The following is a 72,089-nucleotide window of genomic DNA, read 5'->3' as shown; positions in this document are numbered from 1 at the left end:
ATGTATATTCTGTGGATTTGGGGTGGAGCGTTCTGTATATGTCTATTATGTCTGCTTGGTCCAGCTCTGCATTCAAGTCCTGGATGTCCTTGTTAATTTTCTGTCTCATTGATCTGTCTAATATTGACAGTGGAGTGTTGAAGTCTCCCACTATTATTGTGTGGGAGTCCAAATCTCGTTTTAGGTCATTAAGAACTTGCTTTATGTATCTGGGTGCTCCTGTGTTGGGTGCTTATATATTTAGGATATTTAGCTCTTCTTGTTGGATTGATCCTTTTACCACTGTGTAGTGTCCCTCTTTGTCTCTTTTGATCTTTGTTGGTTTGAAGTCCATTTTATCAGAGATTAGGATTGCAAACCCTGCATTTTTTTGTTCTCCATTTGCTTGGTAAATCTTCTTCCATCCCTTTATTTTAAGTCTATGTGTGTCTTTGTATGTGAGATGGGTTTCCTGGATACAGCACACTGATGGGTCTTGACTTTTTATCCAGTTTGCCAGTCTGTGTCTTTTGATTGGGGTGTTTAGGCTGTTTACATTCAATGTTAATATTGTTATGTGTGAATTTGATCCTGCCATTTTGTTACTGGCTGATTTTCTTTCCCATTAGTTGACTCATTTTCTTCATTGCATTTTTGGTCTTTGCCAACTGGTTTGCTTTTGCAGTGACTGGTACTTGTTCCTTTCTGTGTTTAGTGTTTATTTTAGGAACTCTTGTAGGGCAGGTCTGGTGGTGACAAAATCTCTCAGTAATTGCTTGTCTGTAAAGGATTTTATTTCTCCTTCACTTACGAAGCTTAGTTTGACTGGATATGAGATTCTGGGTTGAAAGTTCTTTGCTTTATGGATGTTAAATATTGGCTCCCACTCTCTTCTGGCTTGTAGGGTTTCTGCTGAGAGATCCGCTGTGAGTCTGATTGGCTTCCCTCTGTGGGTGATCTGACCTTTCTCTCTGGCTGCCCTTAGCATTCTTTCCTTCATTTCAACACTGATGAATCTGATGATTATGTGCCTTGGGGTTGCTCTTCTTGAGGAATATCTTTGTAGAGTTCTCTGTATTTCTTGAATTTGAATGTTGGACTGGCTTGCTAGGCTTGGGAAGTTCTCCTGGATAATATCCTGGAATGTGTTTTCCAGCTTGGATTCATGCTCCCCATTATATTCAGGTACACCGATCAAGCGTAGATTAGGTCTTTTCAAATAATCCCATATTTCTTGGGGGCTTTGTTCATTTCTTTTCACTCTTTTTTTCTCTTGTCTTGCCTTCTTTTTTTATTTCATTGAGTTGATCTTCAATCTCTGTTATCCCTTCTTCTGCTTGATTGATTTGGCTATTAAAACTTGTGTTTGCTTCACGTAGTTGTCATGCTGTGTTTTTCAACTCCATCAAGTCATTTATGTTCTTCTCTAAGCTGGTTATTCTAGTTAGCATTTCGTATAACCTTCTTCCAAGGTTTTTGGTTCTTTGCATTGAGTTAGAACGTGTTCCTTTAGCTCAGAAAAGTTTATTATCCACCTTCTGAAGCTTGTTTCTGTCAATTTGTTGTGCTTTTCCTTAGTCATGTTGTGTTCCCATGTTGTTGAGTTGTGATCCCTTGAAGGAGAAGAGGTGTTCTGATCTTTGATGATTGCATCTTTTTTGTGCTGTTTCTTCCCCATCTTCATGGATTTACCTGGCTGTGGTCGCAGGGAACTGCTTGATGAAGTGGCTTGTCTGCCTGTCGAGGTGCTACTGGGTTTCTAGGGACTCTTTCAGGTTGCTAGGTAAGATTCCTATGTCTTTTTTGTTTACGCTAGGGGTTTAGGCCCGCCTCTTCCGCTGACCTAGTGGTACTGCTGGGTGGTCAAGAATGCAGTCCCATTGCTACATAGGCTTCCTGTGTATTTTGTTAAAACATGTAACCCAGTCCCACCCCTCTAATGGTGGGTTGTGCCCTTCCTCCACTGGGCTGGATCATTCAGGGTTCAGCTCAGACTGTGGCATTGGCTGTGCTACCCACTAGAATCAGAGCTTCAGCCCTCTGGGGTTTGTGAGGGAGGGTAGGGACCCGCCCAGCTGCACCTAGCTGTCTCCCCCTTTCAGCTTCCTCTTTCTCTGGTCATGGGGTAGGGCCTGCCCAGCTGCTCTGTCTGTCCTCCCACTTTCAGCACCCTCTCTCTCCAGGCAGGGGGAGGGGGCAATAGCTCAGTCTACAGGCTCTCCCGGCTGGTTTTTGGGCTTATACGTCTGTTTAGGTTCGTGCACTAATCTGGGATACCGTCCTGGATTATTATTCAACTCTGTACTTGTAATTCCCAGTGCTTGACTGGAAAAGATCCCCTGTTCTGTGTATTGCTGAGGCTTTGGGGGAAGTGCTGTATCTGGACCAGAGTGCCAGAGTGGGAGGAGCCTCTGACTTGCTGGTCAGATGCACTTTCTGGGTGAAGCAGCACCCCTCCCCACCTCAGTCTGCCCTGCCTGGGCTTTGCTCACTGTCAGACCAGACCTGTTGAAATGCACCTGGTAACTCAGTTGGAGCTAGGAGATCTCTGGATTTCTGTGTCTCTCTTGCTGGGTGTTGTGTGCTGGAGTTGTGTGTATTCAGCCATCTTGGAGAGTCTCTAGTTGTTGAATTTCTGACTATCTCTTCTGATCTGGGCCACTGGGGAAGACTCCCAAAGCCCAACCAACTGCTGAGGGCAGGGGATTCAGAGTTAGAGTGGGAACAGCAGCAAGAGGATGCAATACCAAGGCAAAGATCAGGACACTATCCAATCCATATGTCACAATAGGTATGTAAACCGAAAAAAAATTCTAAGACCCCCACCCATCTGAATGGATCCATCCTTTTGGCAAAGGACATTCCAAAATTAACCTGAAAAACTGGTCCAGGCCATGATGAGAAGGTGAGCTCAGACATGCCTCATTATACCCTCTTCCCTTTAGGACTTACTATTACTGAGAGAACATACACTTTAAGTCTGATAAGAAACATTTATAATCAATTCTTTCTAAAGCCTGCTACCTGGAGGCTTCACCAGCATGTGAAAACCTTGCTTTCTACTACTTGTTACTTTATCCCAGACATTTTTTCTAAGTTTTTAGACAGTAACTTAACTCTTTCAACCAATTGTCAATCAGAAAATCTTTGAATCTTCCTGTGACCTGGAAGCCCCCGCTCTCAGTTGTCCCACCTTTCCAGACTAAACCAATATACATTCTACACATGTGGGTTGATGTCCTATGTCCCCCTAAAATGTATAAAACCAAGTTGTGGGGTCCAGGCATGATGGCTCACACCTGTAATCCCAGCACTTTGGGAGGCTGAGGTGGATGGATCACGAGGTCAAGAGATCGAGACCATCCTGGTCAACATGGTGAAACCCCGTCTCTACTAAAAATACAAAAAATTAGCTGGGCATGGTGGTGCATGCCTGTAATCCCAGCTACTCAGGAGGCTGAGGCAGGAGAATTGCCTGAGCCCAGGAGGCAGAGGTTGCGGTGAGCTGAGATCACACCATTGCACTCCAGCCTGGGTAACAAGAGCGAAACTCCATCTCAAAAAAACAAAACAAAAAAACAAACAAACCAAAAAACAAGTTGTGGCCCAACCACTTTGGGCATGTTTCCTCAGGATCTCCTCATATTGGTCACTCATATTGGCTCAGAATAAATCTCTTCAAATATTTTATAGAGTTTGACTCTTTTTGTCAACGGGCACTTGAACTGTACCAACCCGGAACATTCTTCAAGTCGGACTCCTTGAATTTGGCCAGGGCTATGTCTGTTTTTCAGGTATGAAATGGACTGAATCCAGAGGTGCACCAGAGATAAAGAAGGTGCATCTGGATGAGTTAGAAGGCTGCAGTCATGGGAGTACAGGCAACCTCTAACTCTTGTTCCTGACTCTTGGTCAGCACTGAGGGGGAAGCATTCATCCAGGAGTCCAAATTACACATCCAGAGGTTGTTTGATAATGAAGGAGCCCCAGGGAATTTTACTTTCAAATATGGAACGTTGGTGTGTTTATTTATGTATGTATGTATGTATTTATTTATGAGACAGGGTCTCAATGTCATGCAGACTGGAGTACAATGGCATAATCTTGGCTCACCACAACCTCTGCCTCCCAGCTCAAGCAATTCTCCTGCCTCATCCTCCTGAGTACCTGGGATTACAGGCACCCACCACTACCACCCAGCTAAGCTTTGTAACTTTTAGTGAAGATGGAGTTTCACCATGATAGCCAGGCTGGTCTTGAATTCCTGACCTCAAATGATCCACTTGCCTCCCATGTTGATTATTTTAAATTGAAGTTCATTGAAGGTCAGCAGATGCTGGAAGAGACTTTACTCTGATATCTCTTATCTACCTTAAGACTGGATCCACCAGAGAGTACGCCATTGCCTTCCATCCTCTCCCTTAAATCTCATTTTCTATACCAGAACAGAAGACAGAGGAATGTAATCACACCTGGAAGGACTTTTTCACAGAAGAATGTCTCCCTCTCTGGTGCATTCAAATTCCAAAGGAAATAATTTACAAACCATTATCTGGCCTTTGGTTCCATTTACAGCATCCCTACTACCTTCTCCCCAATAAAGAAGGTATTTAGTATCAACCATCTGATCCTTCTTTTAGTTTTTTTTAATGGCTTTTGTGCTTATTAATGTTAACAAATCTGTTATAATTTTCTTATGTTAATCTGTCTTTTGTTATAGGGGTGTCAGCTGTGACCCTTATGATGGGAAGAAAAAGATCACTCCCTTTTAGTCCCTGTAATAGCATGGAATTAGAGCAAAGAACATTGAAGTTATTAAGCAGCATGTCCTTTGTGCTATATCCCTGTCAATCTATATAATAAACAGAGGCGCTCTACAAGAAAATGAACCTATCTGTCAGGGTTATCTCAATATTGGTGAATCCACTTCAATCGTTTTTTATTTCCATGGGTTACTGGGGGACATTTGGTGTTTGGTTATATGAGTATATTCTTTAGTGGTGATCTGTGAGATTTTGGTGCATCCATTACTCGAGCAGTATACACTGAACCCTATTTGTAGTCTTTTATTCCTCACCCCCTTCTCACCCTTTACCTCTGAGTCCCCAAAGCCCATTGTGTCATTCTTATGCCTTTGCATCCTCATAGCTTAGCTCCCACTTGTGAGTGAGATCATATATTTGATTTTCCATTCCTGAATTCACTTAATAGTCTCCAATCTCATCCAGGTTGTGAATACCATTAATTCATTTCTTTTTATGGCTGAGTAGTATTCCATGATGTATATACACCACAGTTTCTTTATCCACTCATTGATCGATGGGCATTTGGGTTGGTTCCATGTCTTTGAAATTGGGAATTGTGCTGCTATAAACATCTATATGCAAGTGTCTTTTTTTTGTGTGTATAATAACTTCTTTTCCTCTGGGTAGATAATCCAGTAGTGGGATTGCTGGATCAAATGGTAGTTCTACTTCTAGTTCTTTAAGGAATCTCCACACTGTTTTTCATAGTGGTTGTACTAGTTTACATTCCCACCAGCAGTGAGGAAGTGTTCCCTGTTCACTGCATCCCCTCCAACATTTACTATTTTTTGATTATGGCCATTCTTGCAGGAGTAAGGTGGTATCCCATTGTGGTTTTGATTTGCATTTTCCTGATCATTAGTGAGGTTGAACATTTTTTCATGTTTTTTGGCCATTTGTATATCTTTTTTTGAGAATTGTTTATTTATGTCCTTAGCCCACTTTTCCCCCCAAACAGCAAATACTTTTATTTTGGGCTATATACATATATATATATTTTAAATTATACTTCAAGTTGTGGGGTACATGTGCAGAATGTGCAGGTTTGTTACATAGATATACATGTGCCATGGTGGTTTGCTGGATACCATCATTTACATTAGGTATTTTTCCTAATGCTATTCCTCCTACCCCACCTCCCAACAGGCCCCGGTGTGTGATGTTCCTCCCCCTGTGTCCATGTGTTCTCATTGTTCAACTCTCACTAATGAGTGAGAACATGCATTATTTGTTTCTCTGTTCTTGTGTTAGTTTGCTGAGAATGATGGTTTCCAGCTTCATCCATGTCCCTGCAAAGGACATGAATGCATCCTTTTTTATGGTTGCATGGTATTGCATGATGTATATGTGCCACATTTTCTTTATCCAGTCTGTCATTGATGGGCATTGGGTTGGTTCCAAGTTTTTGTTATTGTGAACAGTGCTGCAACAAACATATGTGTGTATGTGTCTTTATGGTAGAATGATTTATAATCCTTTGGGTATATACCCAGTAATGGGATTGCTGGGCCAAATGGTATTTCTAGTTCTAGGTACTTGAGGAATCACCACATTGTCTTCCACAATGGTTGAACTAATTTACATTTCCACCAGCAGTGTAAAAACGTTCCTATTTCTCCACATTCTCTCCAGCATCTGTTGTTTCCTGACTTTTTAATGATTGCCATTCTAACTGCTTAACCCACTTTTTGATGGGATTGTTTGTTTTTTTTTCTTGCTGATTTGAGTTTGTTGTAGATTCTGGATATTAGTCCTTTGTCAGATGTGTAGATTGTGAAGATTTTTTCCCAGTTGGGTTGTCTGTTTCCTCTGCTGGCTCTTCCTTTTGCATGCGAAAGCTCTTTAGAATTAAGTCCTAGCTATTTATTTTTGTTTTTATTGCATTTGCTTTTGAGTTCTTGGTCATGAAATCCTTGTTTAATCCAATGTCTAGAAGAATTTTTCCAATGCTATTTCTTCCAGAATTTTTACAGTTTAAGGTCTTTGATTTAAGTCCCTGATCTATCTTTTTTTTTTTGTTTGAGGTGGAGTTTCTCCCTTGCTGCCCAGGCTGGAGTGTAATGGCACCCTCTCAGCTCACTGCAGCCTTCACTTATCAGGTTCAAGTGATTCTCCTGCCTCAGCCTCTCTACTCGCTGGGATTACAGGCACCCACCGCCATGCCTGGCTAACTTTTTTTGTTTTTAGTAGAGACAGGGTTTCGCCATGTTGACCAGGCTGGTCTCAAACTCCTAACCTCAAGTGATCCATCTGCCTCAGTCTCCCAAAGTGCTAGGATTACAGGCATGAGCCTCCGTGCCTGTCCTCCTTAATCCATCTTGAGTTTATTTTTGTATAAAGTAAGAGATGAGGATCCAGTTTCATTCTCCTACATGTGGCTAGCCAGTTATCCCAGCACCATTTGTTGAAAAGGGTGTCCTTTCCCAACTTCATGTTCTTGTTTGCTTTGTCAAAGATCAGTTGGCTGTAAGTATTTGGGTTTATTTCTGGGTTCTCTATTCTGTTCTATTGGTCTATTCACCTATTTTTATGCAAGTACCATGCTGTTTTGGTGACTATGGCCTTATGTATAGGTTGAAATCAGGTAATGTGATACCTCCAGATTTGTTCTTTTTGTCTTGCTTTGGCTATGCAGGCTCTTTTTTAGTTCCACATGAACTTTAGGATTTTTTTTTCTAATTCTGTGAAGAATGATGGTGGTACTTTGATGGGAATTGCATTGAATTTCTAGATTGCTCTGGCAATACTGTCATTTTGACAATATTGATTCTACCCATCCCTGAGCACGGGATGTATTTCCATTTGTTTGTGTCAGCTATGATTTCTTTCAGCAGTGTCTGGTAGTTTTTCTTGTAGAGGTCTTTTACCTCCTTGATTATGTATATTCCTAAGTATTTATTTATTTATTTTTTGCAGCTATTGGAAAAGGGGTTGTGTTCTTGATTTGATTCTCAGCTTGGTTGCTATTGGTATAGAAGAGCTACTGATTTGTATACATTAATTTGGTATCTGGAAATTTTGCTGAATTCTTTTATCAGTTCTAGGAGCTTTCTGGAGGAGTCTTTAAGATTTTCTCGGTAAACAATGATATCATCAGCAAACAGTGATGATTTGACTTCCTCTTTACTGATTTGACTGCCCTTTATTACCTTCTCTTGTCTGATTGCTCTGGGTAGGACTTCCAGTACTGTGTTGAAGAGAAGTGCTGAGAGTGGGCATCCTTGTCTTATTCCAGTTCTCAGAGGAAATGCTTTCAACAGTTCCCCATTATGTTGGCTATGGGTTTGTCATAGGCAGCTTTTATTACACTGAAGTATTACTTTGTATGCCAATTTTGCTGAAAGTTTTAATCAGAAAAGGATGAATTCTATTGAGATAATAATGTGATTTTTGTTTTTAATTCTGTTTATGTGGCATATTACATTTATTGACTTGTGTATGTTAAAATATCCCTGCATCCCTTGTATGAAACTCACTTTATGATGGTGTATTATCTTTTTGATATGCTGTTGGATTCAGTTAGCTAATATTTTAAGGATTTTAGCATCTATGTTCATCAGGGATATTGGTCTATAGTTGTCTCTTTTGGTTATATCCTTTCCTGGTTTTGGTATTAGGGCGACACTGGCTTCATAGAATGATTTAGGGAGGGTTCCCTCTTTCTCTATTTTGTGGAATAGTGTCAATAGGATTGGTACCAATTCTTCTTGGAATGTCTGGTAGAATTCTGCTGTGTATCTGTATGGTCCTGAACTTTTTTTGTTGTTGATAATCTTAAAATTACCATTTCAATCTCACTGCTTGTATTGGTCTGTTCAGGGTGTCTAAATCTTCCTGATTTAAACTAGGAGGGTTGTATCCTTCCAGAAAAATTCTTTTAGGTTTTCTAGTTTATGTGTATAAAGGTGTTCACAGTAGCCTTGAATAATCTTTTGTATTTCAGTGGTATCGGTTGTAATGTCTCCTGTTTAATTTCTAATTGAGCATATTTGGATTTTCCTCTCTTCTTCTTCTCTTCTAATCTTGCAAATGGTCTATCAATTTTACTTATATTTTCAAAGAACCAGATTTTTTTTTCATTTATCTTTTGTATTTTCTTGTTGGTTTGTTTCAGTTTCATTTAGTTCTGCTCTGATCTTGGTTATTTCCTTTCTTCTGCTGGGTTTGGGTTTGGTTTGTTCTTGTTTTTCTAGTTCCTTGATGTGTAACTTTAGATTGTCTGTTTGTGCTCTTTTGGACTTTTTAATGTAGGCATTTGGGGCTGTGAACTTTCCTCTTAGCACTACCTTTGCCATATTCCAGAAGTTTTGATAGATTGTGTTACTATTCCATTCAGTTTGAAGAATTTGAAAATTTCCATCTTGATTTCATTTTTCACCCAATGCTCTTTCAGGAGCAGGTTATTTAATTCCATTGTATTTGCATGATTTTGAAGGGTCCTTTTAGAGTTTATTTCCAATCGTATTCCACTGTGGTCTGAGAGAGTGCTTGATATAATTTCAATTTTCTTAAATTTACTGAGGCTTATTTTGTGGCCTATCATATGGTCAATCTTGGAGGAAGTGTCAGGAACTGTTGAATAGAATGTATAGTCTGCAGTTGTTGGATGGAATGTTCTGTATATATCTGTTAAGTCTGTTTGTTCCAGGATATAGTTTAAATTTATTATTTATTTGTTGACTTTCTTCTGTATTGTTGACCTGTCTAATGCTGTCAGTGGAGTATTGAAATCCTCCACTATTATTGTGTTACTATCTCATTTCTTAGGCCTATTAGTAATAGTTGTTTAAATTTGGGAGCTCCAGTGTTAGGTGCATAAGGTGCATATACATTTAGGATTGTAATATTTTCCTGTTGGACAAAGCCTTTTATCATTATGTAATGTCCCTCTTCATCTTTCTTGACTGTTGTTGCTTTAAAGTTCATTTTGTCTGATGTAAGAATAGTTACTCCTGCTTCTTTTGGTGTCTTTTTTTCTTTTTCTTTTTTTTTTATTCTTATTTTTTTATTGCATTTTAGGTTTTGGGGTACATGTGCAGAGCATGCAATACAGTTGCATAGGTACACACATGGCAGTGTGTTTTGTTTGCTTTCACCCGTTCACCCACATTTGGCGTTTCTCCCCAGGCTATCCCTCCCCACCTCCCCCTCCCACTGGCCCTCCCCTTTTCCCCCCAATAGACCCCAGTGTTTAGTACTCCCCTCTCTGTGTCCATATGTTCTCATTTTTCATCACCCGCCTATGAGTGAGAATATGCGGTGTTTCATTTTCTGTTCTTGTGTCAGTTTGCTGAGAATGATGTTCTCCAGATTCATCCATGTCCCTACTTGTTGGTGTCTTTTTTTTTAACCCCTTTACCTTAAATTTATGTGAGTCCTTATGTGTTAGGTAAGTCTCTTGAAGGCAGAAGATGGTTGGTGAATTCTTATCCATTCTGCAATTCTGTATCTTTTAAGTGAAGCATTTAGGTAATTTATATTCATTGTTAGTATTGAGATGTGAGGTACCATTCCATTCATCATGGTACTTGATGCCTGTATACCTTAGTTTTTGTTTTTTCAATTGTATTTTTGTTTTATAGGTCCTGTGAAATTTGTGCTTTAAGGAGGTTCTATTTTGATGTGTTTTCCACAATTTGTTTCAAGATTTAGAGCTCCTTTTAGTAGTCCTTGTAGTGGTGGCTTGGTAGTGGTGAATTATCTTAGCATTTGTTTTCAGAAAAAAGACTGAATCTTTCCTTCATATATGAAGCTTAGTTTTGCTGGATACAAAATTCTTAGCTGATAATTGTTTTGTTTGAGAAGGCTGAAGATAGGGCCCCAATCCCTTCTAGATTGTAGGGATTCTGCTGAGAAATCTGTTGTTAATATGATAGGTTTTCCTTTATAGGTTATCTGGTGCTTTTATCTCACAGCTCTTAAGATTCTCTCCATATTAGATTAACTAATTAGATCCTGTTAACTTTAGATAACCTGACAACAATGTGCCTAGATGATGATCTTTTTGTGATGAATTTCCCAGGGGTTCTTTGTGGTTCTTGTATTTGCAGATCTAAGTCTCCAGCAAGGCAGGGGAAATTTTTCTTGATTATTCCCCCAAATATGTTACAAGCTTTTAGAATTGTCTTCTTCCTTAGGAACACAGATTATTCTTAGGTTTGGTTGTTTAACATAATCCCAGACTTCTTGGAGACTTTTTTCACATCTTCTTATTCTTTTTTGCCTTTGTTGGATTGGGTTAATTTGAAAACCTTGTCTTCAAGCTCCGAGTTTGTTTCTTCTATGTGTTTGATTCTATTGCTGAGACTTTCTAGAGAATTTTATATTTCTGTAAGTGTGTCCATTGTTTCCTGAAGTTTTGATTTTTTTTTATTTGTGCTATTTATTTCATTGAATATTTCTCCCTTCACTTATTGTATCATTTTATTGACTTTCTTACATTGGGCTTCACCTTTCTCTGGTGCCTCCCTGATTAGCTTAATAAATAACTAACCACCTGAATTACTTTGCAGGTAAGTTGGGGATTTCTTCTTGGTTTGGATCCATTTCTGGTGAGCTAGTGTGACTTTTGGGGGGTGTTAAAGAATCTTGTTTCATCATATTACCAGAGTTAGTTTTCTGATACCCTCTCATTTGGGCAGCTCTATCAGAGGGAGGATCTAGGGCTGAAGGTTGTTGTTCAGATTCTTTTGTCCCACAAGGTGTACCCTTGAGGTAATACTCTCACCCTTTTCCTACAGATGTGGCTTCCTGAGAGCTGAGCTCTCTCTTCTGGATCTAGTCACCCACTGACTAGACTGGTACTGGGGGTTGTCTTGACAGAGTCCTGTGGTGTGAAACATCTGTGGGTCCCAATAACTGTGGATACTTGCACAGTATTTGGGGTGTCTATTGGGTCCTGCAGGAGCAATCTGCTTCCTTCAGGTGGGTAGGCGAGTCCTCTTGGGTTTCCTGATTTATTCCTTCAGTTGTTCTGGAGCAAAAATTCACCACGAGAGCCTCCACATACTGCTCTGTCCATCTGAGTTGAAGCTGCAATCTAGTCCTGCCTCCCATCTGCCACAATCCCTTCTGCTTTTAACCTCTGTCTGAGGGAATGTGTGACTCCACTTTGATTCTGACTACTTTTGCATCACCTTGACAAGTCTGTATTTGTATGTTGGAGGTATTCTGGCTGGGTAAATGGCATTGGCCATTAAGAATCAGAGCTCCCTTTCTCTTGGGAAGGAGATATGCTAAGAAATTTACTCTATATAGGCAATTCCTGCTGTTATCAAATATAATGTTGGGCAAAATGCAATAACCATTTAAAAATTACTTTTAGACTTGATAACATTTGAGAGCTAATCTATATTTTCCACAGAGTCATGGAAGATTTAATCAGTTTATTTGCTACCCTCTCTTCCAGTAAATTATCAATGGTCAAGATTCATAGTCAAATATCCACATAGTATCAAAACAAGTAGAGTACACAAAAAGCTGCAAAAATGCTCTATGAAAGGGAAGGGAATTGTGGGCTAGAGAAATAAAGAAATGAGTCTTTTTAAAATTTTTATTTTATATTTTTAAATTTAAGTTTTATATACATTTTACATGAACACTTCACAAATTCGTGCATCATCATTGCCCAAGGGCCATGCTTATCTCTGTATTGTTCTAATTTTAGTATATGTTCTGCTGAAATAAGAACAAGACATGGAGCTTAACTAGAGCCTTCATTTATGGGTAGAATTATTTTGTACTGATTCTGGAAACCCACAAAAAAATCCTTTAAAAGGTTATTTATTTTGAAATTGAAAATCAATAAATGGATTTTCAAAATCAATTTATTTTGAAAAATGCATATTAACAAGAAAATGAATTAGATATTTCTTGTTTAAATTAATTAGCTATCTTTTATGATGAGTCCTTAAGTAGAAAATTATCCCAGCGCTTTGGGAGGCTGAAGTGGGTGGATCACTTGAGCCTAGGAGTTGGAGACCAATGTGGGCCACATGGCAAAATACTGTCTCTATAAAAAAATAAGCCAGCCATGGTAGTGAACACCTGTAGTCCCAGCTGCTTGGGAGGCTGAGATGGGAGGATTGCTTGTACCTGGCAGGTTGAGTCTGTAGTGAGTTGTGATTGTACCACTGCACTCCAGCCTGGGCAACAGAGAAAGACCCTGTCTCCACAGGAAGAAAAAAAAAGAAGAAAAGAAAATATTCATCTCACATTTTAAGCAGAAGCTTTAAATGTATGAGTCATTAATTTATTTCTGACTTTCACTGACAGAATTTCAGGAAAAGAGAACTTTGCTTGATGTATTATTCTATATAGCTTTAGTTCAGGATAAAAATGGCTTTTGATCTTTGTACTGGTCTCTTTAGAATTTCTGGCTCATAAATTTTTCATGAGAAATTTAATTCCCCAATTTTATCCATCAGTTGTAAAACAAAAATATTTAAGTAGTGAAAGGGTTCCTGAACCCAGTAAACCCATTACATTGATAGGGCTATGACTATGACATTGGAGTTCAATATGTCAAAACTCTTGCAACACAAAGTGAATTTTATCTTCTGGAAAGCTCACAGCTGGTTTATTTTGAGTTCACTAAGATTTCAAACATTCTTGTGAAGTCAACTGCAGTCTCCCTTATTTATTTTCTGAGGGTACATGCTCTGTGTTTGTCTTTGTGGTTGTTAGTGCTAAGACTCATAGTTTATCCCCTAGCCAACATCACTGGAAGTGTTAGTTCTCTTTCTTTGGGATAACTCAATAGCTGAGTGCACATTTGCAATGTTAATGGACTAAACACACCAAATAAGAGACAGGAATGGTCAGAATGGGTAAAAGTTTCTAGACCCAATTACATATGACTAAGAGAGAAATATAAACATACAAATAGCTTAAAAATTGATGGAACAAATTATGTCAAAAATGGTAAGCATATGAAGGCTGAAGTCAGCTAAATTACTATCAGATAAAATAGAACTTAAGAAAAAGAGTATTGCCAGAGATAAAAAGAAATGCCAAAAATTATTAATTCGTCATAAGACAAAACAAACATAAATGTGTATTTGCCTAAAACAGAGCCTCAAAATATATGAAACAAAAATGGACAGAATTAGAGGGAGAAAATTCCAGAATTTTAGTGGAAGATATTTATTAACTGTTTCTCAGGATTTGAGAGGACAACTAGCAAAAAATCAGTGTAAGACAGAAGATTTGAACACATTATTAACTGTCTTGATACAAGTGATAATTATGGGATGCCTCATTCAACCACCGAAAAACATTGTTTTTGTGTAATACACATTTGTTTTAGTGCATATGGTATGTTTGCCAATATACACCATATTTTGAGCCATAAAATAAATCTTAATATATTTACAAGATTGTAATAGTTCAGATTATGTTCTCTGATCACAATGAAATTAATTAGAAACCAACACCATTAATATTTAGGTAAATCCCAAATATTTGGCAATTAAAAAACATTTTAAAATATTGATAGGTCAAAGGGGAAGTCACAAATAAATTATATTTTTAACTCGATGATGATAAATTCCAAATATTTTGGAATTAGAAAAACATTTAAAAATATTGATAGGACAAAGGAGAAGTCACAAATAAATTTTATTTTTAACTCAGTGATGATGAAAATATTCCAAAATTTGTGGGATTTAGCTGAAGAAATGCTTAGAGAGAAGTTTGTAGCTTTAAATGTTTATATTAGAACAGAACACAGAAAAGTGATGTAAGGTACCACCTCAAGACACTAGAAAAAGAACAAAGTAAATCAAAAGTCATTGGAAGAAAGGAAATAATAAAGACAAGAGAAAGGACCGACTCAAGATGGTGCCGTGAGAACAACCCAGGATTGAAGCTCTCAGTGAACGTGTGGAGGGTGAGTCAGGGCCGAATTTCCAGACAGATCTTTGTTGCCCACAGAACGGGGAAATTCCCAGGTATAAAGAGAAGTGGGATACCAGTGCAGCGGTTTTGACTGGTGCAGCTGGCGGCTGGCGCTATAGCACAGCGGTGCTCCACAGTGCTCCACACAAAGTGCACTGGACCGGGTGCCCTGTTTAACCAGCAATCTGAGACTTGAGAGGGCAGATTGGCATATCCATCTGATTGAATGGGACTTGGACAGTGAGCCAGGCCAGGAGATTTCAGGGAAATGGCATTTGGGCCAGTGCAGTGGGACAAACAAAACAGTGATTCCAAATGCTCCAGGTGGAGAGTTTCACTGCGGACACAGCTGAACCCAGGACGGTGCAGCTCGGTGGGGGAGAGGCGTTCGCCATTACCGAGGCAATCCACCCCTACTGAGGTTACACTCCCATTGCTGATGCAGCCTGCCATTGCCAAGGCAACCCCACACAACAGAGAGACTCCACCACAGGGCGTAGCCCATGGCAGCAGAGCGGAGACCGCAGCAATGGGGCAGACCTCACACCAGCAGGGCAGAGCCTCGGCAGGCAAATAGTGACTAGACTGCCTCCTAGCTGGGCAGGACAGCGCAACGGAAACTCATAAAGTCCCAACCCCTGGAGACAGAGCATCTGAGGAAAAAAAAGAGTTTTTTTTTTAATGAGTTCTGCTGCAGCAGAATTAAACGTAGCAACCTAACAGCCCTGAATGAACAACAGAGCTCACAGCTCAGCACTTGAGCTCCTATAAAGTACAGACTGTCTCCTCAAGCAACTCCCTGACCCCTCTATATCCAGAAGACTGACATTTGGCAGGCATCATTCTGGGACAAAGATAGCAGAAAAAGAAACTGGTAGCATCCCCCACTGTTCTGCAGCTGCTATAGGTGCACAGACAAGCAGGGCCTCGAGTGGACCTCAGCAGTCATACAGTGGAAGGGCTAGACTGGTAGAAGGAAAACCAAGTAACAGAAATACTTCATCATCAACAATCTGGGCATCCACTCAGAGACCCAATCAAAAAGTCAGCAACTACTCAGATGACAGGTAGATAAATCCACAAAGATGGAAAGAAACCAGCACAAAAAGGAGAAAAACAGCTGAAACCAGAACACCTCGCCTCCTACAAAGGACCAAAACTCCTCACCAGCAAGGGAACAAAGCTGGACAGAGAATGACTGTGACAAATTGACAGAATTAGACTTCAGAGGTGGATAATGAGAAACTTTTGTGAGCTAAAAGAACATGTTTTAAATCAATGCAAAGAAACTAAGAACCTTGAAAAAAGATTCGAGGAAATGATAACAAGAATGGATAACTTAGAGAGGAATATGAATGAGTTGAAGGAGCTGAAAAACACAATACAAGAACTTTGTGAAGCATGCACAAGTTTCAACAGCCGAATTCACCAAGCAGAAGAAGGAATATCAGAAGTCGAAGATCAACTCAATGAAATAAAACGAGAAACCAAGATTAGAGAAAAAAGCGCAAAAAGGAATGAACAAAGTCTCCAAGAAATGTGGGACTATGTGAAGAGACCTAACCTACATTTGATAGGTGTACCAGAATGTGACGAAGAGAATGAATCCAAGCTGAAAAATACTCTTCAGGATATTAGCCAGGAAAATTTCCCCCACCTAGCAAGGCAGGCCAACACTCAAATGCAGGAAATACAGAGAACACCACAAAGATATTCCGCAAGAAGAGCAACCCCAAGGCACATAATCATCAGATTCACCAGGGTTGAAATAAAGGAGAAAATACTAAGGGCAGCCAGAGAGAAAGATCGGGTCACCCACAAAGGGAAGCCCATCAGACTCACAGCAGATCTCTCGGCAGAAACTCTACAAGCCAGAAGACAGTGGGGGCCAATATTCAACATCCTTAAAAAAAAGAACTTTCAACCCAGAATTTCATATCCAGTCAAACTGAGCTTCAGAAGTGAAGGAAAAATAAAATCCTTTGCGAACAAGCAAGTACTCAGAGATTTTGTCACCACCAGGCCTGCTTTACAAGAGCTCCTGAAAGAGACACTACACATAGAAAGAAACAACCAGTACCAGCCATTCCAAAAACACACTAAATGCTAAAGAGCATCAACATAATGAAGAATCTTCATCAACTAATGGGCAAAACAGCCAGCTAGAATCAAAATGGCAGTATCTAATTCACACATAACAATATTAACCCTAAATGTAAATGGACTAAATGCACCAATCAAATGACACAGACTGGCAAATTGGATAAAAAACCAAAACCCACCAGTGTGCTGTATCCAGGAAACCCATCTCACATGCAAGGATACACAAAGGCTCAAAATAAAGGGATGGAGGAAGATTTACCAAGCAAATGGAGAGCAAAAACAAAGCAGGAGTTGCAATTCTCATCTCTGATAAAATACACTTTAAAGCAACAAAGATCAAAAGAGACAAAGAAGGCCATTACATAATGGTAAAAGGATCGATAAAACAAGAAGAGCTAACGATCCTAAACATATATGGACCCAATACAGGAGCACCCAGATACATAAGGCAAGTTCTTAATGACTTACAAAGAGACTTAGACTCCCACACAATAATAGTGGGAGACTTTAACACTCCACTGTCAATATTAGACAGATCAACAAGACAGAAAATCAACAAGGATATTCAGGGCTTGAACTCAGACCTGGAACAAGCAAACCTGATAGACATATACAGAACTCTCCACCCCAAATACACAGAATATACATTCTTCTCAGCACCACATCACACCTACTCTAAAATTGACCACATAATTGGAAGTAAAGCACTGCTCAGCAAATGCAAAACAACTGAAATCATAACAAACAGTCTCTCAGACCATAGTGCAATCAAGTTAGAACTCAGAATTCAGAAACCAACTCAGAACTGCACAGCTTCATGGAAACTGAACAACTGGCTCTTGAATGTTGACTGGATAAACAATGAAATAAAGGCAGAAATAAAGAAGTTCTTCAAAACCAATGAGAACGAAGACACAACATGCCAGAATCTCTGGGACACATTTACAGCAGTCTCTAGAGGAAAATATAGAGCAATAAGTGCCCATATGAGGAGAATGGAGAGATCCAAAATTGACACCCTATCATCAAAATTGAAAGAGCTAGGGGAGCAAGATCAAAAAAACTCAAAACCTAGCAGAAGAAAAGAAATAACTAAGATCAGAACTGAACTGAAGGAGATAGAGACACGAAAAACCCTTCAAAAAATCAATAAATCCAAGAGCTGGTTTTTTGAAAAGATCAACAAAATAGACAAACCACTAGCCAGATTGATAGAAAAGAAAAGAGAGAACAACCAAATAGATGCAATAGAAAATGACAAAGGGGAAATCACCACAGATTCCACAGAAATTCAAACCATCATCAGAGAATATTACAAACAACTCTATGCACATAAACTAGTAAACCTGGAAGAAATGGATAAATTCCTGGACACCTGTATCCTCCCAAGCCTAAACCAGGGGGAAGCTGAAACTATGAATAGACCAATAACAAGGGCAGAAGTCGAGGCAGCAATTAAGAGCCTACCACACAAAAAAGCCCAGGTCTTGATGGGTTCACAGCCGAATTCTACCAGACACACAAAGAGGAGCTAATACCATTCCTTCTGAAACTATTCCAAATAATCCAAAAAGAGGGAATACTTCCCAAATCATTTTATGAGAGCAACATCATCCTGATACCAAAACCCGGCAGAGACCCAACAAGAAAAGAAAACTTCAGGCCAATATCCATGATGAACATAGATGCAAAAATCTTCAATAAAATATTGGCAAACCGATTGCAACAGCAAATCAAAAAACTTATTCATCATGATCAAGTAGGATTCATCCCGGGGATGCAAGGCTGGTTCTACATACGCAAGTCTATCAACGTAATTCACCACATAAACAGAACCAAAAACAAAAACCACTTGATTATCTCAATTGATGCAGGGAAGGCATTCGACAAAATTCAACAGCGCTTTTTGCTAAAAACCCTCAATAAACTCAGTATTGATGGAACGTATCCCAAAGTAATAAAAGCTATTTATGACAAACCAACAGCCAATATCATACTGAATGGGCAAAAACTGGAAGCATTCCCTTTGAAATCTGGCACTAGACAAGGATGCCCTCTTTCACCACTCCTATTCAATATAGTACTGGAAGTTCTAGCCAGAGCAATCAGGCAAGAAAAAGAAATAAAGGGTATTCAAATAGGAAAGGTGGAAGCCAAATTGTCTCTATTTGCAGACGACATGATAGTATACCTAGAAGACCCCATCGCCTCAGCCCAAAACCTCCTGAAACTGATAAGCAACTTCAGCAAAGTCTCAGGATATAAAATCAACATGCAAAAATCACAAGCATTCCTCTACACCAATAACAGACTTAAAAAAAAGCCAAATCAAGAATGAACTGCCATTCACAATTGCTACAGAAAGAATAAAATACCTAGGAATACAACTCACAAAAAACGTAAGGGACCTCTTCAAGGAAAACTACAAACCACTGCTCAATGAAATAAGAGAGAACACAAACAGATGGAGAAACATTCCATGTTCATGGTTAGGAAGAATTAATATCGTGAAAATGGCTATACTGCCCAAAGTAATTTACAGAATCAACGCTATCCCCATCAAGTTACCATTGACTTTCTTCACAGAACTAGAAAAAACCACCATGAACTTCATATGGAACCAAAAGAGAGCCCGCATAGCCAAGTCAATTCTAAGCAAAAAGAACACAGCAGGAGGCATCACACTACCGGACTTCAAACTATACTGCAAGGCTACAGTAATCAAAACAGCATGGTACTGGTACCAAAACAGAGATATAGACCAATGGAACAGAACAGAGGCATCGGAGGCAACACAACATATCTACAACCATACAATCTTTGATAAACCTGACAAAAACAAGCAATGGGGAAAGGATTCCCTGTTTAATAAATGGTGTTGGGAAAACTGGCTAGCCATGTGCAGAAAGCAGAAACTGGACCCTTCCTGACACCTTACACTAAAATTAACTCCAGATGGATTAAAGACTTAAACATAAGACCTGGCACCACAAAAGCCATAGAAGGAAATCTAGGCAAAACAATCCAGGACATAGGAGTAGGCAAGGACTTCATGAACAAAACACCAAAAGCAATGGCAACAAAAGCCAAAATAGACAAATGGGACCTAATCAAACTCCACAGCTTCTGCACAGCAAAAGAAACAGTCACTAGAGTGAATTGGCAACCAACAAAATGGGAAAAAATTTTTGCAGTTTACCCATCTGACAAAGGGCTGATATCCAGAATTTACAAAGAACTCAAACAGATTTACAGGAAAAAAACAAACAAGCCCATTCAAAAATGGGCAAAGGATATGAACAGACACTTTACAAAAGAAGACATATATGAGGCCAACAATCATATGAAAAAATCCTCATCGTCACTGGTCATTAGAGAGATGCAAATTAAAACCACATTGAGATACCATCTCACACCAGTTAGAATGGCGATCATTAAAAAATCTGGAGACAACAGATGCTGGAGAGGATGTGGAGAAATAGGAACACTTTACACTGTTGGTGGGAGTGTAAATTAGTTCAACCATTGTGGAAGACAGTGTGGCGATTCCTCAAGGCCTTAGAAATACAAATTCCATTTGACCTGCAATCCCATTACTGGGTATATATCCAAAAGACTATAAATCATTCTACTATAAGGACACATGCACACGAATGTTCATTGCAGCACTGTTTACAATAGCAAAGACCTGGAACCAACCCAAATGCCCATTGATGATAGACTGGACTGGGAAAATGTGGCACATATACACCATGGAATATTATGCAGCAATCAGAAATGATGAGTTTGTTTCATTTGTAGAGACATGGATGAATCTGGAGAACATCATCCTCAGCAAACTGACACAAGAACAGAAAATGAAACACCGCATATTCTCACTCATAGGTGGGTGATGAAAAATGAGAACATATAGACACAGGGAGGGGAGCACTAAACACTGGGGTCTATTGGGGGGAAAAGGGGAGGGCTGGCTGGGGGGGAGGTGGGGAGGGATAGCCTGGGGAGAAATGCCAAATGTGGGTCAAGGGGAGAAAGGAAGCAAAACACACTGCCATGTGTGTACCTATGCAACTGTCTGGCATGTTCTGCACATGTACCCCAAACTCTAAAATGCAATAAAAAATTAAAAAAAAAAAAGACGAGAAAATATCACTAAAATAGACACAAATGTAAAAGAACATAAATCACCAATATTGGGGAAAAAAAGAAGTGTTATCACTACAGATCCTGCAGAAATTAAAAGAATAGTAAGCTAATACTGTGAAAAAATGTATGCCAAAAAGGAGATAACTTTGATGAAATAGGTAACTTTCTTGAAAAATACAACTACAGTTAATGTAGGATGAAACAGATAATCTGAATAGCACTCTGTCTAATAATGAGACCAGCATGGGAAACATGGCCAGACCCCATCTGTATTAGTCCATTTTCATGCTGCTGATAAAGATATATCCAAGTCCAGGAAGAAAAATAGGTTTAATTGACTTACAGTTCTATGTTGATGGGGAAGCCTCACAATCATGGTGGAAGGCAAAAGGCACTTCTTACATAGCAGTGGCAAAAAAGAATGAGAGAGAAGCAAAAGCGGAAACTCTTTATAAAACCATCAGATCTCATGAGACTTATTCACTACAGTATAGAGAAACTGCCCCCATGATTCAATTATTTCCTGCCACGTCCCTCCCACACACATTGGAATTATGGGAACACAGTTCAAAATGAGATTTGTGTGGGGACACAGAGCCAAACGATATCACCATCACTACAACAAATGCAAAAATAAGCCGGGTGAGTTGGTGTGTATCTATAGTCCTGATTACTCAGGAGGCTTAGGTGGTAGGATCCCTTGAGCCCAGGAGGTTGAGGTTGCAGTAAGACATGATTGTGCCACTGTACTCCAGCCTGGGTGACAGAGAAAGAGATTATCTCAAAGAAAAATTAAAAATTAAAAATGTTATTCTCAAGTTTACATAGAATGCAAATGATCTAAGATAGCCAAGAAATTTTTAAAAAGAACCAAGTTCAAGGACTTACATTACTTAGCTCTATGACTTAATATAAAGTTAGAGTAATTGACTGTAATATTTGTGAAAAGATAGGCATACAGATCAATACAAGTAACATAGATCAATAGAAGAGAGAATAGAGTTCAGAAATAATTTCATATATATTATATGTGTATGTACATGTGTTCAATTGATTTTCAATAAGTGGTGCTAGAATAACCAGGTATTCACATGAAAAAAGAAAACATTGGCCTATATCTTACTTTGTACATAAAATTAACACAAAATTAATTATAGACTTATAAAAGCCAATACTATAAAAATTTTGAAAGAAAACATGGGAGAAAATTTTGTAGATTTGTGTAGTCAAGGACATCTTAGCTATGACACATTAGGCACAAACCACAAAATAAAAAAGATAGTGGCTGGGCCATGGTGGCTCATGCCTGTAATCCCAGCACTTTGGGAGGCTGAGGCGGGCGGATCACAAGGTCAGGAGTTTAAGACCAGCCTGACCAACGTGGTGAAACCCTGTCTCTACTACAAATACAAAAATTAGCTGGGTGTGGTGGTGCTTGCCTATAATCCCAGCTACTCGGGAGGCTGAGGCAGGAAAATCGCTTGAATCTGGGAGACAGGGGTTGCAGGGAGCTGAGATTGTGCCACTGTACTCCAGCCTGGGTAACAGAGTGAGAAAAAAGTGGACAAAAGATTGGCACATATAAATGTAAAATGGTTCTATTTTGGAAGAGTGTGGCAATTTATTTAAAAGTTAAACATATCCTTAATACAAAAACCAGAATGCCTCTCCCAGGGATTTTCTAAAGAAAATTAAAAACGTATATCCACAAAAATGTTTTAGTATAATTACACAAATGTTTTTAGTATAATTATTCATGATAGCCCAAAGCTGCTAATAACCCAAATGTCCATCAATATTTGCTGAATGGACAAATAAAATGTAAATATATCAATATAATGAAAAATTAGTAATTAAAATGAATGAACCACTGATAAATGTAGGAACATGGAAGAATTTCAAAAACCATTGTGCTGATTGAAAGAAACCATACACAAAAGAAAGCATAGGCATAATCCCATCTATATCAAATTCTAGAAAATGCAAAGAAATCTAAAGTGATGAAAAGTACATTAGTGGAGGCTGGGGCTGAGGTAGAGGAAAGGAGGAATCTTTTGGGAGGCAATGGAAATGTTTAGTATTTTGATTATAATGGTGTTTTCATGTGTGTTGTCAAAAGTCATCAATTTTACATTTTAGATGATGTAGTTTATCATATTTTCATTATACTTCAATAAGGCTAATTTAAAAAAGAACTTCTTAAAAGCAAGGAAAAGAAGGTAATGACAAGAAATGTAAATGGCATTTTAATTAATTTATAAAAGTAAATGGGTGAGTCTGTTTAATAGTCTTTTAAATAATAATTTAGTTTCATTTACTACCATTAATACTATACAGTTCTGTGTTGCCACAGTATGTTAAACTAATGAATCACCATTTCTGCCAATATTATAATAGGAACCTCAGCATTAATTAAAAAACTCCAGTATTAAAAGAGAAAATATGTTGATAATTATAACCAGTTGACTTTCTGCATATTTGCAATAAAGGTTGAAAACCTTGCAATGAATTATTTGCAGATAAATGTTTCCAAATAGTAGTTGAAAATCTTTTATGTGTTTTAAAAACAAAACATAAAGTCATAAAAATAAATTCTTTAACTTTTAAAAAATGTAAAATATAAGAATCTAAAATGTTGAGTCACAGTTTTGTATGTGTGTTTGTTTTTATGTCAGGACACACAGTTAAATTTAGTCAACAGTTTCATAAATACTTGGACTCTAATTCAAACTTGATATAATTCATTTAAAAAATCTATTTGTTGGAAATCATATTTTACATTATATAGTTAAGTTTAAATAAATCAAGCATTTAATGTTACTTGTTAAATAGTGACTAGGTGGATGTTTTCTTTGATTTATTATAAATATTAAAGATGGTAATAAAATAATTTATTTAATACAACTTCAGTAATAAACTCTTCTAAATGAAATGTGTTTAATAAATAATTTGGTTGGCCTTTGTTTATGGTTCCTGAGAGGTAATCTCTAAACCTCTGGAATTTCCTGAGTGATAGGTGTGTCTTTGTTATTCATGGTGAGTCCCTCAGATTACATCTAGTAGTTTATTCTAATGAGATGACTCAGGATGGGGGCAGGCAACCCCAGAAAGACCAGCCACGTGATTAGAGGGGTTTGAAGCTTTGAGCCACTTGATATCAGTCCAACTCTGTATCTGTCCAACTTCTGGGGAGGGAGGAGTTTAGATATTGAGTCACATGGGCAATGGTTCAGCAATCATGCATCATGCTTATGTAATGAAACACCAATAAAAACTCTGGACATCGAAGTGTAAGTTTCCTTTTTTCTTCTTTTTTTTTTTTTCTGAGTTGAGGTCTCACTCTGTCACCTAGGTTGGAGGGCAGTGGCATGATCTCTGTTCATTGCAACCTCTGCCTCCTGGGCTCAAGCAATCCCTCCACCTCAGCCTTCCAAGTAGCTGCAACAACAGGCATGCACCACCATGCCAGGATAACTTTTGTAGTTTTGTAGAAAAGGGGTTTCTTCAAGTTGCCCAGTCTGCTCTCAAACTCCTGACCTTAAGTGATTTGCCCATCTCAGCCTCCCAAAGTGCTGGAATTATAGGTTTGAGCCACCATGCCCAGCTGGCATTACTCTTTGGTTATTGTAACTCTTTGATGCCAGGAGAGTAATACACATTTGAGGATGACAGAAACTTCCTACACTTATCCCTCTACATCTCTTCCTCTGGCCGGTTCTAGTTTGTCTCCTTCTGCTATAATACAACTATAAACATAGCACTTCCTGAATTCTGGGAGTCATTCTAGTGAATTATTAAACCTGAGGGAGTCTATGGAGGTACCCAAAATTGTAACCAGCTGGTCTGAAATGAGGGTGGCCATGGGGATCCCTGAAGTTGAGACTGGTGTCTTAAGTGAGGGCAGTCTTGTGGGGGGACCAAGCCCTAAGACTTTGCAATTTAGAATACTCATTGTAAATATCTCAGTTTAAAATCTTTAATATAAAGTGTAACAATCATAAAATTATTATTAAAAATTATTGGGGTGGGAGATCTCTTAGTAATGCACTGTGAAAAGGGTTTAAAAGTGAAAAACTTTGTGCAATGGGCAAGTGTAACCACCACTTAGGGAAGAGCAGATTCTCAGCTCTGTAGCCCAAATGTGCTGCTACAGCATCTAGATGGCTGTGTTTTGGTAGATGTTCATGTTGTTTCATGACTGTGCTGGCCATTTGCTATTTTAGCTTATTTCCTCCCTCTTATTTTTTCTTTGTAATAGGCTCTGATTTCTGTTTGTAATCCACCTCTCTGTCCTTTCCAAGCCTCCCATCCCATACGTACTTCTGTTTCTTGAACAACAGACCACAACCAACTTTAAATCCAATAATTATTTTTGTTTAAGCCAAATCAGCACATTTATTTCCTTTATTCACAGTGGTTGACTTATGTGGCCTATTGTGGTTCAATGAGCTATGGAGAGATATTTGCTAAGGGTTTCTAGGAAAGAAATTTTCTTAAAATTCCAAAAAGCCTGCCTGACAAGATACTCTTTTTCTGCTGGATATTAGGGATCAGGGCTTTCTGATTTGTGTATCTAACACCTTTCTGAGACAACTTTAATAAGAAAGATGATGATGGTTTTGATAGGGAATAAAAATCAAATATAAAATAACATTCTTACAAGAGAAAAAAGGTGTGGTGCATTGGATCCATGTGTTGGTTTAGGCACATTTGACCACCTCTGGCCTTCCTCTAAATCCCTTGAAATAAAAGAAAATATATTTGTCAAAGACGAGATCCACCACTTTCATGGAAAACAAGAAAGGGTGACATCAACATATGAGAAATGGTGGAAAATTTCCTGGATGATGAAAAGTAATGGGATTGACTTGATAAGGGTTGAGAACACACTGAAAACACCTAGGTAGATAAGAGCAGATTTTAAGAAGTTTCAAGAGAACAAAGAACAGAAGGGCTCATGTGACAATAGATGGGTCATTGTTACTGAACAGGGGCCAGTTAGGTTCATAAATTCTCTCACACTGAGCCAGAGGTCAGAGAGGTGAAGGAAATTTTCACACTAGCGAGTCAACTGCTGCCTCAGCAGGGATTCTGGTTAGGATGTGAAACCTTCTAGAGAGCATGCTCCCAGCCCCCCTCAATTCACACTTTTTAGGGTGGGCGTGAGGAAAGACCTTTGCAACTGCAAAGCTGCCTAAATAAAGCTTCCCAGGTCTTCATTCACAGAGATAAGTGGGAATTCTAAGACTCTCAGATGTGTAGAACACCAATAGCGAGAAGGAGAAGGATCAAGCTGAATGAACAGATCACTGGACCATAGAAAGAGAAAATTAAGAACAAAAAAGATTACAAAAGAAGTGTATTTTCTGTCTTTGGATGTAAATAACAACATTCAAATAATCTATCATATTCATAAAAGAATTGGCAGCTATAAAAAAGTATCAGAGAACAAGAGGAGTTTTTGAAAATTAAAAATCATTGTCAAAATAATAAAAGTCTAATAGAAAGAATAAGTAATAGAATGAACTGAACTCAAGACTGCAATAGTGATAGGAATAAGAATAGAATTAGGTAGGCAGGAGGGATTTTCATTTTATTCTATGTATTTCTATATTGTTTGAATTTTTTAAAAACCATTAGTTGAGTAAAAAAAGAAAAATTTAAAAATGGAATTGACTCAATAATTCTACTTTTAGTAAGTACTTTTTAACATTAATTCTAAGGATATCAATCCATATGCAGACAAATATGTATGTGTCATATATTTAATACATCTTTAATATTTATAATGGCAAAACATTGCAAATAATCTAAGTATAAAACAACACAAACACAACTTAGATTATTGAGCATACATGTGATAATATTTTATGCTACCATTAAAAATGATATTTCAAAGATATATCTAAATGTGAGGAAAACATAAAAGATATATTAAGTGATAAAATACAATTAAAACAGTACTTAGTATATTCAAAATAGAAAGTATGTAGAACCAAATCTTCATTGTGATTATCTCTGAATGATAATGGTTTTTACTCTGTATTGTATAAACTGTTTATATTTAAAATCTTAGAAAATGCTCCTAGGAAAGAAAAAGGAAAGACTGTGATAGCAAGCAGAACGTAGATGGAGTCCACATGGTCCCTCTCTGAATCTCTCTCTGATGTGTATATTTCACTGAATCTATGAACTGGGCTGGAGAGAAACCCTAGATGGAGGAAGATTCAATTGCTTTCTGGAAAGAAGGTGTGCCTACTGTTTTGTAGTTTTGCTGATTTTGTTTTGTTTTCAATCAGAGCAACATTGACATGCACCCACTCAAATATATCATATTTATTTTAGCCAACTGGTGTACTGGGAACAAAATCTTTAAACACTCATGCATGCTATGACACATACAACCCCTACATGCACATACACACTTACCCTCCCCAAAGTCTACTCATGTGTTTGTTGGCCAAAAACTGTTGGGAAGTGTTGTGCTTTTTTCCCAGTTTTTTAGCCTACATCTGGCAAATTGAAAAGTATGAGTATGTACGTACAAGTGAATTTTGCAAAAATATGGCAATCTTTCTTTGCTCTAAATTTATAAAATTTTAATAAAATGGTGTCGTCTTATATTCTAGTTGTTTTCAGGAATTAAAGGAGATTATCCATTGGTTGAAGAGGCATTTTATGTGTTTTTTTTTTTTTTAATAAGTTACTATTTGATGTTTGCAATGTCCTGGCAACACATAGGCATTGTACTATTTCCTGCCCCAAATTACTTGATTAGAATAATAACATTGCTATTCCTCATAGTAGCTCATCGTGTCATTCTTCTTTGTAATCAATAAAGAGATTATAGTAGTTTAAAAAAAATGCTTTGAAACAGAACATTGATTTATTTGGAACTGGTTTTTAATTGAGAATTCAGGGCCATTCAACACACCTAGGCAGTTTCTCTTTGTAAATCCATTTGATAAATCACCACTTTATGCTTAAATAGAGAAGCTTTTGTGAGTGTAACGAAGTGGAAAAAACAAAACAAAACAAAACATAGGCTTTGAGTTCATACTGGCTTTAGTTGGAATTCTGACTCTACTGTGTCCAAGCTGTATGATTTGGGGAAGATTACTTTTCTGAGCCTCAATTTATTTATCTGTACAATCAGAATAATATTAAGGATGAAGGGAATGTCATTTGCAAAAGAAAATGACAAACTAGTATAGAACTTGAAACTGAACTGGTTAAATGTCTCTAATTATGTATACTGTGCTATGACCATTGCTGTTTTACTGTACTAGGGGCTTGGTATTTCACTGGACTGAATTAGAAACTAGGAGGCTTACAGTCCAGCCTACGTTTGACTGTTACCTGGCTCACCTGATCCTGAGACTGTTCATCTTCATCTGTAACATGAGGAGGTTAGAGATGACTCCTTTCAGCTCTGAATGGGGATTTTGAGTAAAAATCTTACTTTGTACGGTCACGTGTGTGGTAAGATGCTGTGGCCACATCAGAGCTGAGACTGGGATGGAATTAGCAAAGCCCTCCTTAAAGAGTCTCTGTTTGAGGCTGATGTGTCTTCTGTCCTAGGAAGCTGGCAGAGTGCAGAGGGTACAGAGTAGGGGGAGGCACTTTTTTTTCTGGAGTAATTTTTAAATTGATACATAACAGTTATATGTATTCATGGGGGGTACATATGCTATTTTGATACAGATATACGATGTGTAATGACCAAGTCAGTGTGATTAGGATATTCGTCACCTCAAACATTTACTATTTATTTGTTCTAGGGACACTCCAAATCTTCTAGCTATTTCAAAATATACAATAATAGTCACCCTACTGTGCTATTGAGCACTAAAATGTATTCCTTTTATCTAATTTTATTTTTAAACCCACTAACCAACCTGTTTTCATCCCTCCCTCCCTCCTACCCTTCCCAGCCTCTGGTATTTATCATTCTACTCTCTACCTCCATGAGATCAACTTTCTTTTAGCTTTCAAATATGAGTAAAAAACATGTGATATATATATATATATATACACACACACACACACACACATATATATATACACACACATACATATATACACACATATATATATATACACACACATATATATTTAAATAAACAAATTTATGTTACAAACTTGCAGGGTTTCAACTTATTAGAGAATGAGTCATGAAGATTAGGGGTTTTATCCTTGTGTGATGATAGATATTCCCAGGTATGGACAGATAAATGTACACAAACACAGAGTTCTACAAAATTATTTCTCTTCTCATAAGACTTAAAATCATCATGGAGCAAAGAATGTTAAGGCTAGTGTTTCAATGCAGCTTCTTTTATTTAATTACATAACTTGGTTACATAGGTATACACGTGCCATGGTGGTGGTTTGCTGCATCCCTTTGCCCAGTCATCTGCATTAGGTATTTCTCTTAATGCTTTCTCTCCCCAATCCCCCTACCCCCTGCCATTCCTCCCCAAGCCCCCATCCCCCAGGTCCCGGTGTGTGATGTTCCCCTCCCTGTGTCTGAAAACACATGATATTGTCTTTCTGTGTCTGGCTTATTTCACTTAATATAATGAACTTCAGTTCTATCCATGTTATTACAAATGACAGGAGCTCATTCTTTTTTATGGCTGAATAATATTCAATTGTATACATATACCATATTGTCTTTTTCTTTTTTTGAGATGAAGTCTAACTCTTCGCTCGGGCTGGAGTGTGCAATGGCAGTCTTAGCTCACTGCAACCCCTGCCTCCTGAGTTCAAGCAATTCTCCTGCCTCAGCCTCTTAAGTAGCTGGGATTACTGGTGCCTGCCACCATGCCTGGCTAATTTTAGTATTTTTAGTAGAGACTGGGTCTCACCATTTTGGCCAGGCTGGTCTTGAACTCCTGACCTCAGGCCATCCGCATGCCTTGGCCTCCCAAAGTGCTGGGATTACAGGTGTCAGCCACCACGCCTGGCCACCATGTTTTCTTTATTCATTGATGGACACAGGCTGGTTTTATTTCTTAGCTATTTTTATTAGTTCTGCAATAAACATAGAAGGGCAGATCTCTTCCAAATCTTGATCTCCTTTCTTTTGGATAGATACCTGGCAGTGGGATGGCTGGATCATATGGCAGATCTATTTTTAATTTCTTGAGGAGCCTTGTACTGTTTTCCATAATGGCTGTACTAATTTACAATACCACCAATTGTGTATGAGCATTTCCTTTCTCTGCATCCTTGCCAGCACCTGTTATTTTCTGTCTTCTTGATAATAGCTATTTTAATTATGATCAGGTGATATCTCATTGTGGTTTTGATTTGCCTTTCTCTTATGATTAGTGATGTTGAGCATTTGCTCATGTATCTGTTGGGCATTTGTATGTCTTCTTTTGAGAAGTGTCTATTCAGATCATTTGTTCATTTTTAAATTGGATTATTATTATTATTATTTTGCAATTGAATTTTTCTTAACATCTCAACTATCAGGGAATGAAACTTATCCAAATTTTCTGCTTTGCTTGGAGCCCAAGATTCTTGTGGGAAAAACAAGTGAACTCTGTCCACTTTTGGAATTTTAATATGTACTGCACTTTCTGAGGTACTTGCAGGGGGTGTCTAAAGGAAGCCAGAGTGAAGAGAGAGAGACAAAACATTTATTTTAAAAATATCTCTGTGTGAGAAAGAATTTTGGCAGGTTGAACTAAGCTGAGCAGCAGGGCCCAAATATTAGAGTTCAGATAGAACGTGAGGCTGTGCTTTTCAACCCAGACATGGCCTTTATTCCCCAAATCCTCTTGCACAACCACCAGACCCCCTTTCTAGCCCTGCAATGCTTTCTCACTCTATCCAATCTATGGGGAATGGGGCTGTGTACAAAGGAGAGAACCAGAGGCGTTCAGCAGCTCTGCTGTGGCAGACTCTTCTGCAAGAGTGCTGATGAGAGGCAGCAGGTGTTGTCCAACTGGCTCGAGATGGAGAGCAGCTCATCTGCGTAGCTAGAGGAGACTAGTTGGCCTGGAGGGGGTAGTGGCCTGTGGGTGGTGGAGTAAAAGTGGTCAACAGGGCAGGGAGCAGAAGGCAGGTGGAGACTATAATCGTCTAGGTAACAATCTCCACCTTTCTTTGTGACTCCTAAGGGAATTGATCCAAAGCTCTACCAACCAGTGGACATTTGGGTTACAGCCCTGAAAATTATTTGAACTGATTGGGAAAAGGAAATTCAAAAAAGCAATGGACTTCCAGCTAATAAGTAGGTGCGTGTGTAGAGGTGGCAGCGGTGGTGCGTATGTCAGGGCTGGGGGTGGTTTTGTATTGAGTATTTAGGTTTGGGATCTTATTTGTAACCTCTCTATACCTACTGGCTAATCTTACTTGGAACGTACGGGTTGTCCCCAGTATTTAGAATCATGACTTGCTGCTGTTACCTTATAGTTTTTCTTGTCTTTTGGCAAGTGCTTGCTGCCTGCTGTGTGAAAAAGCCTGCACTATGTGCTGTGGAGGATGTGGTCCTGCCCCTGGCTGTTCACTGTCCACACAGTCTTGTTTCATGATCCTTCCTCCTCAGGAGTAAAAGTGCTTCTTTCATCCTTGGATATTTCTCTGTAGATAACACAAGTGGTAGACTGGAACATTTCCAAAATAATATTTTTATTGTAGAAATATCATTTTTATATGAGGAAAGTTAAAATTTTCTCTTAACAGAAGACTTTCACTCAGATCTCATTACTGTCAATTTGATATACATTTTTAGTCTTCTTTTATTGCATATTTATCTTTCAACAAACATTGAGTCAACTGCATTTACAAGATGAATCACTCTGTGTATATGGTTTTGTGACTTGTTTTGTCATGCAATAATACTTTGTGAATAGTATTCCATGGATAGACAGAAAATCATTCCTTAGCTGGGTCTTGGAAATGACCTGGCACTTTTTTTTGGATGCTCTCTTTAATTAAAACTAAAGTTCCATATACAGATCTTTTCCTTCCATCCCTACATTTGTATATTCCAAGAAGCCCATTTGTTAAAAATTATGAATGGAAGGATTGAAAGGAGAGAAATATTTCTTTCCATTTAAGAATTGCATAAAAATGCTCTGAATGTATATTTGACAATATCATCTGCTTCACAGATTTCTTTGGGTGGTGTCCATTTAAATTGTTTTACTCTGTGCCACATGGGCTCTGTGAAGCTATCAGCTGGTCTTCACTGGGGGAGATGTGGCAGAAGAGAACTGAGAGGTAGTAGAAGGTAGGAGTCAGGGGGGCAGGGAGAATCATTGAGAGTAACCAACGCTTGTTCCCAATCCAGGGCCTGGGATTCACGGACATGTCAGCATCACTCTAGTAAGGACTTATGTACCAAGAAGATTTTCTTTGGAGGCAAATTTGCCTTTATCTTCAAACCAAACAAAATCAAAACAGCCAAATGCAGGCTTTTCTTTTCTGGGGGCAATGTTTTCTGCAGAATATTGATAGGTGTCAGGAACAAAAAAGTTCTGTGGTCAAGCAAATTTGGGAAATGCTGTATTTTCCGTAAACCTATTTCTTCAATGCAGGACTTGTCAAACTTTAGCATGCTAATGTGTACTGTGATCCAAGAGAGGGAATCTATCAACTTTTCCCAAACTCATACACTCTTATTCTTTTGATTTTGGGTGTCTGTATATTAACAACTTTGGAAAACGCCAGTCTTGGAGGTATAGTCTTCTATTGATACTGAAGTCAGGAAAAGCAAAAGTGGTTCTGTTTTGTATTGTAGGGTTGAGATGCTAGTTTGTAACTTGTCCTTCTTCAGGGTACTTCAGTCAAAAGCTACGTTCTAATATTGGGAGGTGGGTGTGGCAGAAGTCATTCTTGGGCATTTTAAGTGACAAATTCTAAGCTGAGATGCTTTTCTGAGCAATCTTTGAGTAGAGCTGGTTCTTTCCTTAGACTGCTTACAAAGTTTGCAAAATAGCAGGTGTTGGCTGAGAGACGAAAATTGTGTTTATAGGTCTCAGTATTTTCCCTCTTAGATTCCTCAAACCTTTCACCTTTGTAAGGGCTGTCATCCTGGAATGAGACCCATGCAGCCTTCCTTCCTGGACGCCAGCTGAAGGATCTCCAGTTGCCATCCACGCCCCGCCTCCCCTTCTTGGAGCTGATGATTAACTGCTGTAGTCTGAGCATTGGAGAATGTCCTTAATGAGCCTTAGGACTGGGGGCTGTGCTTGGAGCTGCCTCTAACCACAACTATTCTTAGCGAAAAAAAAAATTACCAGGAAACTAAGGCCCCAGAAGAGGACCTCTGATGGAGGAGTGGTGGGTGTTTGAAAAAAGGAGGTAGGGCAGCATTTCTGGTCATCCATAAATTAAAACAAACAAAGACAAATCACATCCAACTGTAGTCAATTGCTCCTGTAAGAGAAGGAGTGTAATTCAAAGAGGTTTATGTATTTTGGCGGAGGATGGGTGTGTGTGGGAGTTTGAAGGCATGGAATAACATGACTAGGAACCAGCTCCAGTGGCTGGGCAGCTTGTGCTTGCTCACTTCGTCCGGCTAATGTACCTGGAGCCAACGTATTTTTTGCCTTCTTTATCCCTGTTTGATCTCTTCCATGTCTGAGGCACCAAGGGGTGTTGGAAGAAAGGCTGCATGTATCTGAGATAACATCTTATATTTTCACAATTAGGAACCATTTTAAAGCACAGTCGAATATTATGCTCTTTCTCTCTCTTTTTTTATTTTTCGACAGGGTCTCACTCTTGTCCAGGCTAGAGGGCAGTGACACGATCATCGCTCACTGCAGCCTCAAACTCCTCAGCTCCAGCAATCGTCCTGAGTAATTGGGACTACAGGTGCGTGCCACTGTGATGGCTATTTTTTTGTAGATGTGAGGGTCTTGCTATGTTGCCCAGGCTAGTCTCAAACTCCTATGTTCAAGCAATCCTCCTCCCTTGACCTCCCAGAGTATTGAGATCATAGATGTGAGCCATGGTGCCCAGCCCTGTCTTATTCTTATACCAAGCCTGTGAGCAAACATAGGATTTATCTCCATTTTATATATGACAGTAAAACATAGAGACATTAAGATCTTATGCCTGAAATTATAAAGCAAGTTAATGGCAGAGCCAGGAGGGGACTTGGCTTTCCAGCTAGGGGTTCAGGCTTTTCTAATCTAGGACCCTCCGGGTTGCCATACCAGCTTTCTGGGCTTTAACATTTCAACTGAAAAAGGACTGAGTTGTGGTCACAATAGTTTATTCAGTACAGGTAGAATCAAAATTGTTAAATGTGTTTATTAGAAAACTTTTTTGAGTCAACTTTCAGCTGCGGGGCTTAGGTTGGGATTGTGAAAATAAATGAAGACCACTCAAATTAGAACAAGCAAAGGCTGTTTACACATAACTTTCACAAGGGAGTCAGTCACCACCACTCATATTTGGCAGAGACTCCAAGGCAGGCAGAGGAGTGGGAGAGTTTCACAGCAGAAAAAGGAGAAGACCTTTAGTGCACCGTGACGAGGCTGTTAGCCTAGGGAAATCACAGGTGGGCTAATTGGAATGGGCGTCTATGTGATTAGTTAAGGGTGCTTATTTGGTTTTCTCCAGTTGGCCCTAAATTGGAAGTGGGAACAAAAATAAGGGAAGCAGTCAGTGTCAAACGTCAAGTCCTGACCCTTTTGCATCAGTTGCTATAGGGATTATTGTCTGGCTTTCTGGACTGGTTGCTACAGAGAGTAGGTTGGCTTCCTGGGCTGGTTGCTGCAGGTTATGGGTTCTGGTTTTATTTTTATATATAAACTACCCATTGTCCATTTGCATATTCAGCTTCTCAGGATTGAGGGGGAGTGAAGGAATAGGGAGGGGATCTGGGAAGTGCATGGGAGTGAGGGTTCTGGCATCACTTGGGGGTTAATATTTTGCCCCTACTTTTTTGGTCAGGCACTGTTGGTGGTTATCAGGAGATAGAAGGGGTTAAGAGCGAATCCTGCAGTCTTAATATCCTCTGTCTTGCTCAATTTCATTTCGTTTGACAATATTAGTTTCTGTTGTGTGATTACTTTTTTTTTTTTTTTTAAGTGATGGGGTCTTGTTATGTTACCCAGGCTGGTCTCCAACTTCTGGGCTCAAGCTACTCTCCCACTTTAGCCTTCCAAGTAACTGGGGCTACAGGTGCCCACCACCATGCCTGGCTGAGAATGGCTTTAATGCAGTAGACTATTGCTTACTATTTCCAAAGTAGTGAACTTTCAGATGTTATTAGCAAATGTGGACCCAGACCTTGGCTACCTCGTCCTGGATACTCTGGGTATTTCTTGATTCTGGTTCCTTGGAGAGACTCTACTTTGGAGAAAATGAGGAAGGTTTCTAAAAGAAATGGATGTAAGAAAGAAATTTTGAAGAATGGGTAGCTTTGGGGGCAAGTTAAAAATGTGCTGAAAAGTGTAAAAGGCAGGGAAATAGGAGCAGTGTGGGCAAATGTATGAAGTAGAAATATGTGTCCACGGAAAGGAAGATAGCCTGGTATAGGAATGAGATTTGTATGAGGTGAGGTTGGAGGGACCTTGAATGTCATTCTTAGGAGCCTGAATTGTATTGGTGTTGGAAGCCTTAATGTTTTAAACAAGATCTGAGATCCAGGCTGGGCAACATAGTTAGACCCCTTCTCTACAAAGTAATAATTAAAAAAAAACTAGACAGATGTGGTGGCACTCCTGCAGTCCCAACTACTCAGGAGATTGAGGTGAATGCGAGCTGATTGTGACCAGGAGTTTGAGGCTGCAGGAGCCATGAATGCACCACTGCACGCCAGCCTGGGCAACAGGGCAAGACCCTGTCTCTAAATAGAGAGAGAGAGAAAAAATGATCAAAGTTGAATATTTAGGATGATTACCATGGCAAAAGAGTGTGTGTTGACTTTGAAGAACAAGACAAGGATGCAAGTGGTGGAAACTGATTCTTTCAATAATGAAGAAATAAGTTTTAACAGAAATTAACACATCTTTTGAAAGGCAGCTGTCAACATACTTCCAATTGAGCGTTTTGAGGACATCAGTCTTTTATATGGAGATAAACATGAACCCACCCCACATCCCACATGGAAGTTCTGAAGGTATACCTCAGGCTCAGCTTAGCCCAGGTAAGTTCATCAATAGCCAATTTAAAAATGCAGCTGATAACAACAGGCAAGACCAAGGGGAGGGGATACGAGGAGTGAAGGCAGAAGTACAGTGAGCTGGGAAAAACAGCTTACTGTGTGGCAAATGGTAACAGGGTATAGACTGAATGATTATACAGCAAAATAAGAGGAGAAACTTCAAATTATTCTGTTATAATGTATCCTCACAAACCTTGGATTCTTATTTTAAAAAACGTTAAATTATGTCAAGATTTCACTAAATCTGTATTGACTAAAAATCTAGCTTTTTGGAACAAATGCATAATATTAGATTATTTACTTGTAAGTATTCTAAAAGGCTTCAAATAAGTGCATCATTTTGACATGATGCATGAATTAATCTTACTGAAACAATCAGGTGAGTTTTTGAAGTGTGCATGAGGATGTTTATAATTTACAATGGTGAAAAAATGGGCACAACAGAAAAATAATTAAATATGTTATGATATATTTAAGCAATGGCATACTATGTAGGCTTTAAGATGATATGACTCTGTGTTGACTTAGAAAGACATCCATTGCATGCTAAGTTTTAAAGAAAGGAGGTATCCAAACTTTGGATATAACGTGTTCCCATTTTTGTGCTTTAAATATGTCAATATTCTTATATATAAACATCTGGAAGGCTACATAGCAAAGGCTAACAGTGGTTTGATGTAGGCTGTTTGACACAGTCTTCTCTATTTTCTTATTTAAATTTCCCCCCATTTTCTGAAAAAAAAAAAAAATTTTTTTTTGCCATGAGAAAATAGAAATTCATTTTAAAAGTTTACTTCTGTTAAAAGAAATAAAATGGTATAATTCTCTTGGAACGTCTTTGGAATAGAAAGAGTGTTTACTCTTTCTAATAAACATCTACATATTTATAAATACGTATGTAGTATATGTGTGTTTGGGTTCCTGTGGCTAAATATACATGTCTATTTATATAAAGGCTATATATGCACAGGAAACCTAGAAAATATACTTTTTTGATGTGGTCAAATTTTCTTTTGTAAAAAGATTAAGTCACTCTGCATAATGGTGTATTTTTCCTGTTAGAAATTATAGTCCTTTCCAGGTGGGAAAAATCACTGCCTCAGCCCTGGATCTTTCAACCAAGACTTGGAGAGTGGTTGCATAGCAACTACTGCTGACGTAAATGACCAGTCTTGGTTCTCTGGGGTATGATATTGACTTGCACAATAAAATGATGCATTCAGATACTTTGCCAGCTATAATAGGATAAAAGAGCTAGGACCTTTTGGGAGCCATTTGAAAAAAGACTTGGTGAAATGGAGAGCATTCAGTTTGTTCTGTTAGAAATGATGGATTGAATACAGGACAGCTTTGAACAATGAAATTCAACGATGCAAATTCCTCAAGAAAGGAATCATTTTCCCTTCTTTTCATCAATGCTCCTACTAGGTACTAAGCTCTGTGATAGTTGCTAGGGATATAGTAATGATAACAAGTAGTCGCTACCATCTGGGAACTAGGAAAAACACAAAAGCTAAGAACTCCAATACCTGATGCTAAGTGATCAGAGTATACAGGAGGGTGTCATGGGACACACAGGAAGCCTATTCAATGCCACCTTGGGATTGTTCCATAAGCCTTTCTTGAGCAGTGACTGTGTGTTTTGGTATAGGAATACAAAGATGAATGAGACTTGGCTCCTGGCCATAAGGATTTAAAACCTGACAGAAGAGACATATAAACAATTCAATCTAATACAATGTGGTAAATGCTCAGCTAGCAGAGGGATTAAAGTATGAGAGCACAGAGATAGAGATTAATGAATGAATTAATGCCTACTTAATGCTCGATTGTTTGCAAAACCCTCAAAGCATGTGATCTCATTTGATGTTTATGGACAGGTAGGATTTATCTCTATTGATGAAGAAACTCAGGCTCAAAGATGTTGTGATTGGTCTAAGGTTGGTGTCATAGTCTCCTTGAACTGTTGTAATAAACTACCACAGACTGGATAACTTAAACAATACAAATGTATTTATTATTATTATTATTTTACAGTTCTGGAGGCCAAAAGTCCCAGATCAAGGTCCTGCAGAGTTGGTTCCAGGTAAGGGTTCTCTTCCTGACTTGCAGATGACTACCTTCACAAGGTGTCCTTACATGGTAGAGAAGGAGAGAGGGTGAACATGCTCGCTAGTATCTCTTCTGATAGGGATACTAATCCCATATGACCAAGGCCCCACCTTTTTTATCTTATTTAACTTTAATTACTTCCAGGGAGGCCCCATGTCTAAATATAGCCACGCTGACAGGTTAAGTCTTCAAAATAGGAATTTTGGGGGAACAGAAACAGTGCATAAGAGTTGGGCTATGAACTTAGGGGCTTCAGCCAACAATAGTGTGTGTGTATGTGTGTGTGTGTGTGTGTGTGTGTGTGTGTGTGTGTGTATTGAATACAGGACAGCTTTGAACAATGAAATTCAACAATGCAAATTCCTCAAGAAAGGAATCATTTTCCCTTCTTTTCATCAATGCTCCTACTAGGTACCAAGCGCCGTACTAGTTGCTAGGGATATAGTAATGATAACAAATAGTCTCTACCATCTGGGAACTTACAGGACAGTAGGAAAAACACAAAAGCTACACTTGTGTATTTCCTTCACCATATTAGATCTAAGAGGCATTTTTTTCCCAATGTGATGAATCTGTGACTTCCTCTTAACACTGAGGACATAAACAGGTCTGGCATTTTGGGTCTCTGGCTACTCTTCCTTTCCCAGCTTGTCTTGAGGACTTGCTGACATGCTGTCCTTTCTACAGTGCTTTCCTTGGGTTTATGCACAGTCCATCCATACCCATTTGGGGCTTGTCACTTGGGATCCTTAGTTTTGAGGACAAGGTGGGATAATAGTGGAGATCATGACCTGGAGGCTAGTTCTATTTAAAAAGGGTTGGATGCCTGGGGCAGGTCCCCATTGCCCTGCCCAGGATGAGACTGCAGCCTGCTCAAGGACCATTTAGAGGAGTAGGAAGGAGGTGGTGGAGGTAGCCCAGGTGGCAGCTAGGACTACAGGGCTGGGAAGGGCATTTTGCCCAACAGCAACAGCTGCTGTTCCATATCGGGCTTTCTGTCTTCTTACCCTCCCAATCAAGGAGCACACCTAATGCTTCTTCCTGCCTGTGTGGGGCTGGTGTACCCCTTTCCTGGCTTCTTCCATCTTTGCCTCATGTTCAAATTACTAGGGCAACATTTAAATATTATTAGTATTCACCCTATCTTGAGAGATTCTGCTTTAACTGGAGTGGGACTTACGGTTCCTATTTTTTGAACGCTCCTCAAGTGATTTCAACATGTGGCCAAGGATGAAAATTGGACCCATTCCCTCTGCCGCATTTTTGAGGGGGTGGGGCAAAGGCTGTGATTCCCAGGCTCCTACAGCCTCATCCAATTTGATTCTCTAAAGACCTGTGGGATAGAAGGTATCATTACCTTGCATTTGGCCTGTGAGTTGGGAAGCTTTTGTGGGTAGGCAGGTTTAGGTAGAAAGAAAGGCCAGACTTGGTATGAGGAAGTCAGGAAGGAATGATATTGTTTTCTTGCTTTTTAGGGCAGACAGGATTTCATTCAGTTATTCATTGAACAGTATTTACTGAACAGCACCTCCATGCCAGGTGCTGTACCAGGGGATGGGTTAAGAGCTAGCTCTTGACACGTGACACCCTCTGGGGCTGAGCCTTAGTGATTCTTTGGAGAAGCATGTGTTGTCGGAGCACTGTGGAACTGGAAAAGATACCGCCAGGCATGGTTTTCTTTGCCTACATGACTCAAATACTGAAAGAATGAAAGTAATGTATTCTTCCATTTAAAATGAAGCCTAGTCAGAATTTGTAATCTTGCTGAGATGTAAGTTCACAAACCATAGCAAAGGATAATTATGACAAATTGGAATTATAGCTTGATGACCAGGAAGAGAGGACGACACATCACACTAGACTCACGAATTCTACTCTGGCAAAGCTGATGGCTCTGACACCCACGAAGTCCATCCATCTCTGCCCAGGGACATTCCGCTAAACAAAGCCAATTGGTATCTCACATTCTGAAGATTTTTCGAATATTATTACTAAGGCATTTTCCATTGTTTTGTTTTAATTCAAGTGGGTTTTTATCTGAGACTTAGAGGTCATAAGTTTTATATCCTCAGGCTTGATTTAAACAGCCACGACAGATAGTAAACAACGGTCTCATTCTCTTGTAACAATAGTTCATGACATTGTGGTAAGAAACTACGTTTAGCAGCTGAACATAACGAAAAACGCATGGTCTTTGGAGTTGAACTGGCCCAAATATGAATCCTGGATCTTTCATTTACTTTGCTGGGATCTAGGGCAAGTTACTTAAGCATTTTAAGCCTCTGTTTCTTCATTTAAAAAATGGGGATAGCAATGTGAAAGAGTATACATATGCCTTGAGCAGTGGCTAGTATGTAACTGGTTTTTGATAAATATTCCTTTCTCCATGTGCAATGACATGACACACGGCCCATCTCACGACCCTGGTTTAAGGATATGTGAAGCCCACAAGAGGTCTTAGTTGAAACTTTGTATTGGAAAAGGAGATTTTATAATTTCCACCATTAATTATAAATATCTAAGGAAAAGAAATGGTGTGTTTCTTATACTTGTAAATTGCCTTTAATCCTGAATGCTTGTGAATAGTTGAATAATAGGCAGACACAACAGCTTTATGTTAAAGTAACAAGACAAACAATAATACCTGTCAATAGAGCCTGCCTTCTGTGCCACACACTTTATATATCTTATTATTATTTTTAAGGCAGAGTCTTGCTCTGTTGTCCAGGCTGGAGTGCAGTGGCATGTTCACAGCTCGCTACAGTCCCGACCTCCTGGTCTCAAGCAATCCTCCCACCTCACCCTCCTAAGTAGCTGGAACCACAGGCACGTGCCACCATGCCCAGCTGATTTATATTTATTTTTGTAGATATTTGTCTACAAAAAATATTTCTCTCTTCAAAATATTTTGAAGAGAAGATGGGGTCTCACGATGTTGCCCAGGCTGGTTTCAAATTCCTGGGCTCAAGTGATCCTCCTGCCTCAGCCTCCCAAAGTGCTATTTTATCCTCATAATAACTTTTAAGAGAGGTGTTATCTCTATTTGAAAATAAAGAAACTAAACAGTGGACAGGTTAATTGTCTTTCCCAAAGTCACACAAACAGTGGTAGAGGTGGGATTTTAAGCCAAGGATTGTCAATACATCACTGGAGATGGTGGCTATCCTACTAAGAATGTTATTTCTTAAATTCAGTCATGAGATTAGCATTCCCGTACCAATATGCTGGACACTTGCTGAATAAATGACTATATAGAATCAGTGTCTGAAAGCAGGGAATGCTTAGTTACTTAGCACAATTATTTCCTGGATGAGGGCTTGAGCCAAATGAATGGGGTAATGGCCTCTAATGAACCCAGGGCCCTTGGGTCAGTGGCATCTGCGATGCAATGATTACATGCTAATAATTTCAATTTGCATTGTAGTTCAAGAAATGGATGGACAGTTCTTATTGCTTGGCCTTTTTTGGACATTTTGGTTGAGTATAATTTTTCCTTATTGCCTTCTCAATACTTTTATTTTGGTTTAACAGTCTTTGCAAGTGTATCCATTGAGTGATATGTATGGTTTTATGACATTGATATTCTAATGACACATAGGGGCTTCCAGATTTGTAGTAAGTCTAGAATTCATCTCCAGTGACTACACTGAGCAAAAACAGAATATGTACTTCGTAATGACAAAAATTTTTAGTAACGTCTCTCTAATTAGCTTAATGATTTCAACAACTGATTTTTAATATGCATGAGCTTAATTCCTGTCAAGAGCAGAAATCTCAGATTCCTCTCAAGGTCTCCCTTCATACTTACCTTCAATAATTTAATAAATGTGTATGAGTCTATAGTTGCTCATGTTTTCTCCATTTATATGCATTTATCCAGGTCATCATGTGGTTAGAGTGATGACATACAAAGGAAATTCAGGCCTCTTGACTCAGAGCCAGAGGCCTGTATAAACATTCCTGTGTCTGAGATTTGGGGGTTGAAGAAGGTCTCTGGACCTGTCCCCTCAAAATGTCAGGAGCTTACTGCATTTCCCAAAAGGATCATGCTTAGAAAATGTAGGCTTTGTTGCTAAAAAATACATAATGATCATTACTTTGACATTTGAAGTATCTGGCTCTTTTCAGATTAGGCAGATGATAGCAAGGGGTGATTAGTGGTGCTGAGGAAGGAGAGAGGGGTTGATGAATAGGATATGAATAATAACCCTTTACTGAGGCAAGCAAACAGAACCCAACAAACAATATACGGAAAAAACTGTTAAAAACACAGTAACACAAAACCTCACAGGGCTCCACAGAAATACAACCCAAAAACAAACTCCAGACCTCCTGGCTTAACATAATTCCAGAAAAGACCCAGTAAGGTCTGAGTAAAGTGTCCATGGCCAAGAGGAACTGACAAAGTCAGACTCCAGGGGTCCTCACATTTCTGGTTTCCCATTAGATTTTATCTCCCATCTCAAGCAGTAGGATCCGGCAAGAGAGATACAAAAGACTCAGCAATTCAACGTTCAGAAAAGCGGGGGGAAGAAGCAAGGCCATGCCTCTCTGTTAGTAATCCTCTGTGCTTTAGACCACAGTGTGAGAATTCGGAGGCGTGAGGGCAAAAGGAGGCTACAGCAGGAATCTTAGCCTGGGATTAGTTTGAGGGAGTTTTGCATGAAAGTATTTACTTTGGGAAGATAATATTAGCTCAATTATTTCCCATGGAAACTGGAAAATAAACTTTCACTTTAAACTAAACACATGCACATACTTAGTTTCTATTTGCACTCTTTTCCCGACTAGTGAGTAAGGTCTGTGTGCATGTGTGTATGTGTATGTGTGTCTGTGTGTGTGTGTGTGTGCATGAATATGTATGCTTCTTTATGGCCCTATTTTTGCTTCGATTTATCTTATTTCATTATTTCATGCTTGCTGCCTAGCAGACATGGTTGGATGGATTTTGATCAGGGTAAAGGCAGTTTGCCCACTATCTGCCATGGCAGGACTTAAGCCTACCAGTCAGTAGGCCTTCCTGAAGTTCAGCTTGTCTTGTCAAAATGCTGATGCATCAAGATTGATGTGTTTTGAGTAGGAATTATTTTTCAAAGTCTTGTTTGGGCCAGCTCTGGTCTGGTGCCATGTCTTACGTAATGTATATCATGAATCTTCACTGAGAAAGAAACAACAGACCTATGTTTCTGAAGTGTCCTTCTGCTTAGGTTTGCCTGTACACTATTGGTAAAATCCTTTTTCTAGAAGCCTCAGAATGAGTCCAGGATCCAGAAGAGGAGTGTATCATGCTTGTGGGTTTAACAGTTTATCTGTCATCACCCCCTCCTGCCCTGTGAAAAAGCCAAGCTCTCTCACTGAGAATAATTTAATGCCACTCTTCTAGGATAACAGAGAGTCACTTAATGCATGTATTTAGTCAGTCTTTGAAGTACAGAAAGTGTGTCGATTTCTGTTTAGGAGGAGTGTGCCCAAAGGAGTGGAGTGATTCTGTTCCTTCTCTTTTTTTTTTTTGAGATGAAGTCTCACTCTGTTGCCCAGACTGGAGTGCAGGGGCACGATCTTGGCTCACTGCAACCTCTGCCTCCCAGGTTCAGGCAATTCTCCTGCCTCAGACTCCTGAGTGGCTGGGATTACAGGAGTGTGCCACCACTCCCAGCTAATTTTTATATTTTTAGTAGAGACGAGGTTTCACCATGTTGGTCAGGCTGGTCTCAAACTCCTGACCTTGTGATCCACCCACCTCGGCCTCCCAAAGTGCTGGGATTACAGGCATGAGCCATCGTGCCTGCCTGGCCCTGTTCCTCCTCTTTCACCTCCTTCTCCCCTTGATTTTGAGCACTGCATAAAGCATGGTATTATTGAGGATGTTGCTGGGGTATTCCCTTTAGTTTTTACTACATATCAAATCACCCCATAGTTTTTGTGGGTTAGAAATTTGTAAACCTGTGATGTGTGGTTCTGGAAGGGAGTGTCTCCTGCAGGAACATATAGGAGCTTGGGTCTGGCTGGACATCTCTCTCTCTCCATGTATTCTTAGGGTGTCTATGTGATCTTTCCTCTTGGGATAATTTGGGCTTCCTCACAACATGGTGGCTTCAGGGAGTTGGACTGTTACGTGATAAATCAGGGTTTCAGTGCCAGTGTCCAGTGAGCCAGGGGAAGCATCCTCTTTCCTAACAGCCTTGGAAATCATGTGGTACTACTTCTGTTGCATTCTGTTGGTTCTAAGCAAGTCAGTGTACTCAGAAATAAGGAAAATGGATACAGACCCTACTTTTTGATGGGAGGAGTATCAAGGTAATATTGTAGAATAGCATTTGCCATCTTTGGGGAATACAATTTGCCATAGGAATAGCTCTATTCAAGAAAAAATGATCACAGTAAGGAAAGTCTAACTGGAAATAATCCTTTTGGGAAGTTCTGTGATCTCAAAATGTTGCACTCCAGTTTGAATGGTAAAATATACACTGACCTTTCTGCACAGTCATTTTTTTTATACTTTAAAATGTTACATTGTGGCATACTTTACGTTCAATAAATAGAACACATCTTAAATATACAGTTTAATAAACTTCGATAAATGTATGCACTTGTGTGACAACCAATCAAAACACAGAATACTTCCATCACCCAAAAAATTCCCTTGTGCTCCTGTGGAGTAAACCCTTGCTGTCCTTGGTCCCAGGCAACTTCTGGGTTGCTTTCTGTTACTATTGATCAGTTTTGCCTGTTCTAGATTTTCATGGAATCTTACAGCATATACTCTTTTGTGAGCATAACAGTTTTGAGATTCATTCATTGTGTTCTATGTATCAACATTATTTCCAAGTAATATGCCATAGAATAAATGTACTGTAATTTGTTTATCCATTCTCCAGCTGATAGACATTTGGGGTTGTTTGTTGTTTTGGGGTATTATGAATAAACCTAGTATGAATATTCACATACAAATGCTTATGTGGACATACCCTTCCATTTCTGTTGGATTAATAACGAGGAGTGGAATTGCTGGGCAATATGGGAAATTTATGTTGAACTTTGTGAGAAATTATCATTCTGTTATCCGAAGTGGTTGTTCCATTTTACATTCTCATCAACAACATAAGAAAGTTTCCATAGCTTTACATCCTCACTGTGCTTGGGTGTGTCAGTCTTCAATTTCAGATAATCCACTGTGTAGTGGTTTAAAGATACATTTTCCTGATAATCAGGATGTTGAGCAATTTTCATTCATTTATTAGATATTAATATATATCTCTGTTTGTAAACTATCTGTTCAAATCTTCTGCCCATTAAGTATTTTAAAACATATTTTTCCTGTTGGATTATAGTTATTTAAACAGTCTCAATACAAGACTTTAATTAGGTATGTGTATTGTATGTTTTTCCCAGTCTGTGGATTGCTTTTTTATTCTTTTATGGTGTCTTTGCACTGGAAGTCATTAATTTTGATAATGTTTTATTTATACTTTTTAATTTTATGGTTTGTTCTATTTATTTGTTCTATCTAAAAAAATCTTTCCTATTCCATAGACACAAAGATTTTCTTCCACATATTTTTCTAGAAGTTTTATAGTTTTAGCTTCTATTTCTATGATCAATTTTTGTTTATGGTGTGAGGTAAGGAACAAAGTTTATTTGTTAAAATATAGGATGTGGTTTTTCAAGAACTATGTTGAAAACACTGTCCTTTACTTATTGAAGTACCTTGGCATCTGTGTTAAAAATCAATTGACTATTGTGTAATTATGTTTTTGACTGCCTATTGTGTTCCATTTATTTATATGTCTATCCTTAAGTAAATATCACACTGTCTCCATTTCTATAGCTTTATAGAAAGTCTCAAATTTCATTCTAAAACTGCTTTTACCATTCTTGGTTCTTTGCATTATATCACCATAAATTTCAAAAACACTCTGTCAATTTCTTTTTTAAAAAGCTTCCTGGGATTTTTATTAGAATTACATTGAATCTATAAATCACTTCAGGGAAATTTATCTTTTTAAAATGTTTAATCTTTTGATTCATGAACATAGTATATCTCTTCATTTATTTAGGATTTAAAAAAATGTATCTCTTACACAGTTTTTGTTAGATTTATGCTTATTTTATATTTCAATCCTACTGTAAATAACATTGTCTTAAGTTTCATTTTTGTGATTATTCATTGTACTAGTATACAGAGGTAAAAATGGTTTCTATATTAATCTAATATCTTGCAACCTTGCTGTTGACATCTATTAGTTGTAATAGTTTTTATTATGGATTCTTTTGTACAATCATATCATCTGTGAATAAAGGAAGTTTTACGTCTTCCTTTCCAATCTGTATGCCTTTTATTTTCTTTTTCTTGCCTTATTGCACTGGTTAGGACGTCCAATACAACTTTGAAAGAAAATGATAAGACTATGCATCCTTGCCTTGTTTCTAATATTAAAAGAAAAACATTCAATATGATATTAAGTGTAATGTTAACTGTAGATTTTTTTTTGGTCGATGCCTTTTATTGTGTTGAGGAAATTCCATTTTACTCTTAGTTTGCTGAGGGATTTAAAAATAATTATGCCTGATTTTTGAATTGCTTTTTACGCATCTATTGGAATGGTTATAAAGTTTTTCTGCTCAATTCTATTGATATAGTGTGTTGCATTAATTACTCTCTAATGGCAAACCTGTTTGCATTCCTGAGACAACTCCCATTTGGTCATGATGTATTATCTTGTTGCAGTGTCTATCAATGGAGTGTCTCTCTTGAGATTGGAGGAAAGATATTGGCTAGGACTGAAGTTATCTAAAGCCTTGTCTGGTTGAAAGTTTCTGCTTCCAGGAAACTTCCTGCTGAAAGTCATATAACTATGTTTGGAAGTAGACCTTTCTTTACTGTGAACCTGTTTTCTGAATGTGACAGCTAGATTCCTGCAGAGTGAATGAGTGATTGGGTACCTTGTGACGAAGGGAGGCGAGAAGAGAAAAAGAGCAAGTATTAGAGTGAGAGACTGAAACAAAACTTTTATATTTCTGTTTTCTATTTCATTGACTTCTGCTCTTATAATTTTCTTCTTTCTATTCATTTAGTGCTCACTTTTGGTCCTCTTTTTTAGTTCCTTGAGTAGGAATATTAGAGCATTGATTTTTAAAATGTATTCTTTTTCATGTGAGCATTTAAAGCTTTGAATTTCTCTTTAATCCTGCTGACATGAAAAAGAATACATTTAAAAAATCAATGCTCTATACATTCTGATGTGCTGTGTATTTGTCATCAGTTAAAATACTTAAAAGTTTCTCTTGAAATTTCTTCTTTGGCTTATGGCTTATGAATTATTTGAAAGTGTTTTTAGTTAATTTCCAAAAAGTGAGGATCCTACAGTTATATTTTTGTTATTCATTTCTAATTTATTTTCGTTGTGATAAGAGAATATGCTCTGTATAATTTTAATTTTAAAAATGTATTTCTGCCTCTTTTATGACCCAGCGTAGGTCTACCACAGTGAATATTTTATTTGTACTTGAAAAGAATATGTATTTGTCTATGTTACAGGTAGTGTTTTAAAAATATCAATTAAGTCATGTTGCTTGATTGAGTTTTCCATGTCTTCTATATCCTTACTGATTTTTTAAAAATATACTTGTTTTATCAGTTACTGGCAGAGGAGTGTTGAAATCTTCATCTCCCTGTTGGCTTGTTTATTCTTCCCCTCCGTTTATCAATCTTTCTTCATGTGTTTTGAAGTCTTGCAATTGAATGGATACACATTTAGTACTGTTATGTTGTCAAGAAAATTGATCCTTTTTATCAATGAGAGACTATATCTCTTTTTGTCTGTTAATCTTTCTTATCTTGATATCTGCTTTGTTCAAACTTTACTTTCCAACTTTTTTATGATTAGTGTCCAAATGGTATGTATTTTTCTCTCCTTTTACAACAATTATCTTCTCTGTTTCAAAATGTTTGACATACATTTCTCCTAGACAGTATATATGGGTCTTGCTTTTTGAAAATCTGACAATCTCTATGGGTGTTTTCTATTTTTATTTTTTTTGACAATTTCTGTTGTCCAAATTATAGTGCTTAGACGATGGTTAATGTAATATCAGTATGCTTAAATTTAAGTTTATCATCCCTCTTGCTACTGATTTTCTATTCATTCCATACTTGATTTTCTCAATTTTTCTCTTTTTCTGATTTATTTTGTATTGCATAGTTTAGCATTTTATTTTATTTCTAATATTGGCTAATCCTTATATTTTTAAATTTGTGGTTATTTAGTGTTTAAAATATACATCTTAAGTCATCAGCGTCTACCTTCAAGTAATACACTAGCACTTCATGTATAAGAACATTAACATTATACACTCCCATTTCTCGCTCTCATTCTTTGTGCTATTGTTGTCATACCTTTTACTTATGCATATATTATAAATTTCATAATATATTCTAATTTTTATTTAAGTCATAATTATGTTTTAAATAAACTTAAAAACAATCCTCTTATATTTGCTCACAAACTTGCCATTTCTGGAGCTCTTTGTTATGGTTGAAGATCTGAGGTTTTATCTGTTGTTTTCCTTCAGCTTGAAGAACTTCCTTTTAAATTTATTGTAGTACAGGTCTGATAATCATACATTCTCTCAGCTTTGGTTTGTGTGAAAATGTCTCCATTTTGTTTTTATTTTTATTTATTTATTTATTTTGAGACAGAGTCTCACTCTGTTGCCCAGGCTGGAGTGCAATGACACGATCTCAGCTCACTGCAACCTCTGCCTCTTGGGTTCAAGTGATTCTCCTCCCTCAGCCTCTCAAGTAGCTTGGCCTACAGGCACGTGCCACTGTACCCAGCTAATTTTTTGTATTTTTAGTAATGATGGGGTTTCATTGTGGTAGCCAGGATGGTCTTGATCTTTTGACCTTGTGATCCGCCTGCCTTGGCCTCCCAAAGTGCTGGGATTACAGGCGTGAGCCGCCGCACCTGGCCTGTTTTTATTTTTAACAATATGTTTGATGAATATAAAAGTCTAAGTTTACTTTTTGTCCCTTTTTGGAACTTTAAAACATGCCATTCAGTTGTCTTCTGGCTTACTTCGTTACTAATACGAAGTCATTGGTTTTCTTATCTTTTTTTTTTTTGTATCAAATATGTTTCTTCCTGACTCTGGCTACCTTTTCTCTCTATTTCTAGTTTTTAGCAATTTTAATATGGCGTGCGCTAACGTGTTTTTCTTTGTGTCTATACTATGTGAACTATATTCATATTCTTGGATCTGTAGGTTTATGCTTTTTATAAAAATTTGAAAAATGTAGCAATTATTTCATATTTCTATTCCTATGTCTTCATGTTCACCAATCTTCTCTTTTCCAGTGTATACACTGCTATTGATCTCAGTCAAAAAATTTTCACTTCAGATGGTATGCTTTTTAGCTCCATAGGTTTCATTTGGTTCTCTTTTATATTTTCAATTTCTCTATTTTTTTAAATCTTTGAATGTATGTATAATATCACTTTAGAAGTCTTTGTCTATGAATTGTCATCTGTGTCATTTCTGTGTATATTTCTATTGACTGATCTTTCCCTCCTGGCAACTGGTCTCATTTTACTGCTTCTTATCAGGGTTACTCTTTTTTTGATAGGATACTGGACATTGTAAATATCACTTTATTGAGTGGACTTTGGAATCTTCTTTTACAGATATTTGGATTTTATTTTGGCAGACAGTTTAGCTACTTTTAGACCAACCTGATTCTTTTGAGGTTTGTTTTAAGCACAGGTCTGCAGGAGCCTCAGTCTAGGCCTAATACTTCTGGGGTCTTTTCTGAATGCCCTGCTTGTTCTATGAGATTTCTATACCACAATTGGTTAGAACTTGGATGCCTCCCAAGCTTGTATGAGTTATGGGAATTGTTCAGCTTACAGCTCCTTGTCAGTTCTTTCACTGATAGTTATTTTTTGCCTGGTTTCATGGTGTCTTACCACATATATGCAGAACAGGGTATGTTCTGAAGACTCAAGGGACCACATATGCAGCTTTCTGAAGCTCTTTCTCTGTGTGATTTTCTTCCCTTTGGAACTCTGCCTTCCAAATTCAAGCTGCCCTAGCCTCTTCTAACTCCAACCTTGTCTCTTTAACTCCATGAGATTTATGTGGGTCCCACGTATCTATCTGTCTATCATCTATCTATCTATCTATCTATCTATCTATCTATCTATCATCTATCTATCTATTTTTTGAGACAGAGTCTTGCTCTGTTGCCCAGGATGGAGTGCAGTGGCACAATTTTGGCTCGCCATAATTTCTGCCTCCCGGGTTCGAGCAATTCTCCTGCCTCAGCCTCCCAAGTAGGTGGAACTACAGGCATGCGCCACCACGCCCAGCTAATTTTGATATTTTTGGTAGAAATGGGGTGTCACCATATTGGCCAGGCTAGTCTCGAACTCCTGACCGTAGGCGGCCCACCTGCCTCTGCCTCCCAAAGTGCTGGGATTACAGGCATGAGCCACTGCACCTGGCTGGATTCCACTTTTATATGCTCTAGTCTTCAGGTAGAAAGCTGGGATGGTTTTAGGGCTTACTGTGTTTGTTTTCTTTCTTTTGGGGATCAAGTCCCATGCAGTCTGCAGCTTATGTTTAAAAAGAGTTGTTACATAAGTCTTTTTCCTTTTGGAAAAATAGTTTATAGTGGGCAAGTTAGTCTAGTACCAGTTACTGTATCATATACAGTGAGTAGAAGTTATAAAATCATATTTTAATCAAAGTGGAACAATATTTTTTTCATTATTCTTTGTAGGCATATATAATTTTATCTGATGAGTGGTTAACTGAAAAAAAAAATCCCTTTAGTACAATACAGAGAAATTAAGAATTTCCAATAAGAGAACTAGATTCTTAGAGTTGAGTTAATTTGATGTGTCTTTTGACCATTGGACAGGGCTCCAAAATGATCTGGGAGAGAATCTGGCTGCAGTTGCTCTTAACAAATATCAAAGTATCCTTTATTTTCTCACTCATTCTGCTTTTGTCTACAGAAAGTGAATTCAAAACAGCTGTAGAGGAGACACATCAGGTCAGAAGGGATTTGCTGCTCTGAACTGCCAGTTACACTGCACAAAAATATGTCACATACCTTTTTGTAGAGCCACTAGTGTGGCATACAAAGAAAGGGTTCTTATTGGTATCTTGGCTGCCATTGTGGTTTTATGTTCTCATGGTTCGGAAGCCATGAGTTAGAAAAAGCCATGGTACCTGGCTGACAAACCAGCTGACATAAATGTGCTAACCATTTTCTGGCAGGTGGCCTGGTCTGCTAGCTGGCTTCTGAGAAATGATACACATGGAGGCCTCACAGACAGATCACCACTATCTTCAGCCTCTGAAAAGTTCTGGAATCTGAATCTGGAATGAGTTTATTGCTCTCTATTTTCACTGGAAATAGACCAAAGAAACTGCCAAAGACGCTTTCTGTGTCAAACGTCAATGTGACTGTGTGTGTTAAGGTGTTGGGTTCTTCAAATGGGTGAGCCTAGGAAGAGTTAAATCTCTCTCTCTCTCTTTCTCATCTATCTACCTATCTAAATATATATGCTGTAGCTCTCTATATAATACTCCTAGTTTACATATTGTTTTAAGATATAGATAAAACGAATGCAGGCTAGTTTCTCAATCCCTCATCTGTAATAAAAAAAGAACATTAACTTGTACTGCATAGGATAGGAGAATACAATGAATTTATGTGTGTAAATAACTTAATACCTAGTACATAGTGCCTTAGCTCAATACATTTTTACTACTGTTATTGTTGTTTTATACTATAGATGGAAGGTAGTGCTTCTTGGTTACTCCAAGACTTATTCTGTAGAATATAGTAGAGCTTGGCTCCTCTGTGGCCCTGTTTCAGCTTTTTGGTGATGTTTATCTATATCTTCTTTTTAACATATGCTTTAGGAAACACATTTCCCTTCTCTTTCTCCTCCCCTCCCCTCTTCTCCCCTCCCCTCCCCTTCCCTTCCCTCCCCTTCCCTTCCTTCTCCTCTCCTCCCCTTCCCTCTCCTCCCCTCCCCTTCCCTCTCCTCCCCTCCCCTTCCCTGTTCCCTTCCCTCTTCCCTTTCTTTCCCTTCTCTCTTCCCTTCCTTTCCCTCTTCACCCTTCCTTCTTCCCCCTTCCCCCCACTCCCCTCCCCTCCCCTTCTCTTTCTCTCATCCACTTTCCTTCCCTTCTTTCTTTCTTCTTTTAATGGATATAGTATTTCTAATAATAGTCCTATTAGACAGACTATAAATAATGATATTTGTAGATTTATTTGGTTATGACCTTGGCTTTGAGTTTACCTCAGTGTTCAGCATTATCTGCCAAAACCAAGAAAAGAACCAAGGTAAGAAAATTGAAGTTAAATTGTGATGATTCACAAATGTTGTGTGAAGAAGCATTTTGTAGGCACGGTTCTCCTGTCTGAGGCTTGGATTTTGGTGTGACAGACAAGAATGTAATTTTAAAGTATTAAGATCACGGTACAGTTCACGACTGCAAAAATATGGAACCAACCCAAATGCCCATCAATCAACAAGTGGATAAAGAAACTGTGGCATATATATATATGATGGGATACTACTCAGCCATGAAAAGGAATGAATTAATGACATTTGCAGCAACCTGGATGAGATTGGAGACTATTATTTTAAGTGAAGTAACTCAGGAATAGAAAACCAAACATCACATGTTCTCACTCACAAGTGGGAGCTAAACTATGAGGATGCAAAGGCATAAGAATGACACAATGGACTTTGGGGACTCAGGGGGATAGTATGGGAAGGGAGTGAGGGATAAAAGACTACAAATAGGGTTCAGTGTATACTGCTTGGATGATGCATGCACCAAAATCTCACAGATCACTGCTAAAAACCCTACTCATGTAACTAAATACCACCTGTTCCCACATAACCTATGCAAATAAAAAATTTTAAGAAGTAATGAGTATAGTTATAAAATGTTAAAAGGTATTATAGAAGCCACGAGGCCTATTTTAAACAGAAAGACACTGAGAAACATACCACTGTCTGTGTTGATAGCTTGCCTATTGACTCTCAGCCCCAAGCCCACAATTGTATACTCTGCTCTGTGGTGCTAGATTTAGAACTCTGCCAATTACATATCCCATACTGTTTTGCCAGATGACTTCCTATTGGGTTCTGTTAATTTCTGTCACTGGGAGAAGACTGGAAGGTAGGAGCTTACTTCCTATTTCTCGTTGGTCTTGTCAGTGAAAGTTTACTCTTGTCTTTGTTTTCTTTTACCATTGCCAGAACTAGCTTCATCTTACCTCTCCAGAGATATAGTTGGGAGCCAGGTGTTCATTCTTTCTCAGAGATCTGAGCCCCAGCTCAATAGGGCGGCTCCTCTGAGACGCTGAGATTCTGTCAGCAGCTGGGAAGTACAGTACTATCTCCTCAGAGGGCTAAGCCCTGGTTTAATGGATTGCCCTCTTTTGAGCTTCTAGGTTTTGATAATCCCAACCACTTCTCTTTTATTCACCTAGTCCTAAGGGTTGTAGATTCTTATCTCTGGGTCATTTTAATGCTTTCCATTTGTTCTTTCATATTTCCAACACCTGTAAAAACAATTTCCTAAGCAGTAGTCTCCCCTTATCCATGGTCCATGGTTTCTCTTTCTGTGGTTTCAGTTATCCATGGTCAGCTGTGGTCTGAAAATGTTAAATAGAAATTCCAGAAATAAACAACTCATACTTTTTAAATTGTGTACCATTCTCAGTAGCGTGATAAAATGTGTGCCATCCCTCTGGGTCTCGCTCTGGTCTGCCCAGTACAGGAATCATCATCCCTTTGTCCAGCATATCCACACTGGAGATGCTACCTGCCTGTTAGTCACTTAGTAGCCTTCTTGGTTTTAGATTGAAATAACATAGTATACATAGGGTTCAATCCTACTTGCTGTTTCAGGTCTCCACTGGGGACTTGGAACATATGCCCCATGGATAAGGGGAGATTACTGTATTAAATTCTTTTTATTTAAATATTTGGTATAACCTTGCCCTCCCCTCCCCTGCCCTGCCCTCCTGTCCCCTGCCCTCCCGTCCCCTCCTCTCCCCTCCCCTCCCCTCCCTTTCCTTCCCTTTTCTTTTCCTTCCCCTTCCATTCCCTTTTCTCTTCCCTCCCTTCCTCTTCCCTCCCCTTCCTCTCTTCCTCTTCCTTCTCTTCTTTCTTCTTTCAAGTGGATAAAATTTTTCTAATAAGAATAGTCCTATTGGACAGACTATACATGATGATATTTATGGATTGATTTGGTTATGACTTTGGCTTTGAATGCAGCCCTGAGCTCCTTTCCAAAGGATACTCTTAGTTCATGGAATGCAGTGGAAAATAATTAAACTATCAACTTCTGTCACTTAGGATAAAGTTTCTGTTAAATTTCCTGATAAAGTACATTTCTTGGGGCACCAAATGACTACCGTGCTTGACTCTTATGTAGTAATCATGGCTGCAAGGACTGTGGCATGAGATGGTTTTTCTGTCTGCACTGGAGGAATAGAAAAAGAAAAAAACAAGTTTAGGCTTTTAAATTCTCAGCTAAAGTGTCAGTCAGAAAGCCAGAGAACTTCTACGATTACTCTATAAAAGACCATTATATTTCCTGTTGCTGTGGAGCAACCATCACTGCAAGCCTAAACTCCAGTTTTATGTGGATTGCAGAATTATAATCTAAATTGAAATCACAGACTCACCAAATTCTTATGTGTAAGTTGGAGAACTGATTGGGAAGAAGTGAGACCTTGATATTTGAAATAAGGGTGTTCTGAATGGACTCAGAAAAAGCCAAAAATTTTGAATTTTGCAAGCATTCCTAACTTTCCTTGCTAGTAGAACAAGCTCCTTCTTCCATGTCTGAGGATATCTCCTCCCTGGTTGAAAACTCTTCATCTCATCTTATCCTATTGTCTTGTGAGAGTGTTTTATTCTCCCACTCCCATCAAGACCCATTCTTCATTGCCTCAAGACTTGTACATCAAGTCAGATCCCCTCAGGTACAGGAAAGAGATAGCATAGACTTCCAGAGAATTGCATGGTTTAGTTAACAGCAGACATCTGGGGAGTATGCAGTATTGTGAGAATAAATTCAAAGTGTATTAGACCAAGGAGAATAGAATATAATATGAGGTCAGCCTGAATTTATTGATATGGGTACACTTACCAGAGATTCTGGATTTAATGTGTCAGCATAACTAGCTGGAGGTGGCCTGACAGTATGGTTAGTTGACTGAAACTTGGGCTAAATGATGGCCTATATTCTATGAGGCTGAGATGTCACAACTTCTGTGGCATAATGTAGAGTATGAGTCAGCAAATTATGGTCCATGGGTCAAGTCTGTGGGCTAAGAACAGTTTTCATAATTTAAAGAAGAAGGATCAGAGAAGGAGGAGGAGGGAAAAGGGGAGGAGAAAGGGAAGACAGAAAGCCCATTGGTCCAGAAAGCCTAAAATATATACTCTCTGGACATTTGCAGAAAAAGTTTGAGGACCCTTGACATAGAGAAAGAAATCCAAAGCTTTGGGGGTGGGTATAAATAATGGAATAGATTTATCCTGTGCAAACTCTCATTTTTTGTACATCTTCCAAGTGTGTTCACAGCCATGGCTCAGGCTTATGTGGGCTCAGGTCAAGCATCACCAGGAAGTGTTTCTTCTCCTGCCTTGCTGTTTGCACTGAAGGGAGAATATGACATGCAGAGAGTCCTCCTTGTCTGTATCTCTGTTCCCCTCTGGTACCCCTTGGGAGATACGGGACATAGGATGTTCCAAACAAAACAAAACAATGAGGCTTTGAGTAAGGACAGATCATCTGTTGTTTTTTTCTTCCTTTAATTAAGGTGGTTCCCTGAGAAGCTAAGGGGAGAGAAGATTTAGACGTTACTAGGATTTGTTCTTCAAGACGCTGTATCCAGGCGGAGGTAAAGTACTTGTGCATAGCTTCACATACCTCCTTAGTCAATACTGTGGCTGATAAAGTGATTGTTGATTAGGTGTTTAGTTTTTATGGTTACCTTTTTGGAGAGAAATTATTTTTTGGAGGAGAAATTCTGTTCCTTTTCCAGCTTACCTTTCCCAACTTGTGTACTTTTAAAAAAAGCAATGTTTGCAGTTTCTGCCACTCCAATGTCAATGATAGAATTTATTTTATAATGTGTATGAACTGGCAGCTTCTCAGAAAAAAAGCATTGTTTTGGGAATGAAGTCATCTGTTTGGAGAGCAAAGCCTCAAGTGTCATGGAAGGGGCGGGAACTCAGTGCCCTCTGCCTGCTCAACTCTTTGGCCCACAGAGCCATTGTCAAAACCTGTTTCCAGAGGAACTGAATTCTCTCTTGAAATTACTTGGCAGTTGACAAGCTCCTCTCCCTGAGGCTCTGAAGTAACCCCTTTCAAGGGTCTTATTTTAATGCAGCTTGTCTCTGATGGAGACCAAGATCATTGCCAGCTGAAGAATTTACCAATACTCTCAATGGCTCACCTGATACATTTTTATAGTAAAGATCAAGTTGTGTGTTTGTGATTTGGGTTCTATTTGATGTCTTCATCATCTTAGAAGTATGTATGTCCTAAAGTCAAAACAATAGCTGGCTTTTTGGGTTATTTTCAGGATAATATTATATCTGGATACACAGTGTTGGCAGCCTTTGGGAGGTATTCCTCCCGTGGATTTTCCCAAACTGTGTAACTGTGTGTGGAGTAAATAGCCATTCAGTATTACAGACTCTGCTTTCTGACTGTGGCACAGTGGGCTGGGGAAAGAAGACTGGGCCTTCCGTTGACTTTGTAAGTCTTTGCTTTAAAAAATCATTTAAAAAAACACAATAAAAGCTTAATTTAAAAACGGATGTCCAGGATGAATTGCTAGGTCAAAACTAACAAAAGTGGAATTTAATATAAGTGTAAAAATCCTGTGATTAAGTTAAAAAATCAGCTTCCTAAATAACTACCAGGTGGGGAAGCTCTCGATTTTATAGTCACAGTGAATCTTTTCCTATTAAGGGAGGCCAACTTGCATGACTTCTTCAGCCAGCCCCCAAGAACAGCCTCTCCTGGGCCATGTGCAAACAAAGAATAATTGAAATCTCATTAGAGAAAAAAAGATTAAACAGAACTCTTCATTGTTGAATGGTATCCATTAATTAAGGGCAAAAGAGTAAAAGCATTTTAACTATACAGCTGAACTAACAAAATTTGATATTTAGGCTATTAAAACCTAAAATCCAGGTTAATTATTGAAAATAAAATTGGACACATACAGAAAGTAAAAACATAACTGAGAAAATACAAATGGATACACAGAGTAAAGGAGAAGGCATTGGGGTCCCATGGACAATCTTTCTGAGCTAAGTATATCGGGGAAACATAGGTCTCTTGATTAAACCCAGGTTGGTTTTGGCATTTCTCGGGGATGAAAGAGGGAAATGGGTTCTATTAAGTTACGTGATGGTGGCTGCAGCCAATCAAAAGTAGAACCCTGCTTAGCTCATCTAGAACAGGCCTTTCACATGCCATGGTGCATTACACTTTCAAGGCACCTTCACTTTCACGATCTCTTTTGCTCCTCCTGTCTTACAGAGGTGATCACTGAATGACTGAGAGCAAAAATTGCTTCAAGTTCCCAGAGCCAATTATCAGCAGGGCTAGGTCTGGTCTACTTGGCCCCTGCTTTTTTTTTTTTTTGTATTGATTACCTCTCTTAGAAGATTGTCTTACAACAGGTTATTACCTTATCTAGGAAATGTTAACCGTCATTCCTACCTTGAATTAAAATTGGTTGGGGCATTGGGGTGGGGGGTGAGGATAAGAGTTAACCACCCTCCCAGGCTCTCTTCACTGGGGTAGTCTGAGCCACTTCTTGTCTTCTGGGTCCTAGATTCTTATTTCCTTTCAGTGGGGTCTACAGATGAACTGGGAGTCGGCAACATCAACTGGTGCTTTGGGGTTGATGATGCTTGGTTGCCTCTTCTTGAACCAGTAGAGCCTGGGGTACCCTTTATATGATGTAATGGGATTCACAGACACTACACTCAGTGCAAATGCCTTTGTCTTTCCAGAGAGCAGAAACTCTGTTGGGTACTGAATTGGAGAAATCTCCGCTGTTTTATCTCCTTCCTGTTCTTTCCTCTTACGTTGTCCCCCTTTCCCCATCAATGTTCACCTTTCTGACTTATCTAGAATATTCTGTCTTTGTATGTGTGGAACATTGGCTCACTTATGAGCAGCCATACTTTTCAGATGGGTTTGGGAATTGTCAGCCACGTAAACGCATCGCTGGTCTTATATGGATTCCCATGATGTCATCTCTGGGTCCTGTGGTGGTAAATCTCAACCTGTCCAACCAGTCCTGCTGGGTCGCAGGCTCACCTACTTCATTACTCACGTCGACACCCTTCTTTTGCGCTCATCTCTCCCCACTTTGGCCATATGTCATTCCATATCTCTGTGTTTTAGAAACTTAATTGCAAACTGAAATTCACAGATCGAGTTTACTCAGTTTTATTATTACAATACTAAAAAGTATTTATTAAGTGCTTAATTGTGCATGATGATATATAAAAGGGCTGACTTAATGATGTGAAAATAATAATAATCCCTTATATTTTATTACAGCTAACGCTATTATGCCCATTATCTCCTTTAGTATATCAACTCCAGCTATTTGTGTCTTATAGATTTGTCTAAGGAGGTGTGGGATACTCTTGGCACACCCAGAACACTGCTTGCCAGTAAATCTGATCCCTAAGTCTTATGGCCAACGGGGCTGTGCAAAGGACCTCAAGGATCAATTTTAAGCCTTTTAACATTTCTTTGCCTCTGATTATTAGTTCAAATACGTATCATAGGGACTCAGATTGGAGGACAAGGGCAATAGACATCCCTCTCCCCCCAAGTTTAGGACTTTGAGAAGGTGAATTAGAGGCTGGGGGAAAAGTGTGGCCTTATTAAAGTTGTTGTTTCATATTCCAGGGTTGGGTTCTGTGTCAAGTAGCCTCCAATTAGACTCTTGCTGAACTCAAAAAGGGTTTCACTCACTAATTTTAGTGAGATGTTAATAAGTATGACACACAAAAGGGATCCATGTCAAAACAATTTAGAAAATGAGTCTTTCTCAATACACATTAGCATATTGAAGGCTTGGAGAAATCCTTCAGCAAAGGAAACATTTTAAGCCATCCTTAACTCACAGCTTCCTAAAAGTATTGGATCCTGAGACCATTTGGTGGCAGAGCACCTGTGAGCATCTGTGTATCCCAAGTTCTGGGAAGTGCTGAATTTGACTAAGTTTTGTAAGGAGGGGATGTAATAACAAAAGAAACACACAGTCTTAGGGGTGACTAAGGAGGAAATGAAGCAGTCAGAAGAAGGCAGAGGGACTCAAATGCAGGTGGTGGCTGAGGCCCTGGCCTATGTTTTTGCCATGGGGAGGCATCTACTGTCCTGAGGTTTCCAGCCCTGGCCATCTCACTGTGCATTGCCTTTGAGGAAGGATGGATTGTTCTTTCTCTTGTCAAAACACATGATCCATTTAGAGAGAAAGTCAGAAGTTTCTAGGATTGGGTCCTGGCAGAGTTTGCATCTAGGATAAATGGATTCAAACTTGAACTCCTGATTTTCTTTTTCAGTTGGAGTCTCACTCTGTCACCCAGGCTGGAGTGCAATGGTGCGATCTCGGCTCACCACAACCTCTGCCCCTTGGGTTCAAGCGATTCTCCTGCCTCAGCCTCCCAAGTAGCTGGGACTACAGGCACCTGACACTGCACCCGGCTAATTTTTGTATTTTTTTTAAAAATTTTTATTGCATTTTAGGTTTTGGGGTACATGTGCAGAACATGCCAGACAGTTGCATAGGTACACACATGGCAGTGTGTTTTGCTTCCTTTCTCCCCTTCACCCACATTTGGCATTTCTCCCCAGGCTTTCCCTCCCCAGCTCCCCCAAAGGACTATAAATCGTTCTACTATAATTTTTGTATTTTTAATAGAGACAGGGTTTCACCGTCTTGGCCAGGCTAGTCTTGAACTCCTGACCTTGTGATCCACCCACCCCGGCCTCCCAAAGTTGCGGGGATTACAGGCGTGAGCCACATGCCTGGCCGGAACTCCTGATTTTTTAGTTGCAGGTGTGACCGGAAAGCAAGGTATTTGCTAGAATTTACGTTGCTGACTCTTCACCTACTTTTAGAAACCCTTTTCGCTTTTGCGTGTTTTTCCCTGGAGGTTCGCTATCAGGCTGCTGCAAACTCACCAGATGACAGGTACCCAGAGCTGCTATTTCTAGAAGCTCTTGGCTCTGTAAAAATACCAAAAATATTTTTCCCTTGTTAAAATATAGGAACTAGTCTTAGTGAGATTTAAATCACACGTTGATTTTGCTTGGAAAACCCCCAATCTTTGGTCTGTTTTCGGATGGACTTTGAGGTTCAGTTTCAGGTCTTTCGAATATGTTCTTTAGCAAATAACTTGATGAACTTAAATGGTGCTTCTAAATTTCTGAAATAGCACTGAAGGATGTTATTTTTTGGTGTGGCTGGGAATAAAAATACCCCGTTAAACTTTTGAACCATACATCCCTCTGTCTCCATAGTTGGGCAGATGGGGAGAGAAACTACTGCTTTCCTTTTTTTTTTTTTTAATTTGGAAGTGGGTGTGTACCAAGTAAAGTTCTCTCCCAGCATAGTTTTGCTTTATTTGAAGAAGTTTACTAGACAAGATTAGTCTTCAGGCAATAATAGAGATTCTTCAGGAACCAAATATTTACACTTTGAACTAGCTGTAGAAATATTTACTGATTCTTGTGAATTTAACTCAGACACCGCCACCTATTGTATCCAGTTCATGCTTTCCTCTTGGGAACAAAGTTTGAGGTAATCTATGAAATGTATAAACAATTAAGGCAATGGAAGATAGTTTTAAATGTAAAAATTATGGACTGATTTTTCCATTGACCAAGGTTTAGGAATGATTTAAAAGAAATCTGAGGCTGGCTTCAAACTTCAGAATGCATTTTGAGAAAAGAAGGACTCTTTTTGATTTTATAAATATGTTTTAACTGAATCATCTCTGTGACTTTTTGTGGAGGTTAGGACTTTCAGGAAGGGGGCTGAAGCATTAATGTCTATTCTGATTATCTTTGTTTTGAATTCATTGCTTTTAATTTGCCTTCCCCCCCCATTTTACATGGGTAAATGGAGAGTATTCTGGCTGTTAGTGCTTTGACATTTTTATTAGATAAATTTAAAAACCATTTATCTAGGCCAATTCCATATTCTCCGAAGCTTCAAATGAAAGAGTGCAATATCCCAGTCATGAAACACCTCAAGAAGGACTTACGTTTATCCTCTAAAATGAGGTTTCACTTGGTATATGTTTGGCTGACATATTGCAGTTCTAAAACTTGAGCAGACAAGCAGTTTGAAAAGATTATTTCACCAATTTAAAAGTGATTATGTAACATCTGTGAACTCAGTGTGCATTTCAGGGAAGATGCTGTTGGCTTTGTCTTCATCTTCAAGTCATACATTAAGCACTGAAACTCAGAAGTGTCCTCTGAGCTGTCATTAGTGACTCTTCAAGTGTCCCTTCTCTTTTTTATGTTTCAGCATAATAATTGCATATGAATGAAATTAGAATTTCATGTAGTATGGTTTCAGTGAAAAACAATCTAATAACATTCTTCTAATCTCTTTCTTTTTGTTCAAGGACTAGTTTCTTTTGTCATATTCCTTTAAATCCAGAATTCTCAAATCTCCAGTACAAATGGCTATTATGCCTATGAAAAAGCAAGCTGATCTCAGATTCATCCAGATGATAGGCTTACTCTGGACAGTTTTGTAAGTGGTCTCATACTGTGTTATTTCCATGTGATGATTTTCTGATATAGTGGTAATTCAGTGGAATTTCAGGGTTTATAGACTACTGTTTCACTCTAAGTCATTGAAACAACAACAAACAGGTTATACTGGAGATAACTGGAAGATATTCCCATTTAGCTTTGGGGTGATCAAATGTTAAGCAGATGTGTATTTCTGGTCCCCCTTTCTTGTTGAAGGAATGAATGAATGGATGATAAATCAGTCGAAAGACTCCCTGTCTATCAGAGCCAAGCTACAGAGAAGCTTACTTAATGAATCTGCTGATAATTAATTTGTATAAACCAGTAATTCTCATTAGTCATGTTCCATATATTGCTGTTTCTCAGATGTCCTTGCGCTGTTCCTGCTGCCTCATCTTAATCCAGACCCTCATCGCCTTATACCAAAGATAACTGTAACAACTCTCTTGTTGGTCTCTGGCCTCCAGTCTCTGGTTTCTTCCAGTTCACAGTGGGTCTAGCAGTAGCTGAAAAATCTCCCAGAATATCCTGTTAATTCTTTTCAAGGACCTGCAGTAGCTCCCCATTGTCAGCCTCATTGTGTTGAAATGCCCTATTCATTAGTGATGAGCACACTTGTTCTATTTCAGCCCAGCTGAGTATGATCTTGCACTTATTTATTTTTATTTGTTTATTTTTTGAGATAGAGTCTTGCTCTTTGTCCCTGACTGGAGTGCAGTGGTGTGATCTTGGCTCACTGTAAGCTCTGCCTCCTGAATTCAAGCAATTCTTATGCCTCAGCCTTCTAAGTAGCTGGGATTATAGGCGTGCAGCACCATACCCAGCTAATTTTCATATTTTTAGTAGATATGGGCTTTCGCCATGTTGACCAGCTTGGTCTCAAATTCCTGGTCTGATGTGACCTGCCTGCCTCAGCCTCCCAAAGTTCTGGGATTACAGGAATGAGCCACTGTGCCTGGCCTGGCCCTGCATTTTTATTTACACTCTTTTTTTTTGATCAAGTTTTTATCCATCAAACAATTTGACAACATGGAGTAGGTCTTAAAATTTCTCCTATTTCTGAGGAAATAATTGTCAATATAGAAAAAAATTTAGTGTATAAGATGGTCATTGCAGTTTTTCATATGATTAAAAGTCACAAACAACCTAAATATTCAGCCAAGGAGAGTTAAGTGTGGCACAGCTGATAAAACAGACATTAAAAATGATGTGTATGTTAAGTTTGTTAACATAGGAAATACAGTCACACATCGCTTAATGGGGGGGATATGTTCTAAGAAATGCATCATTAGGTGATTTTGTTGTGTGAATATCATAGAGTATAGTTACACAAACTTCCATGTTCCAGACTACTACTACAAATGTATACATCTATATAGCACTCCCGGTTGCACCTAAGCTACAAACCTGTACAGCATATTACTGTACTCAATTCTGTTGGCAACCGTAATACATGGTGTGTATTTGTGTATTTAAACATAGAAAAAGTAGAGTAAAAATAAGATATAAAAAATAAAACATGGCACACCTGTATATTGCACTTACCATAAATGGAGCTCGCAGGACTAGAGGTTGCTCTGATTGAGTCAGTGAGTAAGTGAATGGCGAGTGAAACTGAAGGCTAGGATATCACTGTACGTGACTAGACTTTATAAGTACTGCACGCTTAGGCTACACTAAATTTAAGTATTTTTTCTTTCTTCAATAATAAACCTTAGCTTACTGTAACTTTTTATCTTTATAAACTTAAAAAATTTTAAACTCTTGACTCTTGTAAGCAACGGTTTAAAACATAACCATATTATATAGTTATACAAAACTATTTTCTTTTTTTGTATTCTTGTTCTTTTTTTTTTGAGACGGAGTTTCGCTCTTGTTACCCAGGCTGGAGTGCAATGGCACGATCTCGGCTCACTGCAACCTCTGCCTCCTGGGTTCAAGCAATTCTCCCCTTAGCCTCCCTAGTAGCTCATACTACAGGCGCACGCCACCATGCCCAGCTAATTTTTTTTTTTGTATTTTTAGTAGAGACAGGGTTTCACCATGTTGACCAGAATGGTTTCGATCTCTTGACCTTGTGATCCATCTGCCTCGGCCTCCCAAAGTGCTGGGATTATAGGCGTGAGCCACCATGCCCGGCCTCTTATTTTTTTTATTATACTTTAAGTTCTGGGGTACATGTACAGAACATGCAGGTTTGTTACATAATTATACACGTGCCATGGTAGTTTGCTGCATCCATCACCCCGTCATCTTCATGAGGTATTTCTCCTAATGCTGTCCCTTTCCTAGTCCTCCTGCCTCCTCACAGGCCCCAGTGTGTGATGTTCCCCTCCCTGTGTCCATGTGTTCTCATTGTTCAGCTCCCACTTATGTGTGAAATCGTGTGGTGTTTGGTTTTCTGTTATTGTGTTAGTTTGCTGAGAATGATGGTTTCCAGCTTTCTCCATGTTCCTGAGAAGGACATGAATGCATCTTTTTTCATGGCTGTATAGTATTCCATTGGTGTATCTGTGCCACATTTTCCTTGTCCAGTCTATCATTGATGGGCATTTAGGTTGGTTTCAAGTCTTTGCTATTGTAAACAGTGCCACAAGAAACATATGTGTGCATGTGTCTTTATAACAGAATGTTTTATAATCCTTTGGGTATATACCCAGTAATGAGATTGATGGGTCAAATGGTATTTCTAGTTCCAGATCCTTGAGGAATCACCACACTGTCGTCCACAGTGGTTGAACTAATTTACACTCCCACTAACAGTGTAAACGTGTTCCCATGTCTCCACATCCTCTCCATCATCTGTTTCCTGAATTTTTAATGATCACCATTCTAACTGGCTTGAGATGGTGTCCCTTTGTGGTTTTGATTTGCGTTCCTCTAATGACCAGTGATGAAGAGCTTTTTTTCATATGTTTGTGGGTTGCAAAAGTGTCTCCTTTTGGGAAGAGTCTGTACATATCCTTTGCCCACTTTTTGATGGGGTTGTTTTTTTCTTGTAAAATTGTTTAAGTTCTTTGTAGATTCTGGATATTAACCCTTTGTCAGATGGGTAGATTGCAAAAATTTTCTCCCATTCTGTAGGTTGCCTGTTCACTCTAATAATAGTTTCTTTTTCTGTGCAGAAGCACTTTAGTTTAATTAGATCCCATTTGTAAATTTTGGCTTTTGTTGCCGTTGCTTTTGGTGTTTAAGTCATGAAGTTCTTGCCTATGCCTATGTCCTGAATGGTATTGCCTAGGTTTTCTTCTACAGTTTTTATGGAGTTAGGTTTTACATTTAAATTTTGAATCCAGCTTAAGTTAATTTTTGTATAAGGTGTAGGGAAGGGATCCAGTGTCAGCTGTCTGCATATGGCTAGCCAGTTTTCCCAACACCATTTATTAAATAGGGAATCCTTTCCCCATTGCTTGATTTTGTCAAGATTGTCAAATATCAGGTGACTGTAGATATGTGGCATTATTTCTCTCTGTTCTGTTCCATTGGCCTATATGTTTGTTTTGGTACCAGTACCATGCTGTTTTGATTACTGTAGCCTTATAATATAGTTTGAAGCCAGGTAGTGTGATGCCTCCAGCTTTTTTTTTTTTTTTTGGCTTTGGATTGTCTTGGCTGCATGGGCTCTTTTTTAGTTCCATATGAAATTTAAGGTGGTTTTTTTCCAGTTCTATGAAGAAAGTCAATGGTAGCTTGATGGGGATAGCACTGAATCTATAAATTACTTTTGGCAGTATGGCCATTTTCATGATATTGATTCTTCTTAACCACAAGCATGGAATGTTTTTCTACTTTTTGTGTCCTCTCGTATTTCCTCGAACAGCGGCTTGTAGTTCTCCTTGAAAAGGTCCTTCACATTCCTTTTTAGTTATATTTCTGATATTTTATTCTCCTTGTAGCAATTGTGAATGGGAGATTACTCATGATATGGCTCTCTGTTTGTCTGTTATTGGTGTATAGGAATGCTTGTAATTTTTGCACATTGATTTTCTATCCTGAGACTTTGCCGAAGTTGCTTATCAGCTTAAGGAGATTTTGGGCTGAGATGGTGGGGTCTTCTAAATATACAATCATGTCGTCTGCAAATAGAGACAATTTTACTTCCTCTTTTCCTAACTGAATACCCTTTATTTCTTTTTCTTGCCTGATTGCCCTGGCCAGAACTCCCAATACTATGTTGGATAGGAGTGGTGAGAGAGGGCATCCTTGTCTTGTGCCAGTTTTCAAAGGGAATGCTTCCAGTTTTTGCCCATTCAGTATGATATTGGCTGTCGGTTTGTCATAAATAGCTCTTATTATTTTGAGATACGTTCCATTGATACCCACTTTACTGAGAGTTTTTAGCATAAAGAGCTGTTGAATTTTGTCCAAGGCCATCTCTGCATCTATTGAGATAATCATGTGGTTTTTGTCTTAGGTTCTGTTTATGTGGTGGATTGTGTTTATAGACTTGCATGTGTTGAACCAGTCTTGCATCCCTTGAACGTGATGGATAAGCTTTTTGATGTGCTGTTGAAATTAGTTTGCCAGTATTTTATTGAGGATTTTTACATCGAAGTTCATCATGGATATTGGCCTGAAGTTTTCTTTTTTTTGTTGAGTCTCTGCCAGGTTTTAGTAACAGGATGATGTTGGTCTCATAAAATGATTTGGGAAAGACTCCCTCTTTTTGGATTGTTTGGAATAGTTTCAGAAAGAGTGGTACCAGCTCCTCTTTGTATGTCTGGTAGAATTCAGCTGTGAATCCATCTGGACCTGGGCTTTTTTTTGGTTGGTAGGCTATTAATTGCTGCCTCAACTTTAGCCCTTGTTATTCGTCTATTCTGAGTTTCAACTTCTTCATGGTTTAGTCTTGGGAGGGTTCAAGTGTGCAGGAATTTATCAATTTCTTCCAGGTTTACTGGTTTATCTGCTTAGGGTTGTTTGTAGTAATCTCTGATGGTAGTTTGTATTTCTGTGGGATTGGTGGTGATATCCCCTTTGTCATTTTTTATTGCATCTATTTGATTCTTCTCTCTTTTCTTTTTTATTAATCTGGCTAGTGGTCTATTTTGTAGATCTTTTCAACAACCCAGCTCCTGGATTTATTAACTTTTGAAGGGGTTTCTTTGTGTCTCTATCTCCTTCATTTCTGCTCTGATCTTAGTTATTTCTTGTCTTCTGCTAGGTTTTGAGTTTTTTTGGTCTTGCTCCTCTAGCTCTTTCAATTTTGATAATAGGGTATCGATTTTAGATCTTTCCTTGCTTCTCATGTGGGCATTTATTGCTATATATTTTCCTCTAGACACTGCTTCAAATGTGTCCCAGGGATTCTGGTATGTTGTGTCTTCATTCTCATTGGTTTCTAAGAACATCTTTATTTCTGCCTTAACTTCATTGTTTATCCAGTCAACATTCAAGAGCCAGTTGTTCAGTTTCCATGAAGTTGTGTGCTTCTGACTCAGTTTCTGAATCCTGAGTTGTAATTTGATTGCACTCTTGCCTTAGAGACTGTTTGTTATGATTTCCATTCTTTTGCATTTGCTGAGGAGTGATTTACTTCCAATTATGTGGTCAATTTTAGAGTAGGTGCAATGTCTTGCTGACAAGAAGGTATAATCTATGGATTTGTGGCAGAGAGTTCTGTAAATGTGTATTAGGTTTGCTTGGTCCAGATCTGAGTTCAACTCCTGGATATCTTTGTTAATTTTGTCTCATTGATCTGTCTAATATTGACAGTGGAGTGTCAAAGTCTCCCACTATTATTGTGTGGGAGTCTAAGCCTCTTTGTAGGTCATTAAGAATTTGCTTTATGTATCTGGGTGCTCCTGTATTCAGTGCATATATATTTAGGATTGTTAGCTCTTCTTGTTGCGTTGATCCTTTTACCATTATGTAATGTCCTTCTTTGTCTCTTATGACCTTTGTTGGTTTAAAGTCTGTTTTATCAGAGACTAGGATTGTAACTCCTGCTTTTTTTTGCTCTCCATTTGCTTGGTAAATCCTCCTCCATCCCTTTATTTTGAGCCTATGTGTGTCCTTGTGTGTAGATGGGTTTCCTGGATACAGAACACTAATGGGTTTTGACTTTTTATCCAATTTGCCAGTTTGTGTCTTTTGATTGGGGTATTTAGCCCATTTACATTTAAGGTTAATAGTGTTATGTGTTAATTCGATCTTGTCATTTTGATGCTAGCTGGTTGTTTTGCCCATTAGTTGACGCAGTTTCTTCATTATATCTATACTTTTTACCATTTGGTACATATTTGGAGTTGCTGGTACTGGTTGTTCCTTTCTACGTTTAGTGCTTCTTTCAGGAGCTTTTGTAAGGCAGGCCTGGTGGTGATGAAATCTCTGAGTAATTGCTTGTTTGTAAAGTATTTTATTTCTCTTTCACTTATGAAGCTTAGTTTGGCTGGATATGAAATTCTAGATCAAAAATTCTGTTCTTTAAGGATGTTGAACTTTGGTCCCCACTCTCTTCTGGCTTGCAGGGTTTCTGCCAAGAAATCTGCTGTGAGTCTGATGGGCTTCCCTCTGTGGGTAACATGATCTTTCTGTCTGGCTGCCCTTAGCATTTTTTCCTTCATTTCAACCTGGTGAATCTGATGATTATGTGTCTTGGGGTTGCTCTTCTTGATGAATATCTTTGTGGTGTTCTCTGTATTTCCTGGACTTGAATGCTGGCCTGCCTTGCTAGGTTGCGGAAGTTCTCCTGGATAATATCCTAAAGAGTGTTTTCCAGCTTGGATTCATTCTCTCTGTCACATTCATATTCCCTGTCAAACCTAGATTAGGTCTCTTCACATAATCCCATATTTTTTAGAGGCTTTGTTCATTTCTTCTCACTTTTTTTCTCTAATCTTGCTTTCTCATTTTATTTTATTGAGTTGATTTTCAATCTCTGATATCCTTTCTTCTGCTTGGTCAATTTGGCTATTGAAACTTGTGTATGCTTTGGGAAGTTTTCATGTTTTGTTCTTCAGCTCCATCAAGTTGTTTATATCCTTCTCTAAGCTGGTCATTCTTGTTAGCGTTTCATCAAACCTTTTTTTTTTTTTTTTTTTTTTTTTTAAAGATTCTTAGTTCTTTGCATTGGTTAGAACATGTTCTTTTAGCTCAGAGAAGTTTCTTATTACCCACCTTCTGAAGCCTGTTTCTGTCAATTCATCAGGCTCATTTTCCATCCAGCTTTGTGCCCTTGCTGATGAGGAGTTGTGATTCCTTGGAGGAAAAGAGGTGTTCTGGGTTTTGGTGTTTTCATCCTTTTTGTGCTGGTTTCTTCCCATCTTTGTTGATTTATCTATCTGTGGTCTTTGTAGCTGGTGACTTTTGGGTGGGGTCTCTGAGTGGATGTCCTTTTTTTTGATGTTGAAGTTATTTCTTCTGCTTTTTATTTTTTGTTCTAACAGTCAGGACCCTCTGCTGTAGGACTGCTGGAGGTCCACTCCAAACCCTGCTTGCCTGGGGATCACCTGTGGTGGCTGCAGAACAGTAAGGGTTGCTTCCAGTTTCTTCTTCTGTTATCTTTGTCCCAGAAGGATACCTGCTGGATGACAACCTGAGCTCTCCTTTATGAGGTGTCTCTTTGGATATACAGTGCTTGGGGGAACTGCTTGAGGAGACAGTCTGTCCTCTATGGGAACTCAAGTGCTGAGCTGGGAGCTCCATTGTTCCATTCAGAGCTGCTGGACAGGTGTGTTTAAGTCTGCTGCATTGGAATTCACAATCACCTTTTTGCCAGGTGCTCTGTCCTGGGAAGGTGGGGCTTTATTTATAAGTTCCTGCTGTGCTGCTGTCTTTTTTCAGTGATGCCCTGCCCAGCAAGGAGGTAGCCTAGTCACAGTCTGCCAGCAGGTGTTGCTGAGCTGCTGTGCTCTCTGCCCAGCTGCGGTGTGAACTTTCTTGTGGTTTTGTTTACAGCGGTATAGTTAGAACTGCCTCGGTAATGCCAGTCTGCCTCAGTAATGGCAGACTGCCTTGGTAATTGTCGACTGCCTCAGTAGTGGTGAACTGCCTCAGTAGTGGCAGATGCCCTTCTCCCCACCAAGCTGGACCATCCTGGGTCCAGCTGCACTTGCTGTGAAACTCTCAATCCAGAGCGTTTCAGATTGTTGTTTTTTGTGGGGGTGGGACCCACTGAGCCAGATCCTCTGGCTCCATTTCAGCCCCCTTTTTTTTCAATGAATGGGCAGCTCTGTCTCCCAGGCATTCCAGGCACCAGTTGAAATGAAATCTCCCAGATTTGTGTGGAGACCCACTGTGCCAGCTGAAATAGCTGTGCTGGAAACTTGTGGTGCTTTTCAGCCTGGAAATATCCTGGTCTGTGGCAGTAAAAACTTGTTTGGAAATGCAGTGATCACTCACTCTCTGCCTTATTCTTTCTGGGAACTGCACTCCAGAACTGTTGGTATTCGGCCATCTTGGATCCCAAGAAATTACATTTTATGAAATATACCTGAATAATAGAGCTAGAGGGGATGAGAAATGGGAAAGAGATAAACTTTTTATTAAGCCAATTTTACTATTAGAATATCATGTAACTGCTTTGGTGGATAGACTTAAGAAAATGGGGCTTTAGCATTACTTTTTAACTTATATCTTAGTAAGCTTTTTTCTCTGTTTCTGGGATAATAGAGATGTGACCGAATTGTACTTTTTGTAAGGAGCAGGCCAGTGAATATCCAAATTTGAATTTTTGAAGGAATCTCTTCCTGTCACTACAGATGTGGGTCAAAGGCAGTGTGGAGTAGCAGTAAAATGGTTGATTAAAGATTATTTTATGTTGAAATATGTTTTTCAAATTTTATTTCGAAGGAATCAAGGAAATACACACAGCTGTTGAGTGAGGTAGAACACTTGTTAAGAATTCACATGGGACTCCATAATAGGTGAAGTCAAGGTTCTTAGACAAAAATTGTGAAGTGGGAGGCCCTCATAAGTTATAAAAATGACATGGGGTCCTAAACCTCCTTCAAGAACATTGAGAGGATCTTGGTCATACATCACAGGATTACAGGGTGCTCAGTGCATTGCCTGCTAGTAGAGTGGGTAGAATGGAGGACTGTACTCTTGTTTTACAGAGAGACTGCTATTGTTAAAGAATCAATAGGCACAATGGGAGATAAGTACATCTTCTATACTAAGGTAATTCTAGGTACTAGTGATTTTGCAGTAACATGATAAATCAGAAACAAACAGAAAAAGAAATTCTCTCTCTGGGAAAGCCATCGCATTAGTCTTTTCCCCATGCCTTTCCATGATCATATACAAAAGATTCTCTAGTGTTTAACAGGAAAAAAAAAAAAACTTCTGGAGACCCAAGAAGAGTTTTGGTGAAAAAGACTTACAGAGGTTTTAATCTCAAACTCTGGGAGGTGTCTCACCTCTGTAAGTAGAAGCAGATTTGATATCATTTCTTTAATTAAAACCATCTGATGCAAAAAATCCCTTTCAGTTGCCTTAGATAACTTATTTTCCAACTCCACCTTCAAATGGTTTGTCTTCCAATAAAGCGCGTTATCGTTTATTTAAAAGACTGATAACCCAAGAGTCGTGAATAGTGGAAAAATGACAAAACTTGCTATACATAATCAGTTGGCAAAGGAAGGAGAAATAACAGCTGCTTAACTGTGAGAACATATATTTTTAAATTGAGCTTGTAAGTCAGTGTAGCTGCCAAGTCACGGATTTTCTTCAGTAATCTCAAGATGGCTTAAGGCCATACAGATAGGAGTTTGTTGGTAGCTTTCTTCTACCTCAAGCCCTTGCCTTTGAAGGGTATTGGACAGGGAGAAAGGGTGCTTTTAGAACCGAGCTATGCAGGGTCCCAGATCCTCTAATGTAATGCCAATTGAACCTAGACAGTGACTTCTACCTCCATGAATGCAGGTAGAAACTGACATATGAAAAAAAAATCAATGTTATACTGAAAAGTTGATTGGCAGTCAAGTTAAGGTAAATTAAAATAAATACTCAATGCAATAATGGAGCTTGATCTTTATAGAACTCTATGAATCACCATTTGCAAGATAAGGATTTCTTGGAGAAGCATGTTGATTCAAGTGACT

General features: G+C 38.7%; 1 long non-coding RNA gene and 1 other non-coding gene across 2 annotated transcripts; one reads left to right on the top strand and one right to left on the bottom strand.

Moving 5' to 3' along the window:
* Positions 1 to 12,370: 12,370 nt before the first annotated feature.
* On the bottom strand, positions 12,371 to 12,474 carry LOC118147556 (U6 spliceosomal RNA). The gene has a single exon (XR_004734007.2). It is a non-coding gene; the product is annotated as a U6 spliceosomal RNA (small nuclear RNA).
* Positions 12,475 to 33,661: 21,187 nt separating this feature from the next.
* Positions 33,662 to 56,131, top strand: LOC118147138 (uncharacterized). Its single transcript, XR_004733289.2, has 4 exons — positions 33,662 to 33,767; positions 35,924 to 36,051; positions 38,107 to 38,155; positions 56,051 to 56,131. It is a non-coding gene; the product is annotated as an uncharacterized LOC118147138 (long non-coding RNA).
* Positions 56,132 to 72,089: the final 15,958 nt, after the last annotated feature.

The sequence above is a fragment of the Callithrix jacchus genome, chromosome 14, assembly GCF_049354715.1.
Source record: "Callithrix jacchus isolate 240 chromosome 14, calJac240_pri, whole genome shotgun sequence".
NCBI lineage: Eukaryota > Metazoa > Chordata > Mammalia > Primates > Cebidae > Callithrix > Callithrix jacchus.
The sequence above is the reverse complement of the archived record's forward strand: the minus strand, read 5'-3'. Positions and strand labels throughout refer to the sequence as shown.